At 44.9% G+C, this 69,867-nt stretch overlaps 1 protein-coding gene across 1 annotated transcript; it reads right to left on the reverse strand.

Moving 5' to 3' along the window:
• Positions 1–28,677: 28,677 nt before the first annotated feature.
• Positions 28,678–55,698, reverse strand: rem1 (RAS (RAD and GEM)-like GTP-binding 1). Its single transcript, XM_041204696.1, has 5 exons — positions 55,576–55,698; positions 51,479–51,855; positions 39,940–40,016; positions 37,563–37,767; positions 28,678–29,708 (listed from the first exon to the last, which is right to left on the reverse strand). Exons 2-5 carry the CDS (start codon positions 51,843–51,845, stop codon positions 29,431–29,433), a joined length of 927 nt encoding a protein of 308 aa, XP_041060630.1. The 5' UTR covers positions 51,846–51,855; positions 55,576–55,698; the 3' UTR covers positions 28,678–29,430.
• Between the last annotated feature and the right edge of the window lie 14,169 nt (positions 55,699–69,867).

Raw genomic sequence — 69,867 nt, forward strand, 5'->3', positions numbered from 1 at the left:
TGTAACTGAAGTGGGCGATGGGCTGAATTTAATGTTGGTGGCAATGGGCCTGACAGCGGGCTGGAAAGCTGGGGGAATCCCTGCCTCTGCCACTTCCGGGAACCCAACCTGATTCAGCAGCCATCAGGTAATTACCTGCCTTGATTTGGGGCTCCCGTCCCTCGAAGGGTTGAGATTCCACCTCCAAGAGCCGGCAGCCAATCAGAAGGCTGACGATTCTTCAGTCCCAGCAGCGCCACTGGGAGCGGTGGCCACTGCTGGTATTGCACCTGGTCTCGAGCAACAATGTGGACGCTGCCCTGGCAGGTTGGTGTAGTTGTGATCACCTGTCTGAGTGGAGTGGTGGGGGGTGGGGGTGGGGCGCAATGGTTGTGGGTGGGGTTTGGTGTCATTGGTGAGGACGGAAGTGGTATTTCTGTGGGGGCGACACTTACTCCAGGGGTGCCCTCCATGGGCCACAGGATGCCCGTTTAGGATGGCTTTCTCCTTGAAGCCAAAGGGAGGTTGCCACACATGGCTTAATCTATTCAATTCACCGCATAACCTTCCCAATCAAACCTCTTATAAGGTCTGCAGCTTGATGAAGTGTGTAGATGAGATCATCAACAAATGAACTCATTAGATATTTACAGAATCTGTCAGCCTAATGAAGCAGTTTTATTTGATCCAATCCTTTGTTTGTCTAGGCTAGGGTTTTATCTCCACCACAGCATCTGTCTCACTGTACCCAAGCTACTCCTGGTCTCCAATTTAATCTTCACTAACCCTCGCCAAACATTTAGCAACCCAATCCCTACTTTTGTTTTGAAGCTGTAAATTATAGAGCAGGTTATGAGATGGAAAAGGAAGAGACCAGAGACAGAGAGAAAGAGAGAGAGAGAAAGACAGGGTGAGACAAATGAACTGAAATCAAGTTTCTCTGACGCTGGTAGTGACCTAACTATTGCATTAGTACGAAACCCCTCTGTCCAATCTCTTAACGAAGGTATTGATCTCTTAGTTGTAAATCATGCTGAGTGATTTCAGAGGAAAACTGTAAGAGAAGTTGCTGGAAAGTAAGATGTAATTGTTAAAGCTCTCCCAGGCATTGCTCCATAAGTGACAAGGCGAGAGAATGACTGACCACCCTATTGTAGACCATCTGGAACAGAACAGGTTGCGTGTGCAATGGAATGGAAATGTACTTCAGCATCTTGGGGGGAGACTGTGGCGTACATATGAACATACAAAATAGGAGCAGAAGTAGGCCATTTGGCCCCTCGAGCCTGCTCTGCATTCAATAGGATCATGGCTGATCTGTTAGTGTTTCAATTTCCATATTCCCAGCAACCCCCAATACCCTTTGATCCCCTTGCCTAACAATTATCTATCTCCCTCTACCTTAAAAAATATTCAATTACTTCACTTCCACTACCTTCGGAGGCAGAGAGTTCCAAAGTTGCACAACCCTCTGAGAGGGAAAAATTCTCTTAATCTCTTTCCTAAAATGGCAACACCTAATTTTAAAGCAGTTCCCCCTAGTTCTGGACTCACCCACAAGAGGAAACATCCTATCCACATCCATATTGTTAATACCGTTCAGGATCTTATGTACTTCGATCAAGTCACCCCTCACTCTTCTAAACTCCAGTGGAAACAAGCCCAGTGTGTCTAGCCTTTCCTCATAAGACAACGCACTTATTCCAGGTATCGATCTGGTCAGCCTCCTCTGAACCACCTCCAATGTATTTACATCCTTCCTCAAATAAGGAGACTAAAACTGCACACAGTATTTGAGATGTGGTCTGATCAGTGCCCTATATAATTGAAGCATAATATCCTTACTTTTATGTTCAATTCCCCCTGTAATAAAGGATAGCATTCCATTAGCCGTCATAATGTAATGAAACACAACCTAGCAGAGTGTAATGTCACTGAGTTAGCAACCTGTGGTCCTGGTTAATGCTCTGGAGATATGGGATCAAGTCCAGTCATGGCAGCTGGTGGAATTTAAATTCAATTAATAATCTGGAATATAAATTAACCATGACAGTTATCATTGATTGTTGTTGAAAACCATCTGGTTTACTAATGTCCTGTAAAGAAAGAAATCTACTTTTCTTATCTGGTCTGGTCTGGCCTACATGTGACTCCAGGCCCCCATGGCAATGTGGTTGACTCTTGGCTGTCCTCTGAAATGACATTGCAAGCCATTCATTTCAAGGGCAGTTAGGGGGTGGGCAACAAATGCTGACCTTGCCAGTGATGCCCACATCCCAGAGAAGAATGAAGCGTGTACTATCTTATGATAATGTAATATAGAAGCAAAGCCACTGGTGTATGGTAACTAACGAAGGTGAACTTTCATTTACATTAGGAAGTACTGCAAGAACTTTGTGAACTTTCCATGAAAATCCTCAGTTGGTTGCCTTGATTTTTATTTTTTATTATGGCCTGATATTTTTAGTGAAGTGGGGAGGCAGTGGGGAATTGGGAAGATAAACCGGGAAAAATGAGGATGGTGAAGGTCTGCCAAATTTAACGGGAGGATGTCACCTGCATTCTTTCTTTCCCATTCCCCGCCCATAGTCAGACTGACTAAGAGGCTGCCCAGCTGCCTGGTTGGGGGTGGGGTGAAGGTGCGTGTATTAGGAAGCCACAGCAGGGGACCAAAGAGTATGGGGGGAGGGGAGTTCATGGGTGCTAGGGGCAGGGAAAGAGATCACAAGAGGGAGAATGCAGGGAGGGGTAGATCCTGGGGGTTGGGAGGTCATGCTGGTGAGGGTAGGGTGGGGGCAGGTTAAAGTGTCAATCACAGGAAGGGAGGTAGATTGCGGCATGTTAAGATTGGGAGGGAGTGCAGAGTGAGCACTCCTGTTCCACTTGGCCCACAAGCAGTGCTGGAAAGGCACTTAACTTGCTGGATCCAGACCTTCATGCCCCCCCTTCAGCTCCCAGATTTTCCAAGTTCTGGGAAACCCAGACCACAGCCATTAAAGCCATCTGGCTGCTAAAAATCTTAGACACAAAACCTCATTTAAATATTATAATACATGACCAGCCTCTCGAGAGCTAGCTACGTCCCGGACTCCCAACCCAGTAAACTTTTTTTCAAATTCATTCGTGGGATGCGGGCTTTGCTGGCTGGGCCAGCATTTATTGCCCATCCCTGCTTGCTCTTGAGAAGGTGGGGGTGAGCTGCCTTCTTGAACCATTGCAGTCCGTGTGGTGTTGGTACACCCACAGTGCTGTTAGGAAGGGAGTTCCAGGATTTTGGCCCAGTGACAGTGAAGGCAGGACTTTGTCTCCACAATGTGTGGTGGTCACTTCTACTGATACTGTCATGGACTGAAGCATCTTCGGCAGGCAGATTGGTGAAGATGAGGTCAAATATGTTTTCCCCTCTTGTTGGCTCCCTCACTACCTGCCACAAACCCAGTCTAGCAGCTATGTCCTTTAGGACTTGATTAGTAGTGGTGTTACCGAGTCACTCTTGGTGATGGACATTGAAGTCCCCCACCCAGAGTACATTCTGTATCCTTGCCACCCTCAGTGCTTCCTCCAAATAGTGTTCAATATGGAGGAGCACTGATTCATCAGCTGAGGGAGGGCGGTTCATGGTAATCAGCAGGAGGTTTCCTTGCCCATGTTTGACCTGATGCCATGAGACTTCATGGAGCCTGGAGTCGATGTTGAGGACTCCCAGGTCAACTCCATCTCGACTATATACCGTTGTGCCACCTCCTCTGCTGGGTCTATCCTGCTGATAGGTTGCTTGACTAGTCTGTGAGACGGCTCTCCCAATTTTGTCACTATCCCCCAGATGTTAGTTAGGAGGACTTTGCAGGATTGACAGGGCTGAGTTTGCTGTTGTCCTTTCCATGTGTTGGGATCAGGTTTCCCTCCCTCCAGCAGTTGTTCACTGCCTTTCCCAGGTTGGTGGGGGGTGGGGGGTGGGGGGGGGGGGTTAAATTTACCATCACCCCCATGTCCTCTTACCTGTATAGTCAGTTATCTTCTGTCTCTCCGTTATTTAAGGCCCAGGCCACACAGCCAACTGATAGGAATGATGTTCTGGGTTGGCGGGTACCAAGTGAACCTGTCCTTGAAGATAGTTCAAATAATGGATGCTGGGTGGGTTAGGTAATGGGCTTGTTGTATCTCAGTACAAATTATGGCCCCAATCTTTTTTTCTAATTCTTCCATTGCGTATGAATTTTGCTGGCTAGGCCAACATTTGTTGCCCACTCCTAATTGCCCTTGAGAAAGTGGTGATGAGCTACCTTCTTGAACTGCTGCAGTCCATGTGGTATAGGAACACCCACAGTGCTATTAGGAAGGGAGTTCCAGGATTTTGACCCAGCGGCAGTGAAAGAATGGTGATATGTTTTCAAGTCAGGATGACTTGGACTGGAACTTGCAGGTAGTGGTGTTCTCTTGACCTTCTCAGTGGTAGTGGTCAAGGGTTTGGAAGGGGCTATCAAAGGAGCCTTGGTGGGTTGCTGCAGTGCATCTTGTAGATGGGTCACACTGCTGCCAATGTGCGTAGGTGGTGGAGGGAGTGAATGTTTAAGGTGGTGGATGGGCTAGCAATCAAGCGGCTGCTTTGTCCTGGAAGGTGTCAAGCTTCTTGAGTGTTGTTGGAGCTGCACTCATCCAGGCAAGTGGAGAGTATTCCAACACACTCCTGACTTGTGCCTTATAGATGGTGTTTCAGGAGTCAAGGGATGAGCTAATCACACCAGAATTCCCAGCTTCTGGCCTGTTCTTGTAGCCACGGTATTTATATGGCTGGTCCAGTTCAGTTCCTGGTCAATGGTAACACCCAGGATGTTGCTAGTGAAGGATTCCGAATAGTGCTAGGATAGGATGTTGGAAAACAGAGGGGGAACAAGATAAAGAAGGAAAATATGTCAAAGATATGAAGCATTCAAAAAGAAGCACGCAAAGGGTTAAGCACAGAATATGGGAAAGGCTGCTTGATTGTTGAGATCTGATGTATAATGGACTATCTACGTCTTCAAAGCTACATCTGTTTCTCATCTGCAATTTACAAGCTGTGATAATTTTAAAAAGATCCTGGAGAAAGATCCCAAATATCCGAGGAAGAAATTAGCATATTAACCCCTGGGCAACTGAATGAAGATTACCTGTGGACTTTTCTACAGCTGTCCAGCTGTGCTTCTCCCAGTATCTCACTCTCGTCGCTGCACAAACTGGAGCTCCCTACAACTGGACATGAACCGTTCACATTTGGCTCGTATGTCAGCCGTGGCTCAATCGCTGGACTGTCTCGTCGGAGTTCACAGATTGCGGGTTCAAGGTCTGCTTCAGATACTCCAGGACAAAATCCAGGCTGACATTCCCAGTGCTGAGGGAATGCTGCACTGTCGGAGATGCAGACAGTCTTTCATCTGCCCACTCTTGATCATAAAAGATCCCGTGGCAGCATTTCAGGGAAGAGCAGGGGAGTTCGGCCTGGTGCCCAATATTTATCCCTCAGCCAATCTCATTAATAAATGAGACATGTGCAGGGAAAGGGGAAAGGGTGGGGGAAATGGACCAGCTAAAAAGCTGAAACAGAGAGCCAGCACACGCTTGATGAGCTGAATGGCCTCCTTCTAACCCATTCTATAATTATATGATCTATTGGGAATTGGGTATAAATACCTGGAGCAGGTGTAGTTTGTATAGGCTGGATTAACAGGGTGCTGTGGCCCCGTGAATCAGCCCCCGCCCCCCTCTCAGCCCCAAAATCAGCTAAAGAGTCAGGGGCTAGGGGGTATGCTCCGCAGCCATTACATGCTGCATGCTGTGAGAAGTGTCAGTTAACCTGAGGCGGGCCTTCTGCTCCCATCTGGGAAAGGTATCTCACCTCCTAGAGCTGCTGGCCAATCGAAAGGCTGGTAGCTCTACAGTCCCAGCAGTGCCTCTGGGAATGGTGGCCACCGCTGGGACTGCATCCAGTCCTGGCAATGGTAGACCCAGGAGCCAGGTGTGAGTTAAGCACTTTGTTGGGGGGAGGGGGCAGGGAGGGAATTGGGGGTGGTGTATCAACAGGACAAAGCTGCCACGGCCCAGTGAGGGGAATGGGGGTGGTGAGGTGGGTGGGGGGATGGGTTTGGCAGGCTAGGGAGGGGGGGGTGCTATAGGAAGATGGATGACCTTCTGGGGGAATGGTACTCTAATAGGCCCAGGTGGTGATCCCCTGCCACCTTTGCTTTGAAGCTGTCAAGTTTCATGCATAGCGTCGGCCTCCCACTGCAGCAGGTAAAATACCTGCTATGATCGGCTGAGTCCCTTAAGTGGCTATTACTTGGCCACTTAAGGGTCTCAATTGACTCAAGGGTGGTCAGGCTGCCTGAAGGCTCCCTGCTGCAACAATAGTTATGGATGGAGCAGGGGCAGGCGGGTAGACAGTGGGCACAGGCCCGCTGGAGTTTATGTGCCTCCCCAGTTTCAAACCCACTGGCAGAGGTGGCCTAAATTCCTGCCCTTTACATTACTTGTACCTGTGACAAATGTAAGTCCCAGGTTCAACAAAGGTTAGCATTGAGTTAATTGATCTCAGCCTGTGGCAGCAGGTGGGAGACAGTGCATTTTGTTTCTGGTGAGTTTGGACGCAGGAAGTGTTCCTGCTCCTGGCCGCAATCTGGTGGCCTCTGTTGGAAAGCGGCTTTGTGTGGATGGTACCACACAGGCTCACCTCCCTATCTAGGCCCAGGCCGTGAGCAAAGGTGGTGGGGAGAGTTAACCAACAGCCGCCAATGTCTGCAAAATCGAACCCTCGTGACCATCTCTGAGGAAACCAAAAGCTAGGTGTCCTCCCTGTCATTAATGTCAATGCTGCTGTGCTTCAAGGGGAGCTTCAGAGGGCCTTTGAAATGTTTTCTTTGTCCTCTCCGCCATGTGGCCTTTTATGAGCTGAGAAAACCAGGGCTTGGCAGGGGAAACACTTTTCAGCCATCCCGACACAGTGTCCAGTTCATCGAAGTTGATTTTGGAGGAGTTATGCCTGAATGCTTGTGGAGCTATCTTCAAAGAGAATACTGGTCTTTGTTCAACGGTCCTTCCAGTGAACCTGGTGGATGTGGTGCAGGCATTGCTGATGGAATTTCTCAACCGCTCTTATATATCACCGACACACAGCCCAGTTCTCGTTACAATGCAGGACTGTGGCGATGACAACTGCCCTGTACACTAGGACTTTCGTTGACTTACGGACGTCTTTGTTGTCAAACAGCTGCTGCTGTAGTTTGTAGAAGGTTGAGCCGACACAACTGATCCAGTGTTGGAACTCCCCATCAATGGTGGCCCATAAATGGGAGGTGGAATATTTGACTGTCCAGGTCTGGGTTGATTTATGGGTTTTGATGTAGCAAATTTCAAGGGCAGGCCAAGTTTCTTGCATGCTGAATTGAAGAGATCGAGAGTAGCTTGCAGAGATAGTGCAGAGTGGGCAATGACACTGCAGCCATCTGTAAGTATCATATAAGTATGGTGGTTAGTTTAGTTTTGGCACGGAGGTGACTGAGGTTAAAGAGTTTTCCATCTAGACAGTAATTAAGACTGACCAGAGGGCTGTTGATCTTTGATAAGGTGAACAGCCGCTGTCAGGTAGATTGTAAACAGTATGGGGTCTATCACACAGCCTTGCTTGATCTCAGTCCAGATTTTGAAAATGCCTGTTTAAGATTTCCTGCTCAAGACAGTTGCAGTTGCATCACCATGAAGCAGTTGCAGGGCTGCGATGAAGTTTCTTGGAGATCCAAATCTTTGGAGCACAATCCACAGAGCCTCGCAATTTATTTATTCATTCATGGGATGTGGGCGTAGCTGGCTAGGCCAGCGTTTATTGCCCATCCCTAATTGCCCTTGAGAAGTTGGTGGTGAGCTGCCTTCTTGAACCGCTGCAGTCCATGTGGTGTAGGTACACCCACAGTGCTTTTAGGGAGGGAGTTCCAGGATTTTGACCCAGCGACAGGGAAGGAACGGTGATATATTTCCAAGTCAGGATGCTGAGTGGCTTTGAAGGGAACTTCCAGGTGGTTCCCATGTATCTGCTGCCCTTGTCCTTCTAGATGGTAGTGGTCATGAGTTTGGAAGGTGCTGTCTAAAGAGGCTTAGTAAGTTCCTGCAGTGCATCTTGCAAATGGTACACACTGCCTTATCAGTGGTGGAGGGAGTGAATGTTTGTAGATGGGGTGCCAATCAAGCAGACTGCTTTGTCCTGGATGGTGTCAAGCTTCTTGAATGTTGTTGGAGCTGCACTCATCAGGCAAGTGGAGAGAATTCCATCACCTCCTGACTTGTGCTTTGTAGATGGCTTTGGGGAGTCAGGAGGTGAGTTACCTGCTGCAGGATTCCTAGCCTTTGACCTGCTCTTGTAGCCTCAGTGTTTATAAGGCTAGTCCTGTTCAGTTTCTGGTCAATGTTAACCTCCAGAATGTTGATAGTCGGGGATTCATTGGTGGTAATGCCATTGATTGTCAAGGGGCGATGGTTAGATTCTCTCTTGTTGAAGATGGTCATTGTCTGGCACTTGCATGGGGTGAATGTTACTCACCACTTGTCAGCCCAAGCCTGGATATTGTCCAGGTCTTGCTGCATTTGTTCATGGACTGCTTCAGTATCTGAGGAGTTGCGAATGGTGCTGAACATTGTGCAATCATCAGTGAACATCCCCACTTCTGATCTTATGATGGAAGGAAGGTCATTGATGAAGCAGTGGAAGATGGTTGTGCCGAGGACACTACCCTGAGGAACTGAGTTGATTGACCTCCAAAAACCATAATCATCTTCCTTTGTGCTAAGTATGACTCCTATCAGCTGAGAGCTTTCCCTCTGATTCTCACTGATTCCAATTTTTCTAGAGCTCCTTGATGCCACACTCAGTCAAATGCTGCCTTGATGTCAAGGGCAGTCACTCTCACCTCATCTCTGGAGTTCAGCTCTTTTGCCCATGTTTGAATTAAGGCTGTAATGAGGTCAGGTGCTGAGTAGCCCTGGTGGAACCCAAACTGAACAGGTTATTACTAAGCAAGTGCCACTTGATAGCACTGTTGATGACCCCTTCCATCACTTTACTGATGATCGAGAGCAGACTGAGGGGGCAGTAATTGGCCGGGTTGGATTTGTCCTGGTTTTTTATACAGGACATACTGGGCAAATTTCCACATTGCTGGGTAGATGTAGCTGTACTGGGACAGCTTGGCTAGGAGCAAGGCAAGTTCTGGAGTATAGGTTTTCAGTACTATTATTGGAATATTATCAGGCCCTGTAGCCTTTGCAGTATCCAGTGCCTTCAGTTGTTTCTTGATATCATGTCAAGTGAATTGAATAGGCTGAAGACTGGCATCTGTGATGCTAGGGACCTCTGGAGGAGGCCAAGATGGATCATCCACTCGGCACTTCTGGCTGAAAATTGTACCAAATGCTTCAGCCTTATCTTTTGCACTGATGTGCTGGGGTCCCCCATCATTGAGGATGGGGGTATTTGTGGAGCCTCCTCCTCCAGTGAGTTGTTTAATTGTCCAATACTGGATGTGGCAGCTCTGCAGAGCTTAGATCTGATCCGTTGGTTGTGAAATCAGTTAGCTCTGCCTATCACTTGCTGATTATGCTGTTTCGCATGCAAGTAGTCCCGTGTTGTAGCTTCATCCGGTTGACGCCTCATTTTTAGATATGCCTGGTGCCGCTCCTGGCGTGCCAACTGCACTCTTCATTGAACCAGGGTTGATCCCCTGGCTTTGTGGTAATGGTAGAGTGGGGGATGTGCTGGACCATGAGGTTATCGATTGTGGTTGAGTGCAATTCTGCTGCTGCTGATGGCCCACAGCGCCTCATGATTGCCCAGTCTTGAGTTGCTAGATCTGTTGGAAAACTTGCCCATTTAGCATGAAGGTAGTGCCACACAACACGATGGAGGGTATCTTCAATGTGAAAACGGGACTTTGTCTCCAAAAGGACTGTGCAGTGGTTACTCCTACCGATACTGCCATGGATGCACCTATGGCAGGCAGGTTGGTGAGGATAAGGTCAAGTATGTTTTTCCCTCTTGTTGTTTTCCTCATCATCTGCTGCAAACCCAGTCACACAGTTATGTCATTTAGGACTCGGCCAGCTCAGTCTGTAGCGGTGTTACTGAGCCACTCTTGGTGATGGGCATTGAAGTCCCCCATCCAGAGTACATGCTGCGCTCTTGCTACCCTCAGTGCTTTCTCCGGGTGGTGTTCAACATGGAGGAGCACTGATTCATCAGCTGAGAGTTGGGGGGGAGTGGGGGGGTGGTGGTGGTGGGGTGGCAGGTACAGTATGTGGTAATCAGTAGGCGGCTTCCTTGCCCATGTTTGACCTGATGTCATGAGACTTCATGGAGTCCAGAATCAATGTTAAGGACACCCTGACTATATACCACCAAGCTGCTATCTCTGTTCTGCCAGTGGCATAGGGCATAATCCCACTTACTGAGTTAAATGCTTTGGTCGGTTGACAAATGCAATAAAAAGCTCCTTGTGTTGCTCTCAACATTATTCTTGGATTTGTTCAGATTGTGCTGGAAGAATGTGCAGGATTTCAGGAAGAAGGCGGGAGAATGGTACTAAGTGAATTGCTCTTTTGGAGAACCAGTTCAGACAAGATGGACCGAATCCTTCTGTGCTGAAACAATTCTGTGAATCTGTGAAGTAGGGGTGGCCTGGCCCCGAAGAGTCACCAGATTGAACTTAAATTCTGGCCTCCATTGCAGCGCCCCTTCTTTGAGACAGGCTGCAGTTCCAGCTGCAGCCACCACTCCCTGTGGCGCTGCTGGGACTGGAGAACTATGACCATTTGATTGGCTGGCAGCTCTCAGGGGGCAGGACTTCCACCCCAAATGGGCCAATGGTTGTTAAATGGCTTTGAGGTGAACCAGCCAGGTGGAGGCATGTTCACACCCAACTTTTACAGCAGGGCATGGGGTCCCCAGCTCCCCCAGAGTTAATGTTTCAGATGTGGAAGGTTATTGGCCTGAAATTTTAATGCTATTTCCCTCTCCTCTAGATGCTGTTAGAACTGCTGAGTATTTCCAGAATTTTTTGTTTCTATTTCAGATTTACAGCAATATTTCTGCATTATTTTGTTTTTATACTGTCCCAGCCTATCCAATGTTTCCTGATAGCTAAAATTGTCCATTCCTGGGAACATCCTCATAAATCTCCTTGAGTACGCTCACATCCTTCCTGTAATGCAGGGGCCAGAATTGAACACAGTACTCTAGCTGTGGTGTCCATAGCTATATATATATATACAGTGCTAGCATAACATCCCAGCGCTCAGCTAATAAAGGAAAAAAATTAATTGCAGACTTGAGTCCTTGGTAGGTTCTTGTTAGCGGCCTTATAAATATATTCATTTAGTCCTTCAGGAGGCTGAACAGTGGTCCTGACGCTGTTGTGGGGGAGAAAAGTCTGGATTTGCGTTGAAACATAGAACGATCCGCTGTGTGATAATGACCAGATAATCTTACGTTGGTTGAGGAATAAATATCCTCCCCGACCCTAGGGAGAATGGTCAAACTCTTCTTCAAAGTTGTGCTGTGGGATCTTTTGCTTCCACAAAGGAGGGCAGACAGATGGAAATTGCTGTGGGTCTGGCGGGCTGATCATAACAGGATCTCAACGTTGTTCCGTCAACCCCAGTTAAGGTGCTCCAGCCCTTTAAGAGGAAAGTCTGATACTGTCTTTCAAGGGAAAAGAACTGATAGTGTGTGGTATCACGAGAACCTGGTCACATGCATTATGGCAAGATATTTTCAGTAACATGGCCTTTCATGATCTTTTCAGATTCTCTTCAGTGTCATCATAGCTAAAAATAAACACAGATAATGTGTATAACATTTTTAAGACAACCACACTGAATTAAAAAGCATTATGGTATTGATAATAATTGACTTTATTTAGCTAGTCTTACCTAAAAAGTTTATTTAACAAGTGTTCATATAAACAGAAGCATTTTCACAGGAACTGTAGGATATTGGTTATGTTACTGGTACTAGTAAGGCAGAAGGCCTAGACTAATGGTGTCTCTTTCTAATGGAGAAAGATAGCCATAGTTCTTCATGGACTATGGCTAATTACCAGGATTAATGGTGACCATGCAATGACTGGATTGTCATAAAAACCCATCTGGTTTGTTGATGTCCTTTAGGGAAGGAAGTCTGCTGTTCTTACCCGGTCTGGCCTACATATAACTCCGGACCCACAGCAATGTGGTTGACTCTAAACTGCCCTCTGAAACAGGCTGACAAGCTACTCAGTTATTGAGGAGGTTGCTCACCACCGCCTTCTCAAAGGAAATTAAAAATGAACAATAAATGCTGGCCTCGTTGAACTAACATTGGTTCTCAATCCAACATTGTCTTTACCTTAAAATTCTCATTGTTGTTTTCAAAACACTCCATGGCCTGGCCACTCCCTCTTTCTGTAACCGCCTCCAGCCCTGCAACCTTCAAGATAGCTGCACTCCAATTCTGGCCTCTTGCATAACTCCGATTTTAATTTCTCCACCATTTGTGGTTATGTCTTCAGCTGCCTGGGCCCTAAACTCTGGAATTCCCTCCCTAAACCCCTCTAACTCTCTACCTCTCTCTCCCCCTTGAAGACACCACCAAACACATTTTGACACAGACACATAAGGAGATATTTGGATGGTCACTCCTGTGGAAGCATCTTTGGACATTTTACTACGTGAAAGGCACTATGCAAATACAAATTGTTGTTGTAATGACGATGGACGCTTGGTCTTTACTATCACGTGTATTCATTGGGAGTCTCAACCACCACAATATACTTAGCTTGTGCTGTTGTCCTATGATAGTCTTACTAATTACCACATTGCCAATCAATATCTTTATTGAGAGCCTCTCTCTCAGGATCACTGTAACACACTTGACCATAGAGTCTTGGGTGGTCGGTCAGAGCTTTTAATTCACACACAGTTAGAAGAACAAGAATGCTCAGCTTCACTGTTAGTGAAGGAAGTTTAAGATGGACACCACAAAGTATTTCTTACACAGAGAGTAGGCACATAGATGAAAAGAAATGTTGAACGATATGGGTAAAGGATGATGTCAGACCAGCTAGTGTTTTGGAAAGGATGAGATGAAAAGGATCAAGAAGCCCTCTTCAACCAAACTAACATGTGAACTTGCAATGGTTGTCTCAGTCTCAATTCCTTTACATGCCCGCTACACAACAGATGACCTTCCACTGGATCTCATTACTCTCTGGCAAGGGGCACCAATGTTAGAAATTATTTCTTTATACCTGGTGCTGAATTCCTGCCAAGAACACTCAAATTACTAATTCAGTCAACTGAACAAACAAGCAATAGATGTTGAATATCCACGTTGTACTGATCCAAATCCTATGACATAATATGGAACAGCAAACTGATATTTTAAATGCGTTCAATTTTCACTCTGTGTGATACTAAAGTTGCTCAGTTGCAATACATGTTTCATTTCAAATTCTGTGAGGATTGTAAAAAACACATCTTTTTATTTTCTGTTGGACTGTGGTAAAATTACAATTGCTGTAGGCTGAAAGACATAAGACCATAAGACATAGGAGCAGAAATTAGGCCATTCGGCCCATTGAGTCTGCTCTGCCATTCAATCATGGCTGATAAGTTTCTCAACCCCATTCTCCCGCCTTCTCCCCGTAACCTTTGATCCCCTTGCCAGTCAAGAACCTTTCTATCTCGGTCTTAAATACACTCAGTGACCTGGCCTCCACAGCCTTCTGTGGCAATGAATTCCATAGATTCACCACTCTCTGGCTAAAGAGGTTTCTCCTCATCTCTGTTCTAAAAGGTCTTCCTTTTACTCTGAGGCTGTGCCCTTGGGTCCTAGTCTTTCCTACTAATGGGAACATCTTCCCCACATCCACTCTATCCAGGCCTTTCAGTATTCTGTAAGTTTCAATCAGGTCCCCCTTCATCCTTCTAAACTCCATCGAGTTTAGACCCAGAGTCCTCAAACGTTCCTCATATGTTAAGCCTTTCATTCCTGGGATCATTCTCGTGAACCTCCTCTGGACCCTCTCCAGGGCCAGCATATTCTTCCTGAGATATGGGGCCCAAAATTACTCACAATATTCTAAATGTGGTCTGACTAGAGCCTTATAAAGCCTCAGCAGCACATCCCTGCTTTTATATTCTAGTCCTCTCGAAATATATGCCAACATTGCATTTGCCTTCCTAACTACTGACTCAACCTACAAGTTAACCTTAAGAGAATCCTGGACCAGGACTCCCAAGATTTCTGAATTCTCTTCCCATTTAGAAAATAGTCCATGCCTCTATTCTTCCTACCAAAGTTTATGACCTCACACTTCCCCACGTTGTATTCCATCTGCCACTTGTTTGCCCATTCTCCTAACCTGTCCAAATCCTTCTGCAGCCTCTCCACCTCCTCAATACTACCTGTCCTTCCACCTATCTTTGTATCATCTGCAAACTTAGCCAGAACGCCCTCAGAACGCCCTCAGTTCCTTCAACTGGATCATGTCTACTGGGACAGGTTGAGAGATATATACAATGTTGCAGCCCTGGAACAGAGTATGTCATGAAAGGCAGGATGGTACCAGAAAAGAGTCCTGGACCAAGGGAGCTACCTGTCAACAAGGGGAAAATCACTGTTAGAGACATTGAAAAGCAAGTGCTCAACCAGTGAACTAAATACCGAAAGTGCTGGAAGACCATCTCGTGTCATCAACAAGAACTGAAAGGAATTTGGAAGACATTGATCAAAATCAGCCCATCAAATCATATACTCTGGAATTGGTGCTATTGAACTGTTTTATCCCATCCATAAAATCCATGTTTTGTGTGTCTTGTACGTGTGTGTATAGGGATTTAAGAAGGGGGTAGAGTTTAAGTTATTGTGTTAGGAATTAGCAGTTCATATTTCTTTCTTTAACCAGACCACTGGTTAACGACAGTTTGTTCAATAAACAGTTATTTACTTATTAAGTTTACAAACCTGGTGCTCATATCCTGTTAACCTAAATTAAACATTTAGGCAGAATTGGGGCAATCTGCTGGTTTGATCAAACTTTGTCACATTTGCCAGGGTTCAGGGAACAGTGGGGCTCGATATTACAGTGCATTATCCCCAGTGAATCGTGGCAGAATTCATTAGAATTTGCATTTCTATAGCACCTTTCATGATCTCAAGTTGTCCCAAAGTACTTTACAGCCAATTAATGTAGACACTGTTGTAATGTAGGATATGGAGCAGTTAATTTGTACACAGCAAGCTCCCATAACAGTAATATGATCATTAATGTCCAGATAATCTGTTTATGTGATATAGTTAAGGGATAAATATTGGCCTGGAGACTGGGGAGACCTTCCCTACTCTCCTTCAAAAGAGTGCCTTGGGATCTTTTATATCCACCTGAGGGAACAGACGGGCCTCATTTAATGTCCATTCCTAAAAGATGGCATCTCCGACAGTGCAGCACTCCCTCAGTACTGGCAACTAGGGAGTTTCAGCCTGGGAGCTGTGGTATTAGGGTGTTCAGGGTTGAAAGGGTTAATGTGTGGGACTGGAGAAACAGTACCACCCACATGATGACATATGACACACATGATTAAGAGTTGAGAAGAAGAAAGCTCTTGGTTTAGATTGAGTAACACCTAGAGTTGTACAGATCCTATATGTTCATAGTTATGTTCCATCCAATAAACAGTATTGTTCAGACATACCTATACCTCAGCAATCGTTTCTTAGCTAGTCCTAACCAACATGCAACACGGTGGCCACTGTGTTGGTAGTGGTAACTGTGAAGGACCCTGAAATCTCCAAAAATTAACTTTAAAAAAGTTTGTAAGTCTGACAAGAGAAACAGCGCCAAAACTGAAGACTTTGGTAAAACAGTTGAAAATCTCTAAAAGAGCTCCACAGAAGATGTGGAGGCAGAGAAAAAAATAATCATCTCTTCAGCTTACTAAAGGCTACACCATAGCACGTGGTGGTCCGAGAAAATACTCAATGTGGCAGCAGAGCCAGAGAACTTAGTGACGATTGAGGAAGGGCGAGCAAACCATGAAAAAGGCTCAAAATCTTCAATCTAATGGCGCAATAAGGGGGCAGCTCTGGGCAAATTCCATTTCTAGTGTGCACAAGCTTTGATATACCCCGCAGCCTGAGTCCGAGGTTGGCAACATTGATGTCCCAATCGCGAGGCAGCAATTGAAAAAAAAATTCCGCTGCTTAAACATGACCCTTCAGTGGGAGGAAAGCAGTGAACAGAGATTAATAGTAACTTCCAGTGATTAGTTTAAAAACTTTGAGAAACTAAGGAACGATTACCAAAAAGGGTCAGCAACTGGAGCGGGTATCAGTGAAAGGCTGGTCAGCATGGGAAAACTCCATTATTGTAACAGAAGTTTAAAAAAAAGTCAGGGCAAACCTCATAAAAGCAGCTATGGATTCCAAATTCACCATGCCAGACTGATTTGGGCATATGGAAGAGCCAGGTCAAACACAGAATTGGACACGTTGGGGGAAGAAACTTTTAAGATTCTGAACTGCTTCCGGATTGGACAATAAATCTGAGGCTCAACAAGTCAGTACATTATTGTACTTTATTGGAGCAGTTGCCAATGATGTTATAGCAAGACAAGAGATTAATGAAACATCAGTCAAATTTGAAGAAGTCTCAAAAATCTTTGATAATTATTTTAATTTACAGGGTAACAGGAAATGAGAAAGATCCAAGTTCAACAAAAGGGTCCAGAAACCAGATGAACCAGCAGACGTCTTCATCAATAACCTGCAATGACTGTTTGTGAATTTGGTTATCTTAAAAACTGAGCTGACATGGGACCGCATTGTAGTCAGTGTTACTGATGACACCCTATCTGACCTACTGCAATCCAAAGAAGACTTAACTTTGGAGAAGGTGATACAATTGGTGGGACAGAGGTCTGTAAATAAAATAGAGCCATGCTCAGAGGAGTATGGATCAGAAAGCCCCTAATGGCGGCACAACTCATTAAACAAAAGAATGTCAAAGACACTCCAGAAGTGAAGAAAGACAGACGAAACTGTCAAACAGAACTAGGTGCACTCAACATTCAAGGATACGGAACATATCCGTATGTAAAGAAAGGGATAAATCCACCAAATCCAATCATGAGAGAGAAACATTGGATTGAGAGAGGTATAACATAAAGGAGAGGGAAAAGAGGATCAGGTCTACATCCAGACAACAGAACCATCCATAATACATTTGGAAAAGCCAGCTGTTGAGTCACAAACTGACAATGTGCCAGATACTGCAACTGTCACCGAAGGCCAACCAAGTCAAAGCAAAGAAGTCCAAAGGGAGATTACCGATCTTCCAAGTCTGACAACTGTGATCAGGGAGAGTTATGAAACCTCCAGACTGGTTATATTTATGAAGTCAGAGACTTGAGGGGGCGGGGAGATAGGGTAGAATGTAAATATAAATGTAAATATATTTGGATGAAGACTTGGGGGGAGCTGTAGTATTAGGGTGTTCAGGGTTGAAAGGATTAATGTGTGGGACTGGAGAAATAGTACTCACCATAGAATATCCAGCCTCTAAGCTGCCTTTGTAGCCACAATAGTTATAGGGCTGGTCCAGTTCAGTTTCTGGTCAATGCTAATCCCCGGGATGTTGATTGGCTTGTATCCAGTGTGTGTACTCAGCTTTCTGCTTCTGTATATCATTTCACCGGTAGATAAATCTGACAATATATTTTTAGTCCGAATGCATTGGTGTAGTGACATTATGTCAAACTTATGGTGAAGGGAGAAAGGGGCAGAATGATGTGGTGGGCATGTCATATTCTCCAGAAAGTAACTTATCACATTTCAAGGTTTGGGTTAAACCTGGGCACATTGGCCCAAATATGACAGTAAATAAAGATGTACTTTTTTGTCCAGAAGGGATTCGGTTTGTTTATAGAAGCTGGAGTTTAATGTAAAGATGAAAACACTTTGGGATTGATATGAAGACCTTGGAGAGAATGCAGAAAAGATTTATGAGAATGGTTCCAGGTGTGAGGATAAATTGGAGGAGTTTGGGTTGTTCTCCATTGAGAAGGTTGAGGGGAGATTTGATCGAAGTGTTTAAAATCATGAGGGGTCTAGACGGAGTAAATAGAGAAAAACTGTTCTCATGGGCGGAAGGTTGAGAACCAGACCTCAGCTGAACGAACAGCAACCTGTGGAAAATCTCTTATGCAGCGAATGGTTAGGATTTGGAATGCACTGCCTGAGTGGGTGGTGGAGGCAGATTCAATCATGGCTTTCAAAAATGAATTGTATAATTATCTGAAGAGGAAAGAAGTGCAAGGTTATGGAGAAAAGGCAGGGGTCTGGGACTAGCTAGATTTTTCTTGCAGAGAGCAGGTATGACTCGATGGACCAAATGGTCTCTTTCTTTACTGCAACCATTCTATGACTCTAAGTGTTGCAATAAAGCCTGAACTGTAACAAAGTGATATGATTGAAATACAAACCAAGTTACAATATATTTAATTAAAAAAATGCTTTTATTGAAAAAAGTGAAATCTACAGTATATGAAGTGCTATATTACAGAAATAAGTTCAAAATTCAGGGATTTCATCCCGTAAAACTTATTGTATAAAGCGGATAGAAAATGCTGTACATTAGCATACCTGTATTGTTGCTTGACAACCAGGAGCTGTGAACATGTACATGGGCTTCTACACAAATTGAACAGAATTCGAATTTCACCAAAGAGTGATACTGTCATGGAATAAGATACCACAGGGGTTGCCATTGAGAGTATAAAGAAATTGTGAAGATAATTAAATGTGCTATTGGACAATAAAGAAATGGAAGAAGCCGGATTCAAGCAGGATTGATCCATTAAGGGATGGACTTGTTAAGTCGAGTAGCCACGCTTTCAGATTTATAATTATATCTTCTGATGAATTACTGTGTAACACACAATTACCAAGAATCTAGCAATCCCACAAGGTCCTAAGTCACAACCCGATATTCTGTCTGATCCCAAATCACTCAGTGCTACTTGGTGATATCAAAAGAATTGGTTGTCAAAAAAACACCTCAAATCATAAACAGCAGAAGTATTCTCTGGAAGAATTCCACTCAGTCACTCTGCAGTTTACATAGTCGCCTAAAACACCACAATTGGCCTACAGCCACATTGTCTTCTCCTTTAGGTACTTCTTAAAACCTACCACTTTGACCAAGCTTTTGGGTTCCTCTCTTAATATCTCTTAGTGGGATTCAGTGTCAAATCTTCTTTGATAGTCACTCCTGTGCAATGCCTTGGGATGTTTTACTATGTTATTATGTAAATGCAAATTGTTGTTGCAATTATGGACAAATTTCTTTTGCTCCAGTCCCAGGATGGAGCTGTGAGGTGGAATTATGCTGAAAAAACACTTCCCTAAAAAACCCTCAATGAAGCCATGGATTAGAGAGTTGAGATTAAGTCTGGCTAATGGAGCATTGAGGTCAGACCTATAGAGCAGCTTGGTAAATCACAAGTTGTCTGGAGAGAAAGAACTTCCCTTTAAATAGAACTTTACATGACCCCGGGATGTCCCAAAGTACCTTACAGCCAATAAAGTACTTTTTAAAGTGTAGTCACTGTTGTAATGTAGAACATGTTGCAGGCAATTTGTGTACGAACAACAATGTGATAGGGACCAGGTAAACAGCCTTCAGTCAGAGTTACAGGTGAGACCCACATCCGAGCTAAGGCTGACACCAAAATAGGAAGGCTTTTCTTGGACATAACCTCTACAATTGCTCAGGTATCACGGCAAACATTGTAAATTGTGAAAGGGGACCAGAGCCAAGCACAAAAAATAAAATGTTACGGCATTGCTTTCAAGTAAGTCCGGGGCAAGGATCACGGAGGGGCATGTAAACAAAGGTGAGAATTTTAAAACTGGGGCATTGGTGGGCTGGTAGTAAAAGTAGGTCAGCGGGCACAGTGGGTGATGGCTGAACAGGTCTTGGTACGAGTTACGATATGCACAGCAGAGTTTAATTTAAGTGCCTGGTGGACAAATTATATCGGCAACTTGCCCATTGGTTAGCTGAAAGAATAGTGCTGAAGATCCCAGGCTTTACAAATAGAGGCATAGAGTGCAAAAGCAAGGAAGTTACAAAACATTGTTTGGATCTCAACTGAAATATTATGTCCAATTCTGAGCCACGCACTTTAGGAAGGATGTGGAGGCATCAGAGAGGGTGCAGAAAAGATTTGTGAGAATTGTTCTGGGGATGAGGGACTTCAGTTACATGGATGGATTGTCAAAGCTGGGGCTGTTCTCCTTAGAAAAGAGGAGGTTAAGAAAAGGTTTGATAGAGGTGCTCAAACTCAAGAGGGGTCAGGATAGAGTACACAGGGAGAAACTGTTCCCACTGGTGGAAGGATTGAGAACCAGAGGGCACAGATTTAAGGTAATTGGCAAAAGAACCAGCGGCCACATGTGCAAAACATTTACATGCAGCAAGTGGTTAGGATCTGGAAAGCACTGCCTGAGAGTGTGTTGGAGACAGGTTCAATCGTGGCTTTCAAAGAGAATGGGGTCATTATCTGAAGAAAAAAAGTTTTGCAGGGCTGCGGGGAGAAGGGGGTGTAGTGTCACTAGGTGAGTTGCTCTTACTGAAAGCCTGCACTAAACGGCAGGCAGAATGGCCTCTTTCTGTGCTGTAGCCATTCTATGATTCTATAAGAACATAGGAAATTGGAGCAGGACTAGGCTGCAAGCCTGCCCTGGCATTCAATAAAATCATGACTGAACTTTTATATCAACTCCACTTTCCTTGCCCAATCCTAAATATCCCTTAACTCTCTTCATGACCAAGGATCTATCAATCTCAGTTTTGAATACACTCAATGATGGTGCATTTACAGCACTCTCCTCTTTCAGGTACCATGCCCTAGGAGGGCATTAGCAACTATGGACTTTCATTGGATTGGTCCATGATCATGTTTGACAAAATACTGCAGTGGTTTGCCATCGCCTTCTACAGTATGGCTGATCAGGAAACTCTCCCACTCTTTACTGTCTGCCTTCAGACATCCTGGAAGGATTTACAGGCTGATAATCAACCTGTTTGGCTACATTATGAACACACCTTCCATGGCCTTCAAGTCCTGAGGTGTGACTTGAACCCAGAGGTAGGGATGCTAATATTGTGCCACAGCACTCTAGGGTAGAGAATTCCTAAGGTTCACAAACCTTTGAAAGAGGGAAGTTCTCCTCATCTCAGTCCTGAACAGCTCATGCCTTATCCTGAGAGCATGGCCCCTAGTTCTAAACTTTCTAGTGGAGGGAAACAGCCTCCCAGCATCCACCCTGTCAAGCTCTCTCAGAATCTTGTGCTTCAATGAGATGACTTAATTCTCCTTCTTCTAAACTGTAGAGACTATAGGCCCAATCTACTCAATCTCTCCTCATGGAACAACTCTCTCATCCCAGGAATCAACCTAATAGGCCCTCGAAGGCAAATACATTCTTCCCTTGTTAGCAAGTCCGTTTTGCAAAATTAATGCCAGGCTTCATTTGCAAGCGCTTGTACAATGAAAGGTTGCTCTGATTACTGTTTTCCAATGACATGTTTAACCAGTTACAGATTCAGACCCTGCTGCTATAATGGCATTGTGAATGTTTCCAGTCTAAACTTTGAAGAAAGTTGAAAAACAGGTGAAAAATAGCTGCCGAAAATGTTTGCAGCTCAGTAGAAAATTTAGCAATTTGCAGAAAAATGCAATTAGAAACTCATGCTAAGGTCTCCTGCATAGCCACAATCAGGGAAATGGCTGGAATACCAGACTATGATCATGTTGGAGGAAATGTTTGAGGGCAGGAATAACAAATCATAGAATGATACAGCACAGGAGGTCTTTTGGCCCATCGTGTCTGTGCTGGCTCTTTGAAAGGGCTATCTAATTAATCCCAATCTTCTGATCTTTTGCCCTAGACTGCAAACTTTCTCCTTACAAGTATTTATCCAATTCCTTTTTGAAAGTTATTATTGAATCTACTTCTGCTGCCCTTTCAGGCTGTGCACTCCAGATTGTAACGACTTACTGTGTTTGAATAAACTCCCCTCACCGTCTGTCTGTTACTTTAGCATCAAATGTGGCTTCAATATATGGTCTACTGTACCAAGTAACGTTTTGTTAACCAGACCCCAGATGCACACATATAGACACACAACCCCTTTTGTGCATTGCAGGGCAGCCATGAGTGTGGTGAGGTATCATTTTCATTGGGTCCTTGGGAGGCATATCATGATTTGACCTCAGGTGAGACTTCCTGTTACAGTGTTTGGATGGGCTACGCTGGCAAAAACTTTTAATTTGGTAATGTTTGCCCCTCTTTAAATTATGTAGCGCCAAAAAGGCATCTAGAATATTTATCCTATTAAAGGGTAGTGCACCATAATCAGCATTGGCAGGCACTGTATCAGAGTAATATCGATCGAGCAATACATTATCATGTTCCAGTATATTATGGACTACAGCTCGATACTTTATAATCTTAAAAATTGAACAAAAGGCTGCAAAAGGTGGCTACCTGAGGGTCACCTGAATGCTTTTGTGGATTGAAACCACTCCCCTTCCTCAAGAGGGAACAAAAGGGACATTCTAGACTGAAGGTGAATCAATGCCTTTCCTGAAACCTGTTCAAAAGGATCATTTCAAATTGAATGGGTCATTTAAACACATAGACATTGGCTGTGTCAAATGGCAACTCAGGGTGATTGAAATCAACAAGACACATCACCCTTTGTTTGAAAAAATGGACGTTGAACATGTAGAAGTCACATGATGAGGAAACCATTTTGATTGTCTGCTTTTAAACAAGCAGCCAAGGTAATAAGCAGCAATACCTTGAAAGTGGGAGAAAGACTCTCCCCAACTTGTTCCAAGTTCACCTGAGAACCAGCCTCCTGGAAATTCAACTACAAGAAACCTCACAGTTTACTGACAATCCTTCACTTTACCAGAATTTCACTTCAACTTTAAAGTACTGCCTCCATCACAGAAACTACAGGCCTGCCACGAAAGAAACTGAGATAATTATAAGTTGCAACTGTATTGTTTCACCTTCATCTGTAACTAATCTTTGTGTGTATGATAGTGTGTGAGAGATGAGAGAGTGAGACATCGCATTTTAAACATCCGGGGCAAGTGTGTGTTAATAGATAACCTCCCTTATTTTTAAATTGACAAAAAGTTTGCTTCTGGAAATTATTTAATTGGGATTCTCACTCTGAGTGTAAGAAAATGCACACCTCTTATACAAACAGACTGATCACAGCAGTGAAAAGAAACACATAAATTCTGAATGTGACAGCGTAGCTGTGCATGACGGGTCAGTTAGCTCAGTTGGCTGATGCAGAATGATGCCAACCGCGCAGGTTTAATCCCCCGTCCTGGCTGAGGTGATTTGTGGGACCTACCTTTTTTGCCTTGCCCCATAGCGGATCTGCCAAGTTACCCAGATTGTCCTGGATCCTCCCTTCCCTCAGGGAAACGCAACTGAGAGAGTGGGGACAGCAGCATGTACCCTTCCTCCAATATCAATCAAATTCCTTAGTGTGGGTTTAGCTGTAAAAGTGTGAACTTAGAAATCACTTACAGCTCAGGCATACTAAAACGAAGAGTCTACCATTATATAGATGCACATAAGTAGTATTTAAATTTCAAATCATTGATCTGTGCAACTGAGACCCTTTCCCTGACCCTAATCCTAGTCTGTGCTCCACCCTCCAGCTCTGCTAACTGTCAATCTAATGCTCGAGAAACCCCTTGGCAAAGCCACGATGCAAACGTATTTCTCATTCTAAGAAACAAGGCTTGAACCTCTCATTCTCTCTTATTTCAACACAGCTTGCATTTATATAGCACCTTTACTGTAGTTAAACATAAAAAGACCAGAGTGTTATAAAGCCAAATTTGACACCGAGCCACATGATGGATTGTACACTGGTGGGTTTGAAAGCGGGGCGGTGGGGGGGTTGGGGGATGCTCAGTTAAGGGAGGGGCCCACGCCAAGCGGCCAGCCCAGCAGGTTTCCCTGTATAGGGAGCTGGCAGCTGGAGGGCCCCCACCTTAATGGGTCCCCTGGGGCCACTGGAGGTTTCCCTCTTCCCCTTTAGCCAGCGGCCTCTCAAACACCAACCCCCTCAGTCCCCTTTGACAGGGCCTGCCAGCCAAACACTAACCAAATCCCAATCCAACACCGCACGTCTCTGTCCCAAAGCACTGGAGAGCTGCCAGCCTCTGAATGGTCAGCAGCTTTCAGAGACAGAACTTCCTGCATCTGAGGAGTGGAAACCCCTCCTTCAGTCTATGAGCAGCCAACGGGTGTTGAGGGGCTGGCGGGAAATCTGGTGCTTTGTATAATTCAGCCCAAGGAGCTATTAGGGCAGTTGACCAAAAGCTTGCTCAAAGTGTTGTTATAAAGGGCGTCCAAAGGGGGAAAGAGAGAGTTGCTAAGGTTTAAGGAGGGAATTCCAGAGCTTAGGGGCCAGATAGCTGAAAGCACGGCCACCACTGATGGAGCGATGAAAATCAGGAATGGACAAGAAGCCAGAATTGGAGGATTGCAGAGTTCTTGGAGAACTGGAGGAGGAAACAGAGGTAAGAAGGGTTGAGGCAACGGAGGGATTTGAAAGCAACTATGAAAATTTTAAAAGTGAGGTGTAGTTAGACCTGCTGTCCCTGAAAGCAGATTGGATGCAGCCACAGGGGCTGCCAAGTGATGAAAAAGGCTGTTTAAAAGGCTCACCTGGGTTCTTTGGGACTTTTATCCCAGTTGTTTGCTCATATTTTAGGCCCTCATCCCTCACACTCCCATCCATTCCCCTTGCCTCACCTATGCTGACTCATGCCCCTTACCCAACTCCATAGGCTCTTTTACCCTCCATGCCAACCCATGTCCCTCACCCACTTCCATGGCCCCATACAGCACCCAATGCCAACCTAATGCCAACACATGCCAACCCACCCACCACCCTTTGCCATTACACCCTCCATGCCAACTCACCCAGTATCCACCATGGGCAGACCTCAGGAGCCACGTTGAGATGAAACAAAATAAAGCTCTAAATAATCTATTAAAGCCTTCATTATATATTTTTACAAACTCTCCATCCATGAAAGTCCATACAAAAATTTTAAATTCCCTCAAGTACGTAATTCCTTATAAAAAAACAAACAGACATATTCATAATGCCCTATCAAAGATGGATAGCCTTGTAATAACCTATTTGAACCTTCAATCAAACTGTGAACTTAGGATCCCCCTCCTGTGATAATTATAGGTTATGGAAAACAGCAAAGCATTACTAAAACAAAAAATAGTCCTTAGGCTATCAAACAGCTGTCGTAACTGCTAGACCAGATTTTTTGTAACCCCTCACTAACACTGACAGCCTTTTTTAATTTTTGAAAGGCTAGGATTTAAGTAACTTCACAGCTTACTTTTTTAAATCACTCACTGACATAGACAGGCCTTCTCTTTAATTTTTTAAAAGGCTGTGGATTTAAATAACTTCACAGCATGACAGTTCTTCAGACCTTCTCCGCTCTTCAAGAGCATTTATGTCTATTCTAAAAACCTGCGACTCCCATACTGCTGGTTAAGACCCTTGCAACAGCAAAAATGGGATCTGTTTGAACTCAGTGCCCTGCTGAGTTTGGGTTTCCCTCCTGTGTGAAGAAAGCCCCACTCCATTTCCCCTACTAGCAACAATTGGATCAGGGTCCCGCCCACCTATTTTGGAAGGTCCATGGAGTCCTCACAACTCTGTGAAAATCAGGGCCAAACCATGGAGGCAGCCCAACCCTCTCCTTGTTTGACATCCACACATGTGCCATCTGCAGTTGCAGTTACTATACCGTGATCGGGGTGCAGCGGCTTTGATTGATTTTTCTCCCCGTCTCCCCCTTTCTGATATTCAGAGACGTTGACTCCGACCTTATCAGGGAGGGAGTTAGAAAGGGAAACCATGCGTGGAAACTCCTGAAACAAATGATGCCCCCAGAAAAGCACTGGAAATGTTTAAGGCCCAAATGGCTTTCAACAGCCATGTCTCAATTCAAGAAATGTCCTCCCATTCCCTTCTGGCTGGATTCAGCTACCTGGCCTTTGGAAGTAAGGAATTCAGATGGCAGGAGCCTGCAGCTGAGGATTGATAGGGAGTGGTCCATGGTGGTCACAAGATCCCAAGAAATAGGAGCAGGAATAGGCCATTTAGCCCCTTGAGCCTTTTCTGACATTTGATAAGAATGTAGCTGATCTGATTCTGGCCTTAAGTCCACTTTCCTATCTTCCCCCCATAACCCCTGACTCCCTTGCCAATCAAAAGTCTATCTAACACCGTCTTAAATATATTCAATGACCCAGCCTCCATTGCTTTCATTGTTGTCAATGAAAGACATGTCTGTTGAACATTCCATGGTTAAACCTCAAAATGGTTTTAATTTGAGTTCAGCTCCCTAACAAAGGATAATTTCAGGGGAGAGATTGATAAATTGTGAAATTTGGCCAAGAACGTTACATAATTCTGGGAAGGGAGGTATTTTTGCGGGGTTGGGGGTCTCTGAGGTTGGAGCTGTGAGGGATCGATCTCTGGAGGAGATGAGGTTGATGAAATTATCTGGAAAAGAATGGCTTGGCATTCGGTGCTATGGGGTCATGGCCCAATGGGAGTTAGGAAGACATGTCTAATGGTTAGCATTCAAGCCCTGCAAGATGAAGGTCAGTTCACCAAACAACAACAGCTCTGCCTTGTCAGTAGTGACAATGGCAGGGCTGAACTTAAGACAATGGAGTGCTGCAAGTTTAGCGTGAGGAAGGTAGGAATGAGTGAAGACAACAGAGAAATTGAGACATCTGATGTCACGTCAGGAACTCAGTGGCTACTGGACTTGTAATTCAGAGGCTTGGACTATTGACCCGGTGACGTGAGTTCAAATCCCACAGCAACTAGGGTATTAAACTCTAATTAATTAAATAAATCTGGAACAAAAAAACAATGGTAACTGGATCTTTGTAAAAACACATCTGGTTCACTCCTGCCCTTTGGGAAAGGAAATCCTTAGCTGGTCTGGCCTATGTGTGACTCTAAACCCATAGAAATACGTTGACTCTTAACTGCCCTTTGAAATGGTCCAGCAAGCCACTCAGTCATACCCAAGATGGTGGCTCACTGCCATCTTCTCAAGGGCAGTTAGGCCAGGGCGATAAGTGCTGGCATTGACTGATGCCCACATCCTGTGAATTAATTAATTAATTTCCAATGAAAAGATTGAGAGGGCAGGGGACCAGATGTTCTGGGAAGGTGTTTATGAACAATTTCTTACAGGGCTCGACAGGGCAGATGCAGGAAGGATATTTTTCTTGGCTGGGAGGTCAACAACCAGGGGGCACAGTCTCAGAGTAAGGGGCAGGCCATTTAGGGCTGAGATGAGGAGGAATTTCTTCACTCAGAGGGTGGTGAACCTTTGGAATTCTCTACCCTCGAGGGCTGCGGAGGCTCAGTCATTGAGTATGCTGCAAACAAAGATGACCAGATTTTTAGATATTAACAGCATCAAGGGATATGGGGATAGTGCGGGGAAATGGCATTGAGCCAGAAGATCAGCCATGGTCTAGTGGAATAGCGGAGCAGGCTCAAGGGGCCGAATGACCTGCTCCTGCTCCTATTTCCTATGTTCTGCTCTCTTCCCATTACCTGCTCATCTATAGTGCTTCTTACTTTCAAGTTCCACAAATTTGAGTTGAGACCCACCAGTTGAAGTCTATTGGAGGAATTAAGCTTTTACTTTCAATGAGAATCAGAGCTACTCGTTGTGTCTTGTTTCTTTAGCTGGACTGGGTTCAGTAAATCAGAATTCTGTTCTCAACTCTATCTGATACAATACAAGCATTACCATCTTCCAGTCTTCTTCAAGCAGGGATCTATGTTAGTACTGGACATGGACTTCATTCCTCCAGAGACAGGCAAACTAATTTGACCATTAAATTATGTCTTCTCTTTCCATCGCTCTCCCTACTCCACTTCCACACCATTGACAGAAAACTTTAGTTCCAAGTTATGGTCCATTTGGCGGATTGGTTGAAAGTGGGATTACCAATAATGACCACCAAGGGTCATTCTGGTGGTCCCACAACTTCGTCCAGTGCCTAATGCTAGTTCTACATGGGGTGAGCCAACTCATTTGAGGCTAATTAGCTGCATGACAAGACCTTCTTTAGTACACTCCCTCAGAGAGCTGGGAACCATCCCTGTGATTACACCCATGAGATAACTAGAAATAATATTTCCACTATTTAAATGTGATCTATCATTTATCAAAACTTCACAAAAATTCCAAGAGGTGTAAGGCTATAATTCCCTAAAATGTTATCTAAATTATTGCTGAAAAAAGAGACATGTCGAAGCTTTTTGTCTTGCACTCATCAGGACATCCGCAAGAATACCAACATAAAGGTCAAGCTGCCTGATTTAAATTTCAAACAATACTTGGCAGTTAACTGTCAGTCACCATCACTGGTGCATTCTCCGTGGCAATGCCACTTGCCAACCAATCAGCACTCTCTTCACATAATAGTATGAATTGTTGTTTTCCCCTTATATTGGTATTCTTGCAAGCATCTTGATGAGTGCAAGATGGAAAGCTTCGACAAGTCTCTTTTTTCAGCATATCAAGTTCTATTCTACCAAACGACTGTTATCTAAATTAGATCTAAACTTATTACAGATCTTATAACATCCCTAATGCCCACTTTACCTCCAACCCCCCAACAAAAAAACCCCTCATATATCTGACCATATGTAAACACTGCAGATATAAAGATACATCAACTTGGGTTTTAGTCTTTGGTATCAAGTGCGAAGACATTGATCACACCAAAAGGTAGTAAGGTTTAGGTCTCATTTGTCTTCAAGGTTCAGACTTGTATTGAGCAGTCATGGGCTTAAGCAGAAGGCGAACAAAATATCCCACGAAAGGAAATAACAAGAAAATATCTTCTGCAGCCAAAAAATGAAGGAGGTCAAAGCCTCGTTTGTCCAAGCACGAATCAGCAGAATTCCTTCCAAAAGTGAAAATATGCCATTTTCTGTTTGGTTCAGATCGCATACATGACATTGGTGAATTTTTCTCTGTTTTAATATGGAGCAGGTTCATGAATATGTTGCAGAAACCCATCCTTGTGGTCACATGTCTCAAAGATTCAGCTGTCTTTATTTAGCAAGTCATATTTTCTTCATTGGTGTTAAGCCACTTGGTCACATGGGTCACTGATGAGAGATGCCAGATTAGGAACTTTATCCTGACGTCAATAGTCAATCGTAATTCCTGTCCCCCACCATTGGCTGGTTTGTGAGGACTTTTGTATATTTACAACACTGAAAGGTCATGACAGGACTTTGACTTGACTCTTAAGGCCATCTTCTTGTTGCTTTTTGCAACAAACTTGTCCAGAAACCGACGCGCTCTTTTTGTGATACTTTCCCTTCTCTTGTGGCTGGCCCTCCTCCTCTCATTATCTTCCTGGCTGTCCTTCCTCAGCCGGATCTGCCGCACGATGCCTTCAAAAAGTTCCTTCACGTTGTGATGTAGAGTAGCGGAGGTCTCGATGAACTTGCAGTCGAAGACTACAGCACACGCCCGGCCCTCTGAAACAGAACATAGAAATAAGAACAGAAGAACATGAGAAATTGGATCAAAAGTAGGCCCTTCGGCCCCTCGAGTCTCTCCGCCATTCAATAAGAGCATGGCTGGTGTTTCAAATTCCACTTTCCCATTTCCCCCCATAACCTTTGATTCCCTTGCCTAACAAGAATGTGGGATCAGAGGAGCTAATGTTGGTTTCTTTTTTCAAAGATGTGTTGTGTTGAGCGCAATATTCAAGGCCACCTGTTTGTATCCCAGTCAGTGAGTGTAGTGGGATTTGGATGCTGACCACACCCAATTCTATCTCACCACTGCCTCTTTCAACTCCTCCACCATTTCTAAACTGAGTGCTTCGAGTGCATACGACTCTTCTACAGAGCTGAAGAGAAGTAGAAATGAGATAGATTTTATATTGTTTAAGAGGGGGTGGAGCAGCTGGGGCAAGTTAAAAGATCAGGGATAGGTGACAACTAAGGAGAGATTGACAAAGATGTCATGGGCACAAGACAAGGGGAGTGTTAATGGTAGTGGTAAAGAGCAAAGAAGGTGCTGATAGTGGCAGAAGGGGTTAATAGTAGAACAAGGGTCAGTCCTCTGTGAAAGTACAACATAGAAACTAGAGACAGAAAGCCCTGTGGGCAGAAAGGGGGTTGGGGAAAAAGGATTAAAAAATGAAGAAACAAGTAAAAGAATAAAACAAAAAAAAATGCATTAAAAAGGGGGTAAAGATGGAGGCAAGAATTCATGGTTTGAAGTTGTCGAACTCAATATTCAGTCCGGAAGGCTGTAAAGTCCCTAATCGGAAGATGAGTTGCTGTTCCTCCAGTTTGCGTTGAGCTTCACTGGAACATTGCAGCAGACCAAGGACAGACATGTGGGCATGAGAGCAGGGTGGTGTGTTGAAATGGCAAGTAACAGGGAGGTCTGGGTAATGCTTGCAGACTGAATGAAGGTGTTCCACAAAGCAGTCACCCAGTCTGTATTTAGTCTCCTCTATATAGCGGAGACTGAATTGGGAGCAGCGAATACAGTAGACCAAATTAAAGTAGGTGCAAGTGAAACACTGCTTCACCTGAAAGGATTGTTTGGGACCTTGGACGGTGAGGAGGGTGGAGGTAAACGGGCAGGTGTTACGCCTTCTGTGATTGCATGGGGAGGTGCCATGGGAAAGGGGATGAAGAGTTGGGAGTAATGGAGGAGTGGACCAGGGTGTCCCAGAGGGAACTAGCCCTATGGAATGCTGACAGGGGTGGGTGAGGGGAAGACGTGTTTGGTGGAGCATCATGCTGGAGTTGGCGGAGGATTATCCTTTGAATGTAGAGGCGGTGGGGTGGAAAGTGAGGACAAGGGGGACCCTATCATGGTTCTGGGAGGGAGGGGAAGGGGTGAGGGCGGAGTTGTGGGAGATGGGTTGGACATGGTTGAGGGAGGAAACCTCGGTTAAGGAAAAAGGAGGACATGTCAGAAGTGCCATTTTGGGAAGTAGCATCATTAGAACAGATGTGACAGAGGCAAAGGAACTGAGGGAATGGGATGGAGTCCTTTCAGGAATCAGGGTGTGAGGAGCTGTAGCTGAGGTAGCTGTGGGATCCGATGAAGGCAATGAATATTGTTGGACAGTCTACCATCAGAAATGGAGGCAGAGAGGTCAAGGAAGGGAAGGGAAGTGTCAGAGATGGACCATGTGAAGATGACAGAGGGGTGGAAATTGGAAGCAAAATTGATCAATTTTTCCAGGTCCAGGCGAGAACATGAAGTGGCACCGAAATGGTTATCGATGTATCGGAAAAAGAGTTGTGGGAGGCGGCCGGAGTAGGACTGGAACAAGGAATGTTCCACATACCCCACAAAAAGACAGGCATAACTGGGGCTCATACAGGTGCTCATAGCCACACCTTTTATTTGGAAGAAGTGAGACAAGTTGAAGGAGAAATTGTTCAGTGAGAGGGACAAGTTCAGCCAGGCAGAGAAGACCGGTGGTGGATGGGGATTGTTCGGGCCTCTGTTCAAGGAAGAAGCGGAGAACTCTCAGGCACTCCTGGTGGGGATGGAGGTGTAGAAGGATTGGACGTCCATGGTGAAGAGGAGGTAGTTAGGACCAGGAAACTGGTTGATATGACGTAGGGCATTAGAGGAATCATGAATGTTGGTGGTAAGAGACTGGACGAGGGGAGAGAGAATGGAGTCAAGATAGGAAGAAATGAGTTCCGTGAGGCAGGAACAAGCTGACATGATCGGTCTACCGGGACAGTCCTGTTTGTGGATTTTGGGAAGGAGGTTGAAGCGGGCTGTCCGAGGTTGGAAACTGTGAAGGGAAGATCTCCTGAGGAGATGAGGTCAGATTTACCGACACCACATCCATCCTATATATCTGTACTCCTCTAATTCTAGCCTCTTGTACAATCTGGATTTTAATCGCTCCACCATTGGTGCCTGTGTCTTCATCTGCCTGGGCCCTAAGCCCTAGGATAGCCTCCCTACAGCTCTCTAACTTGCTTTCTTCCATTGAGACACCCCTTAAAATCTACCTTTTTGACCAAGCTTTTGGTCATCAGATCTAATATCTCCCTATACGGCTAGGCATATTTTGTTTTATAATGTGCCTATGAAGCACCTGGACCCATTTCATGATGTTAAAGCACTACGTATTTTAAAGTTTATGTCGTGATATGTAAGACACATCACCTGGAAATAAAGGTAGAAGAAGTGTGAAAATGAGTGTTTCTGAATGAGGGCTTCAGTGTTCCTTCTTTATATAGCCTAGTGATCATTGAGAGTGTCTGATAATCTGGAAAATGTAATGCGATAAAATCTAGAGAGTCTGATTGTATCAGGAGTCCCTAACAGCAAGGAAGCTGCCATATACCATTCAATGAGGGTCATTTTGACTGTGCAAAAGTATAAGACATGTGATGGACAATCAGCCGCCCATTTTAGCTCTCAGACGATTTTTACTTCTGTTGAAATGAATAGTTTCAAATTATTGCACAAAGTCAAAATTTACCACAGTGAGGCCAATTAAATGTAAAAAAAATCATAATTAATAATTAGGCCAAGCCTTTTGTTACAGCAAGTGATCAGTTATCAGTCAAATACACTCATACTTTTCACCACCTCTAGGATTTATTGCCCATCCCCAATTGCCTCGAAAAGGTGGTGGTAAGCTATCTTCTTGAACCACTGCAGCAATCCATGTGGTGTAGGTACGCCCATAGTGCTGTTAGGGAGGGAGGGAAATCCAGGATTCTGAACCTATGACAGTGAAGGAATATAGTTTCAAATCAGGATGATGAGGGTCTTGTAGGAAAACTTGCAGGTGGTGGTGTTCCCATGAACCTGCTGCCCTTTTCCTTCCAGGTGATAGGGGCCGTGGGTTTGGAATATGCTTTTGAAGGAGGCTTGTTGAGTTGTGTAGTGCATATAGTAAATGTACACTGCTGTAAGGTGCATCAGTGGTGGAGGTAGTGACTGTTTAAGGTGGTGGATGGGGGTGTTGATCAAGTGGGCTGCTTTGCCCTAGATGGTGTTGTGCTTCTTAAATGTAATTGGAACCGCACTCATCCAGCCAATGGAGAGTCTTCCATCGCACTCCAGATTTGTGCCTTTTTAAGGAAACATTTGTTTTTATAAGGGATTAACTACTCAAAGGGATTCAGATGTATTGAATGGGCTTTTCATCAATGAGATTTAAAAATATATATAGTGAAGTGCATAATAGATACTTAGAACTTTATTTTATTCCATCTCACCATGGCTCCTAATGTTTGTTCATGGTGGATACCTCAGTGAGTTAGCAAGGTGGGTGTAAGGGCAAAGGGTGGTAGGTTGGGGACATGGGTTGGCATTTTGGCATAGGGGCTACAAAGGGTCATGGGGATGGGGAGTGATAGTTTTGTATGATTTGGAACTAAGTTGGCATGGAGGCTATGAGAGGCCATGGGAGGGATGGGTGGGGGCACATGAGGTGGCATGAATGGGACTTGGTGGGGGGGTTAGTGGGGTGTGCAGGGTGAGAGCTCGAGGGTGGTTTCTGGTTTTACTTTTTTTTTAATAACTGGGACAAAGTCCCACAGCACTGAAGCGGGCCTTTTAACCAGCCCACCTCCACATCCGTCAGCCCTTGTGGCTGCCTCCGAACTCTTTCCAGCGGTAGCAGGCCTGAATCCAGTTAGCACCTGTCCCCTGGAATGAAAATCCGACCGTTCGGGGCACTGTCTCCCAAGTCAGGTTTGCAGAGCTGGGAATTTTCCTGATGCTGCGCTCCTGAGTGGGCAGCGGAAATTCGGGTCAGAGTGTCAGCTGCCTGCATTAAAACAAACAAGTTGGCTTGATACAGACTAACAATAAGATTCAAGTTACTTCGTTTAGAGCCTGAATTAATTGAATTCAACCGCTTGCCTCCAAAGGCATGGCTGTAAAGCTTATCGTGCATTATCTTTATAACTAGACCCCGCTTCCACAAGTTACAAAGCGCAGTTCTGAACCTGCGCATGCGCCTGTGGGCCTAGTGCACATGTGCAATTGTTCTTGACACCTTTTGGGTTGGCAACAGGAGCTACAGTGAAAGAAAACTTTTGAAGTCCTGAATTCTCTCTGACCTTTCTTTGTCATTTCAAATGCACCATTTTTTAACTGGACCACCCATGACTGGGCAACAACTTTGCCAGCAGTGCCCATATCCCATGAACAAATAAATAAAAAGATTCAGAACAAGAAGGAGGAGAACTAAATGTGAGAATGCTTGTTGTCCTATCCTCCCCTCCTACAGATTTGAAAATGTTAATCACTTGCTTTATTGCGTCAATGCATCCTGAGTTTCCTGGCACTTTGAGCTCGGGCAGGGTGGGGTCGATGGATTCTGAGTTGCAGAAGACATTGGAGATGATGGTGGCTTGGTGGTAATGTCCAGGCTTATGCTCTGAGAGCCGGGAGTACAAATCCCCACCCCCCCACCCAATGCCATTGCAACTGGCGGAATATAAATTCAATTAAGAAAATGTGGAATTGAAAGCTAGTCTCAGTAACGGTGACCGTGAAACTATTATTGATTGTTGTAAAAATCCATCTGGTTCACGAAGGGAATCAGCTGGCCTTACATGTGACTCCAGTTTCATGGCCATGTGGTTGATTCTTAATTGTCCTCTGAAATGGGCTAGCAAACCACTCAGTTTGAGGGCAATTAGGGATGGGCAACAAATTCTGGCCTCGCCAGTGATGCCCACATCCCATGAAAAATTAAAGAAAAAAAGCATATCGAGTTGGCTGATTCTCGATTCAAATCCCAAAGTTCTGACAGGGCAATAAATCTTCTTTGTTCAATCATCCTTTTTTATCTTTGCAAGATTTTGAGCTGTTTGAGGGAAAAGCTGAGCTCAGAATTCTTTGTTTAAATTCCTGGTTTATGATGTCAATAGATGAGCAATCACTCTGTTTGCAGCCAAGGGCTTGAAGCCTCCCAGTTGGGATCTATTTTTAATCTATTCGGGGTTCAGGGAGCATCCCAGTTACTTACAAATGAAAAAGTTCAGTGCCCTGCATCAGAGGGGCTTCAACAGCAGCATCAAACTTTTACTGGCTCATATCCAAGTAGATATATAGTCTCTCGTGTAGCGTGAGAAATGTCCAAAATTAAATATTAGTAAACCGATAACTAAAGTCTAAATCTGTTTGGCTTGGAACAACAGTTCTGTAAACTGAAGAGAGGTGGGAGGCAGTAGCATTGTCACTAACTAGCATTGTAGAGACCCAGGATAGTGGTCTGGGGACCCAGGTTTCAATCCCACCATGGCAGATGGTGAAACGTGAATTTAATAAAAGTTTGGAATTAAAGGTCTGGTGATGACCATGAAACTATTGCTGATTGTCGTAAAAACCCATCTGGTTCACTAATGTCCTTCAGGGAAGGAAATCTGCTGTCCTTACCTGGTCGGGCTGACATGTGACTCCAGACCCACAGCAATGCGGTTGACTCTTAAATGCCCTCTGAACAAGGGCAGTTAGGGATGGACAATAAATGCTGGCCTAGCCAGTGATGCCCACATCCCATAAATGAAGTAAAAAAAACAATGGATTTCAAATCTTAGAGCTGTGACCATTTAATTATTGATCCAGCAACTCTATCATAATTGTACTTAACAGATATCAAAGAACATCTGATGGTGAAAATATGTTGAGTGCAACACTCCCTCTTCTACTGGAGTTATTAAGATGCGTAGCTCCTTTAAATTTTTTTGTCTGGCTGTGCAGGCCTGGTACTTAAATGGGCTGACTTGTGTGTGGCCTTTGCGGGGACTTTCAGGTTGCTGCATGGCTGAGAGGGAACATTAAAATAAAAGCAAAACACTGTGGATGCTGGAAATCTGGAACGAAAACAGAAAATGCTGGAAAAATTCAGCGGGTCTGGCAGCATCTGTGGAAGAATTTCACAGATGCTGCCAGACCTGCTGAGTTTTTCCAGCATTTTCTGTCCTTATTACGGGCGACACTGGTTGAATGTGGTTAGTGGGTAACTTTGTGTTTGGTTCGTGCCGTGGTTGCGAATGGAAAAGTGGTTGACCAACTGAGGTTAAACACAACAAGATGGAGATCGAAGCTAAAAGCAAAGAACTGAGGATGCTGGAAATCCAAAACAAAAACAGAAACAGAAATACCTGGAAAAACTCAGCAGGTCCGGCAGCATCGACGGAGAAGAGCACAGTTGATGTTTTGAGTCCTCAACAGAACTGTTGGAGGGTCATGAGGACTCGAAAGGTCAACTGTGCTCTTCTCCACTGATGCTGCCAGACCTGCTGAGTTTTTCCAGGTATTTCTGTTTTTGCTTTTGTTTAAGATGGAGATCGGGGTCGCTGAAATCGAATAAAAATTGTTCCTTGGCATGTCAATGTTGCTGGCAAGGCCAGCATTTAATACCCACCCATCGACATCCTGAGGAGGCGAAGAAGGGCTTTTTTTCAACCCAAGTGGCTTGTCTGGCCACTTCGGAGGCTAGTTAAATGTCAACCATGTTGGTGAGAGACTGAATCGCGTATAGGTGGGACCAATTGAGGATGGCAGGTTTTCTTCCTCTGGGCAGCATTAGTGAACTGGTTTGGGTCTTTACAATAATTTGACAGCTTCATGGTCAATTCTACTGACAGCAACTTCAAAATTAAATTCATATTTTCAAACTGCCAAGCTAAGATTTGAATGTGTGTTCTCTGGATTGTTAGTCCAGATCTGTCAGCGTACTAGTCTGGGAATGTAACCAACCTACTCGAAATTTTAAACAATAGAAGGGTTTGGTGACGAGGGTGGGTCCACTGGGAATCAATACAATAGGAGTGAGTAGGGAAGAAATGTAGTCAATTAAAACTTTGTGATGGAACTGTGATGCCTGGGCCCTAACTTCTGGAATTCCCTCCCTAAGCCTCTTTCCCTTGCTAACGCTCTCTTTCTCTCTTTTTAGAAAATCATTAAAACCTACCTCTTTGACAACGCTTTTGGTCACCAGTCCTAATATGAACAAGTGTGTGGGGCTCGATGGCAAATTCTGTTTGATAGCGATCCTAATGCTTGAGACATTTTAACTACATTAAGGGTGCTATATAAATGCAAATTGTTGCTGTAAATGGAAATAGAATTCCATAAAATGGGAGTAAGTAGGAATGGAATGGATCCATTAGAACTCCATCCGACTGGAACAGCAGCTGTACAATCACAATGTATAGTTTAATCAAATTATGCTTGGACCATGAATGTATCTAGAATTGCTTGGATTTTCCTAATGGGTTGAGTTGAGGTGGGACAGGGCAGCGAGCACCTCTTCAGTGCTGGTTACTGCTCTGCCTCTGTGCGCACAAACTGGATGTACAAATTACCTTCAACCGAGACCTCTCGACATCGAACCAAGTCACTTTTGTTCCCCACTAAGATGATCGGGATGTTTTCAGCTTGTCTCATCCTCCGAAGCTGAATGCGAAGTTCTGACGCACTTTCGAAGCTGGTACGGTCAGTGATGGAGTAGACGATAATGTAGGCATTTCCGACCTGCATACAGTAATCCTGAACCCATGGCTCATCCCCCTGAAGAGGGAAAGGACCAGGCGGTAAATCTTTGCTCAAAAATTTGTGGTGGCAATTTATCCAATTCCCTTTTTGAAAGTTACTGTTGTATTTGCATCGACTACCCTTTCAGGCATTGCACTCCTGATCACAACGCACTGTGTGTGTAACAAATGTCTCCTTCTAGTTCTTTCACCAATTATCTTAAATCTGTGCCCTCTGGTTACCGACTCTCTGCCAGTGGATAAAGTTTCACCCCACCTGCTGGATTAAAACCCCTATGCTGCAAGCTAGGGGTGGGGGGTGGGGGAGGGACTCTGTTGGCATTGAGAACATGTGTGGACAACCACCCATCCCCAGGATTTGGGACTCACTCCTGGCAGTGTAACAGTGATATGGAATTTGTAACCAAATAACTTTCTTCTACGCCTTCTTTCTAAGAAATTTGGCAGTGGTTAGCTCAAGCTAACTGTGTTGACGCCGTGATTAGCACACTTAAGGGTCTGTTTCAGGACCTGTTACCACTGGTCCAATATGGCAGCTGGTCTACTTCCGGTGAAGATTGGCTACAAGATATAGCGTTGGAAATTAGTGGCCAACCCCCAAGTCTCCTAATGCTGTTTTTTCACTCCAAAAAAGGGGCATGATTGGCCAATTTCTTCTCTTAAGTAGCTGCATTAAAAAACAGTACAGACAGGAGCCTAAGTGAGCATAGTAGCGAACGAACATCGAAGGAATTAGCTCATCTGAGTTCCTGACCCGAGTTGAGACATCAGTGGGGGGTGCAAGCAGCGAGCGAATATACTTATCAGGTACGTAGAGGGAAAAAATAAGAAGGTGACTTAATTTACCCCGTCCCGGTGAGCACCAACTGTTCAGCTGCTTCAAAATGGCATTGACCGAGGGCTGGAAAGCAGTTAACTAACAAGCCAGCTTAGTCAGAGAGTGACGTATGGGCAAACATGATGTGGTGAGAACAGAGCTCAACAATAGGAGGTGGAAATCTCTTTGGGTGGAGTTTTACGGCCCTGTTGCTGCGGTGAGCCATTCAAAAGTCCACTGACTTTGGTCGGACCTTAAAATCCCGTCGGTGTGATATTCCACCCTCGGGAGGATTTTTCCCTCGTCAGGTGGGCTCGGGTTGAGGTGGTTGGGAAGCCGATCGGGGCCATTTCATGCTGGCAGGCCGATTAAGGCCCACCCAGCATGAAACGCAAGCTGCAGCGCTCAGCTCTGCCCGTGTCGGTGGGGGAGGCCGAGGGCGAACTTCGCACACGTCTGCTGGTGCGCCCTTTGAAAATCTCCCTGAGGCACAGAGCTGCCTCAAGGAGATGGACATTTTTCAAAATAAAAAAAAAAGCTTTCTAAAATGTTATGAAACATGTCCCCGCGTGTGATTCTTAATTTAAAAAATTTTTACTTTATTTTTATTTGCTATTGGAAACCTCATCCCGCCTGTGGATGAGGTTTCCTAAAAAATGCAAAGGCCGCTTGGCCTTTTCACCCGCCCGTCCAACAAAAGGTTGGACGGGCAGTGAAAAATTTCTTTTAATTACCTTTTTAATGGCCTTAATAGACCTTTTAATTGTTGGCGGGCGCGCTGCTGACTCTGGTCAGGCACATGCCGCTCCACGAGCTAAAAATTCTCCCCTTAGTGTTTTTAAGTACATCCAGAGTGTGATGTGAAACTCTCCACTAGCTTGGATAAGTGCAGCTCCAACTACACTCAGGACGCTCAACACCATCCGGGACAAAGCAGGCTGTTTGATCGACAGCCCACACACCAGCTTAAACGTTCACTCCCTCTACCAACAACGCACAGTGGCAGCATCCGCAAGATGCACTGCAGCAACCCATCAAGAATTCTTGGACAGCACCTTCCAAACCTGCGACCTCTATCTCTAGATTTGTCCTGGAAGGACAATCGTCAGCAGGTGCGTTGGAACACCACCACCTGCAGGCTCCCCTCCAAGTCACTCACCATCCCGACTTGGATATATAATCGCCGTTCCTTCACTGTCGCTGGGTCAAAATCCTGGAACTCCCACCCCAACAGCAGTGTGGGTGTACCTACACCACGGGGACTGCAGCGGTTCGAGATGTTCCACCGTCACCTTCTCAAGGGCAATTAGGGATGGGCTAGGCAGCGATGCCCACATCCCATAAGTGCATAAAAAAAGCAAATGATGTTACCTCAGTTCCCCACGTATCCATTACTAATAAGGTTGTATCTTCTCCATCAACGGTTAAAGTTCGTTCATACGTATCCTCTGAAACAAAGGAGCAACACACATAATGAAGGCTATGGGGGCAACATTGTGGAAAAGAAGTGTAATTTTCCCTGTAGATGAAAGAAACAGTGAGTCTTGCAATCCTGCGGTCACCTCCTTACTCAGTTCCTGTCTCTCACTGCTTCAAAAATATCCCCTAACGTTTGCACATGTACAGAGTCTACAGGCTCGACACCGTGTCACCATGACCACTTGGTTTTGGAGACCACCAAGGTATTGGGGTGTGGACAAACGGCAGGGGGTGCTGTTTACTTCCCAGAACAGGGGGAAGAAATTAGTGTTGCGCTGTCAATGGTGAGAGCGTGGGGCTGGGCCGGTTGGTGGCAGTTACGTACTGAAACCCCGAGAAATCAGTGTTCAGCAAGAGTTGGCAACTCTAACTTAGATCCAGCCGTGGTATCGGCGGTTGAGAAAATGTTCCAGTGCCTCAAGATTAGAGGCACTGTGGCTCAACCATGGCTCAGCTGGTAGCACTACCACATCTGAGCTAGAAATTGTGTCTTCAAGTCCCACTCCAGAGACTTTAGTACAAAATCTACGCTGATTCTTCAATGCAATAGTGTAGGGGTGCTGCTTCACTGGAGGTGCTGGCTTCCTAACGAAATATTAAATCAAGGCCCTGGCTGCCCTCTCACAGAAGTTTAAAAAATCCCATAGCGTTATTTTGAAGAAAAGCAGGGGAGTCCTCCCTTGTGCCCTATGCAACATTTATCCCTCAACCAACATCACTAAAAAGAAACTGATGGTCTGATCATTATCACATTGTCATCTTGCTGTTCCTAACATTGGCTGCTGCATTTTCTACAAACAACAGTACTTCAAAAAGCACTTAATTGGACATGAAGGAGTTTGGGACATTCCGACGTCATGAAATGCACTATATAAATGCAAATATTTCTTTCTATTACTGCATTTTACATGTCTTACTATTGTAATCCACTTGCTGTCTGCACAAGGTTTTAGTGTTTAGTTTTCCTTGGGAGGTTTTAACTTTATGGATGAAAGATGAAATCGAGTGAAACTGAAATGTGAAATTAACAATTGAAAAGCATGGATGAGTTTACATCTTATTTCCACTGTTAAACCTTTTTATTTTAAATGAATTCAACTGGTGGACAGATGAGTTCTGGATACCTATATCTCACAAATGTTAACATTTTCCAAATTGGGACGCTTAATGGCTAAAGGTGCTATATAAATGCAAGTTGTCGCTGGTGGTATCAGGAGGCATAAATGCAAAACCATCCCTTATTTGCAAGTTCTTTAAGGGAAACCAAATGGAAGGCAGGAGTGGATAACTCCCCCCCACCCCCGACTGACTTGTTGGAGCGGAACGTAAGGAGTTCTAAGTTGCATCTTAGAATGTTGTATTTGACCTGAAATAGTGTCAGCTGGATTCCAGAGACAGAAAAGAACCTTCCATTTGTAGCGCAAACACAAGTCCCACTGATGAGCTCAGAAATATTTTTAACAGTGCTAAAGATACATCCAGGTTATCCCAAACAGCAACCATGTGAATTATCCGCTCCCAGCCCAGGCATGCAAAGCCAAGTCATTCAATCAAATCAAATCCCAGTTCATGGCCAATTTAACAGTCTCCTCTCTGACCGCGCTGGATTTTCACAACTGAGGCAGGTAACTCGAGTCAGGAAATTTTCTGACTCTCTTGACCTGCCTCGGTAATAAGTAGTCTGAAACATGTGATTTTCGCTCTGGGGAAGCAGCAACAGGATTGAGTTGTGCTCACCAACCCCCGAAGAAAGCGTAGGCGGCCATGGGGATGGGCAAGTGCTGAGGAGGGCTGGTTGGAAGGCCCGACTCGGTTCTGGAACTGCGCCCCAAGTTGTTTCCAAAGCTGTTGAGCCCTCTCACCTTCACACCACCCCTTTATCCGCCGTCCACCTGCCCTGCCTCCCCATGGCTCCTGAAAGCCTTCATGTCAATCCAAAGTCAAATTGGGTTTATTGGACATCTGCAGCTGGATCCCAGTCGCTATTTTTAAAAGTTCACGGAGTGTTCCTGGCCCTGCAAAAATCCAGCCCACAGTGTCTGAACTTGGCTGTGCCTCCAACAATTACAACACCTTCGAGAAGTGGCACAACACGAAACTTGCAAATAAGGGATGGTTTTGCCTTGTGCATTTATGCCCACTGATATCAACAACAACAAGTTGCATTTATCTAACACCTTTAAACTACTAAAGTGACCCAAGGCGCTTCACAGAGCAATTATCAAGCAACACTTGACACCCAACCAAACTAGGTGACCAAAAGCTTGGTCAAAGAGATGGGTTTAAACAGCATCTTAAAGGGAGAGAGTTGGAGAAGCCAAAAGGTTTAGGGAGCGAATTGCAGATCTTGGGTTACCACCAGCCAAATTTATTTCACACTGAACGCTCAAACCTAGCTGGGTTCAAACCAGTGTCTTACTGACTAGTGCCTGCCCTATTGCAACTTCAAAATCCCTTCTGAGCTTTATTATCTCCCATCCACAAACATTCACTCTCTCCACCACCGACGCACAGTAGCAGCAGCGTGTACCGTCTACAAGATGCACTGCAGGAACTCACCAAGGCTCCTCAGACGGCACCTTCCAAATCCATGAACTACTGCCAAGGGCAGCAGATACATGGGAACACCTCCACCTGCAAGGTTCCCTCTAAGCCACTCACCATCCTGACTTGGAAATATATCGCCGTTCCTTCACTGTCGCTGGGTCAAAATCCTGGAACTCCCTCCCTAACAGCACTGTGGGTGTACCTACACCACATAGACTGCAGTGGTTCAAGAAGGCAGCTCACCACTACCTTCTCAAGGGCATTTAGGGATGGGCAATAAATGCTGGCCCAGCCAGCGAAGCCCACATCCCATAAAGGAATTTTAAAAAAATCTTTAAGGTGATTGGCAAAGGAACCAGAGTGCCATAAGAAAACACTTTCCTTCTTAAACTGCAAGTTGTTGTGATCTGGAACGCACTGGCTGAAAGGGTGATGGAAACAGATTAAATAATAACTTTGAAAAGGGGATTGATAAATACTTGAAGCAAGAAGAAATACAGGGCTGTGGGGAAGGAGCAGGAGAATGTGACTAATTAGGTCGCTCTTTCAAAGAGTCAGCATAAGCACGATGGACCAAATGGCCTCCTTCTGTGCTGTACCATTCTATCATTCAATGGCTCTATGATCTAAGCTATAAGGCAGGGTTTTCATTGGAAGCTTGACTTGTCTTGTTGGATTAGAGCAAACTGCCCTTTTCCAATTCTATCTTTCTGGCTTTTAGAATGCCCTCAAAAAGGAATAATCAGCCATACATTTTATTGAGAAAAATCAACATTTCTGATATCTCCAGAGTTTTACTTTTAATTGATTCATTAGGAACCAAATCTCTAAACCAGTTACTTTCCAAACAGCAGAATTATTTGTGTTGAACACAAAGAAGCACATTGTTCGAATTCTAAATTTCCCTGTGGACTGTCTAATGGTAGGTCATGTTAATACAGAATGCATCCTCTGTCAAATGTTAAGCTAATGCATTCAAACATTTTCCATAACTCCAGCCTGAAATTAGGCTGGAAATGGGCCTCAGTAGTTATTAATTGCCTGGTTGGTCCCAGTTTCAGTTTTCCTGCAGCCTCGAGTTCAAAGCAAGCCCTGACCTTTTGTACCAAGAAAAGCAACAGCAGATTTCGTGAAGTATGTAGTCAAGTAAAGCTCTCCCACTGTGTTATTTCTCCCAGCTTCTATCTCAATTTTTAAAAAAAATCTCGCTCTCCCCTTCCTCTGCCCCAACCATTGCTGGCTGTGCCTTCAGCTGCTAATGCTCCCACATTCTGGGCTTCCCTCCCTCAAACCTCTTGGCTTCTCCACCTCCCTCTCCTCCTTCACGATCCTTCTTAAAACCCACTGGACGCTTGCTCAACATCCGCCCTGGTCATCTCCTTCATTACCTCGGTGACCATTATTTAATTATGCCACCATGAAATGCTTTGGGATTTTATTTTTCAACGTTAAAGATGGTATAATTGTAACGTGTTGCCGTTGTTGCATTGCTAGCTGTCTCTCGATCTGTTTCGGATTTTTTTTTTTAGAGTCTGCGCACTTAGGTAGGAATCCCTTCTCTCCCCGAAACATGTCGGAGATGCAGTTACTTGGGCGTTGGCTGCTCAGCGGTACCTCACCACGTAAGGTTATATGAAGGTACTTTACATCTGTGATTCTAGCCATTGAGTGGGCTTTCCGGCCAAGGGGGGAATCACACTGAGCCCGACCCTGTCCTTACCCATTTCCAGGTGTGCATATTTAATAATCTACCTATGTACGTACACACTTTTGGCAGCATCTGGCTCATCTGTGACTCCTCAATGGCTCGACTCACATGAAGAATGGTGGCCTGGCTGAGGTAGTCCTTGCCTATATTCAGGAATTTTCAGGAATGCTGAAGGTTGAATTTTTCAGCATATTTCAAATTTACCACCTAGACAGTCATGAGCTGTATGTCCATCTTGTTCATCGGCTCGTGTCTAGCTGCTTCCTCTACTCTGGCTTTCTCTGTGCAATACTTGGTACTGGTGATGGTTCTTATATTGCATAGAATTACAGAAACAGCCTTATCAGCTGGTGTTAATGCTCCATACGAGTCTCTTCCCACCAACGTCACCTCACCTTCTATTCCAATCACCCTCATGCGTTCACCTAGTTTCCCCTTAAATGCATCTATGGTATCTATACCACTCCCTGTAGTAGTGAGTTCCCACATCCTAAAAACTCTCTGGGTAAAGAGGTTTCTCCTAAATTCCATGTTGGATTTATTGGTGACGACTTTACATTTATGGCCTCCTAGTTCTGGTCTCCCTCACAAGTGGAAACACCTTCTCAGCGTTTACAAAAGTGAAATACTGCACATGCTGGAAAGTTTCAATAAAAACAGAAAATGCTGGAATGGCTCAGAAGTTCAGGCAGCGGGTGTGGAGAGAGAAACAGCGTTAACATTTCAGGTCAATAACCTGGTGAAAGGGGTTGTGGTGAAAGGTTACTGACCTGAAATGTTAACTCTGTTTCTCTGGGGAGAATTTTCTCCCCGCTGGTCGGGCGTGGAGCTGATCGCCGATTGCGATCGGCTGCGCACCGCTATTTTACGTGGGCGGGCCAATTAAGGCCTGCCCAGCGTGACACACACCCGGAAGCGCTCAGCGCTACCTGTGCAGGCAGGGGGAGGACAGAGAGTCGGGGCCTTAATCTGAGGCACAGAGCTGCCTCAGGGAGATTAATTTGATTATGAAAATTTTTTTAAAAAGAATGAAAAAAGTTATTCAGACATGTCCCCTCATGTGACAGTGCCTATGAATTTTAATAAAATTTTTAATTTCATTTATAAACCCTTCACGAACACTCATCCCGCCCGTGGATGAGGTTTCATGAGAAATGCGAAGGCTGCCTGGGGCTCTTCGCCTGCCGGCCCCCCCACCCCCCAACCCCCACCCCGCCACCGCCCCCCCACCACCCCCCCACCCCCCACCCCACCCCCGACCACCGCCAACCTTATGGTTGGACGGGCAGCCCTGAAAATCGTTTTAATTACGTAGTCAATGGCCTTAACAGGCCTTTGACAGTTCGGCCGGCGAGCGGCCGATTCCGGTACCCGCTGAACCGAAGATCAGAATGATGCGTGGTGACATCGGGACGCACGCCCGGCATCATTTTACTCATCGGCTAGCGGGGCGGATTCTGGCCTCTGAGTATTTCCAGCATTTTCTTTTTTTTTAAATTTCTCTGTGCCTGGCATAACAAATCCCTTCATAATTTTAAAGGCTTCTCTCAGGTCATCCCTCAGTCTGTTCTTTTTCTAAGAGAAAAGAGCCCCAGCCTGTTTCGGTCTTTCCCGATGGCTAGTGGATTGTCGATTGGCGTTATGTTTGGTTGGGTCAGGTTTACCAGTGACAGTTTCACTGGCTTGGGACTGGCTGTTTGAGTTTCATTGATCCGAGGCTGCTGTAGGTGGCTGAATAAACATCAACCTGTGTGCGGTAATAATTAAATGCTTTTACTTCCGCCCTTGAGAATCTTCCTGTCAAAGAATAATAAAAAACAGCTAGAATATAAGAGGCTAGAAGCCAAGTTACAGCTATACAAGACCCTGGTTAGGCTGTGAGCAGTTCTGGGCCCACACCTTAGGAGGGATATATTGGCCTTGGAGGGAGTTTGGAACGACATCTAGGCTCTGAGGGTTAAATTATGAGGAGAGATTTCACAATCTAGGGCTGTATACTCTGGAAATTAGAAGATTAATGTGCAATTTAATTGAAATTTTCAAGATATGGAGGGGAACTGATAAGTATCACAGAACTATCATATTTTTCATAATATTATTGTAGGCTTATGGGTGTGAGTGTGGGTGGTTCTGTCTGAGTGACTGATTTAATTAGACTAGAGATGCTTAGACTACAAGATTGAAATTATCAAAAGAGTTAGGTATGAACTGGAATTTGAAATGGAGATGGATAAGCTAGGATGAAGGTCCCAAAGATAGGGTGTGAATGATATTTGCATTTTTAGATAAGTGAAAGGGTTGTTTGATTTTCAAAGGGGAGGTGTAATGTTTACAACTAACAAGATAAGTGAGGCAAAGCTATATGTTTATTTTTCCCAAAAGCACTGACCATAATGATGACATGAAAGGTTTTTATATTATGGGAAAAGTAAATTTCCAAAGACATGTAGAACAATGAGATTTTACACATTAAAGAGAGAGAAACATTTATGAAGAAGGATGGATGGCTATGTAGGGGTGGCCATGTAAAATCTTGAAAGGTAACTGGGTGAAACAGCCTTGAAAAAAGCCTCTAGCCACTCTGAAGAAGAAGTGCTGCTCCAGCAACGAAAGTTGTGCTAAAAAGGCCTTTGGAATTCCACTGTTGAGTGGGTGCTGTGGTACCCTTGCTGGATTGCCTATTTAAATTTAAAATCTATTCTGGACAGTTGCCTTAAAGCGGGTGTGTAGTTGGGAGTCAGGTTAATTAGGAATTTTGAGATTTGTTACAATATCAAGTAACTGTAATCTTATGTATGTGTTTGAATTATTTTCTTTTGTTAATAAATGATTTAATTTAATTTTTAAAATCTCTAAAGTTGTTAGTGGACTCATTTACTTCTGAATTCACTACACAAATCTTCTCATAATAAATACAATTGCAAAACCGCCGTGATAGCATGGCCAAGTTTCCCTTGTGGATTTGGTCAGCCAAATACCACCTGCCACATCATAACATTGGGTTGGGAGAGAGGAAAACTATTTCCACTGGTTGGATAGTCTTGAACTATGGGACATAGCTAAAAATACAGGAGCGAAATTAGGAGATACTTCCAGATGCAAGGGTTGGTAAAAGTTTGGGGCTCTTTTCCGCAAATGGTAGTTTATGTTAGGTCAACAATCTGAGATTGTTACCCAACGGTATTAAGTATTAAGGGATATGGAGCAAAGGTGGGTATTATGGAGTTAGGCTGCAGTTCAGCTATGATCTCATTGAATCAAGGAACAGGAGATCTTGTGGTGCAATGGGTAGCGTTCCTACCTCTAAGCCAGAAGCTCAGGGTTTGAGTCCCACCCCAGGACGTGATGACTGTGGAAGGTGTACTTGTGGCATTGCCAAGAAGATTTATTGTCAACCTGGCAGGTGGTATAAGAGGGAAAGTTTCCTGGTCAGCCAGACCTGTGTGGTAGTTGCAACACAACAGCCTCCCCGCAGTAAAAGACTCCGAGCACAAGCTCTTGCCACGGGCTCTAAGTGTCCTCCTCACTTTGAGGGACTGCTAGAGAGATAATTGAGGAACAGGCTTGATGGGCTATATGGTCCACTTCTGTCCCTATGTTCCTAACGCAAGTAAGGACCTTGGAGGGTGATTACTACAATGTGTTTATCCCCATCAGGGGTCATCTAGTGGTAACACTATGCAAGGTCATTTACACAATAAGGACAAGTTAGGAAAGCCACCAGGAACCAGTTTGGAGTGGGTTCTCACTGGGAGTCAGGTCAATTGGAACTATCAGCTGGAGTAGCATTTTGTTCATGTTCTCAAATGTACGTGGACTTGTAGTGCATCTGTTAGCCACAAGCTAATCTGAATTATCTGAGCTATGAGGCAGAGAATGGGTTGGCACTCGGAATTGGTTAAATAATGAGGGCAGGTTGCACAGATGAGGCTTTGTAGTCCCTTGAAGTGCCTCAAATGAAAAAAGGATTTGATAGGCTAGATAGAGGGAAACCATTTTCTCCAGTAGGGAGAGTCAAGAACAAAGGAGGCATAACCTTAAAATTAGAGTTAGACTGATGTCAGGAAGCATTTCTTCACACAATGGATGGTGAAAGTCTGGAACTCTCTCTCCCAAAGGGCTGTTGAAGCGGGGGGATCAACTGAAAATTTCAAACTGAGATTGATAGATTTTTGTTAGGTGAGGGTATTGAGGGATGCATTAGCCTGACAGGTAAATGGAGTTAAGATACAGGTCAGTGATCGAATTGAATGGAAGGACTAGTTTGAGGGGCTGAATGGCTTTTTCCTGTTCCTATGTTCCTGTGAGGAAACTATTGAAAAATGGTTCTGGTCGATAAAATGGTGTTTACAAAATTTTCATTGGGTATTTCTTTTGCTTAAGTTCTCTGTCATTGTACCACTTAATCAGTCACATGTTGCAGCTGCTCAGAGAGTGAGGTGAATATCATTAAAGAAATTCTATGACTGTAGATTTCTTCATGTGTTGGATGAGGCTAATGTAAAATTGGGAGTATTTTCCAATTTGATAGGTGAAACGTAAACACAAGCAGAAGTAATGAACTTTCACTAGTGTGTATTTTATTTTGAATCATAGAAAATTACAGCACAGAAAGAGGCCATTCGATCCATTGGGACTGTGCTGGCTCTTTGGAAGAGCTATTGTGCTTAGTCCCAGGTCCTCACCTTTTGTTCTCAACCCTGTAATATCCTCATCCTCAACTCCTTCCCAGCTCCCCTTTATTATTACTTATGGAATCTGCTTCTACCAGCCTTTCAGGTAGCATGTTCAAAATCCTGACAACGTTCAGTGAAAATGTTTCTCCTTATCTCTCCTCTAGTTCCCTCCCACCTGGTGGGATATCACGGTCCCATCGAACTGAAATGGAGATTCAAATGGGTCGCTGCATCCACCGGAGGGAAACATGTTGCGGTAGGGCCGTAAAATCCTGGCCCTTGATCTTTAATTACTGACCCACTAGCCAGAGAGAATAGCTTTCCCCTACTTCCTCAATCAAAAATCTCTCATCTTGAAAACCTTTATGAGGTCACCCCAAGGAGAACAATCTGAACTTTTCCAACCTCTCCTCTTAACTGAAGTCCCTCATCCCTGCTAACATCCTTTTAAATCTCCTCTGTACCCTTTCTAAGGTCTTTACATCTTTCCAAGAGTGTGGTGCCCAGAATTGTCCACAATACTCCAGCTGAGGCCTGACCAATGATTTATAAAATTCCACCTCTTATGTGGTTCATTATTTCTCGCTCCCTGTCTCCGTATCTCATTATGGTTAGCCATCTTTTTGCTACAGTTGTGCAAGGCCTTGGTGAGACCACATCTGGAATAGTGTGAGCAGTTTTGGCAAGGATATACTTGCACTGGAAGCGATACAGCTAAGGTCTGCTAAATTAGCCCCTGGGTTGAGGGGGTTGTCCTAAGATGGGAGGCCGAGTAAATTGGGCCTATGTTATACAGAGCTTAGAAAAATGAGAGGTGATCACATTGAAACATATAAGATTCTGAAGGGGTTTGACAGGGTGGATGCTGAGAGATTGTTTCCGTTGGTCGGGGAATCTAAAACACGGGGGGCACAGTCTCAGGATGAGGGGCCGATCATTTAGGACTGAGATGAGGAGAAATTACTTCAATCAAAAGCTTGTGAAACTTTGGAATTCTACACCCCAGAGGATTGTGGATGTTTAATTTTTGAATACGTTTAAGGCTGGGATAGAGAGATTTTTCGTGTCTCAGGGAATCAAGGGATTACAGAAAGCGGGTGGGAAAATGGAGTTAAAGCCCAAGAACAGCCATGATCATAATGAATGACGGAGGAGGTTCAATGGGCCATGTGGTCTATCCCTGCTCCTATTTCTTGTTTCTTACTTTCCCATTTCATGTGCTTCTTGTACTTTTTTTTCCATTTGTTCACAGGACATGGGCAAGATTGACAAGGCCAGCATTTATTGCCCATCCCTAACTGTCGTTGCTTGAGTTGGCTGGCTAGGCCAGACCAGGTAAGGATGGGGGATTTCCTTCCCTAAAGGGCATGAGTGAACCAGATGGATTTCTATGACAATTGACCATTCAGCCATTCCTGAGATTAGCTTTCAGCTCCAGACTTTATTAATTGAATTTAAATTACACCAGCTGCCATGGTGGGATTTGAACCCATGTCCCCAGCACATTAGCCTGGTGCCTCTGGATTACTAATGTTACCACTACACCACCATCCTCCTAAATGAATGAAACTGGATTTAAACTCTGGTTTCCTGATCATTAGTCCAGGACTCTAGATTACTAGCACAGTAACACAACCAGTAGCCTACCATATCCTACTGGCTAGCTTCATTTTCAATATTCCAAGTTTCCTTGTTAAATGTTTACCCCTCTTTCTGTTCACTGTTATAGCCTCTCTTTTTTTTGTTCTCCTAACTATGATCCTTCAACCTATCATTTAATATCTCCAGTTCAGGGCACTGCACCTCAGGAAGGATATATTGGTTATGGAGTACGTACACCCACAGATTCACCAGAAGGATACCAAAGGCTTAAAGGATTAAATTAAGAGAGTCGTTTGCATAGACCAGACTTGTATTCCCTCGGGTACAAAAGAGCAAGGAATGTTCTCCTAAAAGGTAAAGAGATTCGAATGAGTCGATGGTGAGAGACTATTTCCACTGGGGGCAGGAGAGCCCAGGTCAAGGGGACCTTGCCTTAAAATCAGGACCAGGTTGTTCAGGGATGACATCAGGAAGCACTTCATTCACACAACGTGTCGAGAAAATCTGGAATTCCCTCCTCTAACAGGCCATTGAGGCCGGAATCAATTCAAATTTTCAAACAGATTTTTTTCAGCAGATCTGTGGAGAGAGAAATAGTTAAAATAGCTCACCTGTTTCTCTCTCCACAGATGCTGCCAAGGCCAGCTGAATATTTCCAGCATGTTCTGTCATAATTTCAAACTTCCAGCACCTGCAGTATTTCATTTTGTATCGCTAGAATGTTGTTGGTGAAAGATATAGAGGTATGGAACACAGATAAGGAAATGGAGTTGATGCAGATAAGCTCTGATCTAATAGAATGGTACAAAAGGTTTGAGGGGCTGAGCAGCCCTCTTCTGTTCCCATGTGCATTTGAGGGGCCGAATGGCCTGCCCTTTCCCCTATGCTCCTTTCTTACCTCCTGAGTGCTCGCCATGTGCATCTTGGTTCCCTGCAAAGATATTGGTCAGGCTGGACTTTCCCACTCCGGAGTCGCCAAGCAGCAGAACCCGGAAGAGTCCGCAACCGGAGTCACTGGAGGCGTCGGATTCTGCCGAGTCCGATGACCAGCTGCCACGCTCCCTCTCCGTGGGCTGGTACGAAACCAGTTGGCCAAAGTCGGGTCTTTGCCTCTGGGCAGGGTAGGCCAGCAGCTCCCTCTCCGTGGTGAGGCTGCGGACAGGGTGGGCGCGAGGATGTGGGTGATGGTGAGTCGAGGGCACTGGAGAGCTAGCACGTCTCTGCAGGGTTGCATGGCCATCACTCCTCTGGGTGTTCAGAGTCATGTCAGCGGAGCTGGAGCAATAAAGACAGGAGGAGAAAATAGGAGATCTGATCAGTAGCATCAGTGCTTAACTGTCTCCTCACAAGAAGAATTTCTACTATTAAACGCTGTCATTTCCAAACCAACTTTCAATGTTTAATCTGGTCATCAGCCCTCTCTTCAATTTCCACTTCTTGTCTCTGAGGAGGAGTTTCTAGACGAAAAAGATCAAGGCCCATTTAATTCACCTTCTACCATCCTGGTTGTGCAATGATAATGGAGTTGTTGACTAATCACAGCCATCAATCTCCTATCAACAAACCCAGACGTGGGGTGAGGAATGCCCTCAGTGGTGGAGAACTTCCAGGGCAGTATGCCCCAAATCACCTTTAACATTTCAAATTACTCATATGCTGTTTATTTTTTTCCTTGTTCTTTTGTGGGATGTGGGTGTCACTGGCAAGGTCAGCATTTGTTGCCCATCCCCTAACTGCCCTTGAAATAGTTTGCTAGGCCATTTCAGAGGGCACTTAAGAGTCAACCACCTTGGAGTCACATGTAGGCCAGGCCAGATAAGGACAGCAGGTTTCTTTCCCTCAACAACAGTAGTTAGTGAACCAGTTGAGTTTTATGACAATCGATGATACTTTCATGGTCACCATTACTGAAAATAGCTTTCAATTCCAGATTTTATTAACTGAATTTCAATCTAACCAGCTGCTGTGGTGAGATTTGAACCCATGTTTCCTGGGCATTAGCCCAGTGACATTACTACTATACCACTGTCTTCTCCCAAGATGCTGAAGTACACTTCCATTCCATTGCAATCCGATCTGTTTCAGACAGTCTAGGATGGGGTGGTCAGTTCCTATTGTCCCACACTCAAGTCTCAGAACAGAGAAAAGAAGGCTTGCATTTATATAGTGCCCTCCATGACCACAGGACATGCCAAAGTGTTTTACAGCCAATTAAGTACTCTTTGAAGTATAGTCACTGCTGTAAAGTAGGAAACATGGCAACCAATTTGTGTAAAGCAAGCTTCCACACACAGCAATGTGATAATCTGTGTTTAGTGATGTTAATTGATGGATAAATATTGGCCAGGACAGTGGGGTTAACTTTGCTGCTCTTCCTTGAAATCGCACCATGGCATCTTTTAAGAGGTTTAACGTCTTATCCAATAGATGGCACCTTCCACAGTGCTGCACTCCCTCAGTACTGCACTGGAGTGTCAGACTGGACTATGTGTTCAAGTCTCTGGAGTGGGACTTGAACCCAAAACCAACTCAGAACAGAGGGTGCTACTGCCAAGTGCAAGAAAACCATTCAGTCAGAAAGTCTAATTGTCTCACTTTTCCATATTAAACCAGTGCAGCTGGCTAAAAGGTTCCTATTGTTGTCTGCACTCCTAAGCGTAAGTGGCTTGACTGATAGAGAAGGCACAGCGTTTTGGACCTAGGGAATTGTGCCTTGAATGATCTCCCTTTGGGTTAAGCGTCCCTTGCCACCCAAACTGAACATAAAAGGCTGCCCTAGTGTGGCTGCAGTTTTCTACTATCCTGATTAATCCAGCCATTTTCAAACGATATGATCAGCATTGCAGTTACTGAATGGCAGTTCAGCAAGAACAGCCACAACATGCATTTTACTTCTGATTAAAATATTCCAAGAAACTTCGCAGGAATATTATTAAACAAAATGTGACACGGCACCAAAAGCTTGGTTAAAGGGGTAGGTTTTAAGGAGATTCTTAAAGGTGCAGAGAGAAATGGAGACGTGGAGAGGTTTAGGGAGGGAATTCCCAAGCTTGGGGCCCAGGCAGCTAATGGTGGAGTAATGAAACTTGAAGATATGCAAGAGGCCAAAATTGGAGGAGCGCAGTGAATTTGGAGAGTTTGGAGCAAGATACAGAGATAGGGTGGGGCTGAGGCCATGGGGGGGATTTGAACACCGAGGATGAGAATTTTAAAACTGAGGCATTGCTGGACCAGGAGCCGGTGTAGTTCAGCGAGCAAAGGGGTGATGGGTGAGCAAATGATTACACACTTCATCTGGAAGAAAAACCTTGCTCATTTGTGTCCGAGCTTCAGGTTAATATTCTGTACAGTGTCATTAGTTCTATCCTCACAGTCCAAATTAAATAGGCTGATTGAACCCAAATCAATTGCCAATCTTATTTTCAATGATGAATGTTGCTCTGAGAGACTCTCTTCACAGCCCTGAAACCATTCTGGCTTTTCCCACCTAATTTTCTTGCAACAGCGACTACACTTCAAAAAGTATTGAATTGGCTGTTCTCTGTTCACTGACTGAACAGGCAATGATCACACACACAGAGCCTTCCTTTTCACCTTCACCAATGGGCAGTTGTTTATTATGTAACTGCATTTCAAAATTGCTGTTCAATATTTATTACATTACATTCAATATAACATATTTGCCATTCTCTACCTGCTTATTTTGTTTCATTTCCCGTTAATGCCAATGAACTTCTATGAATTGGGGGTCACTAGCAAATTTTCTGTTATGAGAAGCACTTAAAGTTGCCTGTAGGTTAAATGACGGGGGGCTCAAAGGTCATTGAGACCACAGTTACTAAACTCACCCCACCCCCTTAAAACACAGGTTTCCCCATTAATGACCAGCCCCCGTTTCCAACTGCCAATCCAATTCGCAATCTTCGTTTCAATTTCCACCCCAAAATGCCCATGGTCTCAGACGTTAGAAGTCTCACGTGTGGAACTTCACTGAACGCCTTCGGAAAAATCGGAGTTAATTGCATTCACTGGAAACCCCTCATCCGCCCGTTGAGTTACCTGGTCTCAGATATACCCCGCTTCAAAAACGCCAGTCCCGCCCGCATCTCATAACCTCTCGGCTGTTTAAAGAACATGTCCCGCTTAAACAAAAAAAAAGGCAGGCTGCTGCTTTTGTTGTCGCTTTTGGCATCGCTGGACTCTTGAAATAAAAGCGCCACATCAGACACTGAGCGACAGAATTTTAATAATTCATTTCTCTGCTAACAAGCTGGACGTGTTAACATGTTACGCCCCGAGCCGGCGATTCTCGGGTGTCACCATCTCCCATGGTGACTCCATCCCCAGTTTCACATCGAGTTAAAAACAAACACAACGAGCAGCAACGCTCTTGACCACGACTGACATTTACCTGCAGCAGAATTGCAAGCATCTGTCCAGCGCCCGTAACCAGAACGAACAAAAAAAAAAGCTGCACGCCACCCCTTAACCTTCTGTGGAAAAAAGTTGCACCCAAATATTTTTCTTTTAAAAGAAGTTTCACTCTTGAAACCCGACTAGTTTCTGTCAAGCCTGCGCCAATATCGTTAAAGGAATGTGAAAAGGGATATGTTTGAAGCCTTGCTCTCACATCCAGTGTGAGAATCTAACCACCCCCCCCCCAGCACCACCCCCCACCCCACTCCCACTTCCCACCCCCCCCTCATACCTCTTGACTGCCCTGATATTAAAAACTGAGCAAAGGCAGCAAAGGTGGGAAAAGTTAGCCAATCCCTCAATGCTACCGAGAGGGAGCGAGAGAGAAGAGAAGAGAAGAGAAAAAGCCCTGTCTGTACATCACACTCACATTTCGACCTCGCCCCCACATTACTGCTGATAATCGTTAAATGTTTCATGCATTCATGGATAACGTTTAGTGCCGAAACGGTTTGGGCTGTGCAGAGAATGGAAAATTCTGCACGCGGTGCTTGCCAAGTTTGGAGAGTCGGTACTTACAGCCCAGGGCTTCTATTCCGTTTGCTTTTAGTCGGAGTCTCTCGGTGTAGCGTTTTCAGCCCACGCTCGGTATTATCCCCGCTGTCTCAGCACCATCTCTGCTCCCTCACCCTTGGGTCTGAGAGATATCCGAGGCAGGCTGGTCCCCTTTATAAACCCAGGGCTAACTAACACTCATGACATCAGGAGTCAGTGGGCGTCAGTTCCTCGGCATTGGGAGCACATGTGTGTGTGTGTGTGTGTAAACTGACCCTCCCGAGACCACTGTCTCCCTCCTTTGAAAAGGCCCCCAATTCACTATGTGTTGACCAGATCAAAGGGTGAAGGAAATGTGTCACTTTGCAGAGCAACAGTGTAAAATCTCCCAGAGGGGGTGGAACCAACAATGTCAGTAATGAGGAGTGAATATATATATATATAGGTGGGTGAAGGCTGGGTTTAAGAGGCAGGAACCCGCAATTCAGAACCAGCGAAACTGCTGCTGGTGTTTTTCCTTGTTTGCCACAACACTTTTTTTCCTTTTTAAAATTTCTTTCTTGGTGACGAGGACAACTTATGTCATACCTAACAACAAAACTTTTTCATGGGATGTGGGTTTCGCTGGCTGGGCCAGCATTTTATTGCCCATCCCTAGTTGCCCTTGAGAAGGTGGGGGGTGAGCTGCCTTCTTGAACCGCTGCAGTCCATGTGGTGTAGGTACGCCCGCAGCGCTGTTAGGGAGGGAGTTCCAGGATTTTGACCCAACGACAGTGAAGGAACAGCCGATATATTTCCAAGTCAGGATGGTGAGTGACTTGGAGGTTCAAGGCTGAGATAGACAGATTTTTAATCAGTAAGGGAATCAAAGGTAATGGGGAAAAGGCAGGAAAGATCAGCCACGATCTCATTGAATGGTGGAGCAGACTCGATGGGCCGAATGGCCTACTTCTGCTCCTAATGTCTTATGGTCTTTTGGAACTTAAGGTGGTGGTGTTCCCATGCAATAGCTACCCTTGTCCTTCTAGGGCCCCTCTAGTATAATAAAACATCCCAAGGCATTTCACAAGGGTGCTATAAAGCAATATTAGGCACCAAATCACATAACGTGATAATACGACTGATGTCCAAAGCTTGGCTAAGGAGGTAGGTTTTAAGAAGTTATCTCAAAGAAAGAGGGAGAGGTGGAGAGGTGGAGAGGTTTAGGGAGGGAATTCCAGAGTTTGGGGTCCAGGCAGCTAAAGACATGGCCACCAATGGTGGGTTGCACAAGAGGCCAGAATTCCAGGTGTGCAGGGATCTCTGAGGATTGTGGGGCTGGAGGGGATTACAGAGATAGGGAAGGGATGAGGCCTGGGAGGGGCTTGAAAACAAGGATGAGAATTTTAAAATCGAGGTGCTGCTTGACCGGGAGCCAATGGAGGTCAGTGAGCTCAGGGGGTGATAGGGGAATGGGGCCAGAGAGGTCACCAGGGAAGGGAAGTTATCCCATAAGCCATGGGTCACCATCACCTGTTGGAGAAGCAGTTGACATTTTCACTGTGAATGACTATGCTGCAATGGGTAGCAGTTAAAACTCTGCATCAACATGCCTGATTGAACCACACAACCTGGGCTGATGCACCCAGTGCAATACCGAGGAAATGCTGCACTGTTGGAAATGCTGTCTTTTAGATGAGATGTTAAATTGAGGCCCTGTCTGATCCCTCAGGTAGAAGTTACCATGAAGAAGATTAAGGGGTTCTCCCCAGTGTCCTCGCCAATATTTATCTCTCAAACACATCATTAAAACGGATTATCTGGTCAGTATCGCATTGCTGCCAGTGGGAGTTTGCTGTGCCCAAATTAGCTCACCCAGATTCCCACATTGCAACAGTGACTACGCTCCAAAAGTACTCCTTTGGCTGCAAAATTGCTTTGGGATGTGGAGGGTGCTATATACATGTATTGGGTGGCTGCCTCAAATGCAGAGACAAACTTCGCCACTTTTTCAGGAAGATCTTTTTGTTGCTCCAATAAAACTAAACAAATCACATTGGAAGATGTTCTAAAAGTTTTTAATCATTCTATTTTATACAGCGATCATCTTTCATACCAACTATGAATTATGGACTTATCCATGAGTCAGTTGAGTAAGTTTGGAAGTTACAGCATGTGATATTGGTGTACATACTCCACCACCCCCCCCCCCCCACCTCCCCAACCCTTGCCCCCGGTATCTATTTTAACAGCAGCACTGACGTTCACCTGAGAGGGTAGACAGGGCCCCGGTTTAATGTCTCATCCAAAAGATGGGACCTCCAACAGTGCTGCACTCGCTCAGTCGCGCACTGGAGTGTCAGCTGGGTTTGGTGCTCAAGCCTCTCCTTTCCTTTGATCCCCTTACGAGTGGAAAAAAAAACCTGCATCGCAACAGCGGCTACACTTCAAAAAATTATTTCATTGGCTGTGAAACGCTTTGGGAAGTCCTGAGGTTAAGAACAACAACAACAACTTGTGTCTATATAAAGCTTTCCATATAGTAAAAGGGTGTCCCACAGAAACATTATCAAAATTTGACGGTGAGACAGAAAAGAAGCAGAGACCAGGAGAGGTGGCTAAAAGCTTACTTAAAGAAATGAAAAAGCCGTTGTGTGAATCTTTCTTCCCACATCTTTTGCCTTGTGAATTGTTAAAAAAAATATGTTAAAAGTGTAACAGGCAGTGAAAGCCAGAGTTGTTGCATCTGCGAAAAAGGTACAGAGACGTAAGTTAAAATAAAGGCAATTTTCAACTAAGCCACGCATCAGGGAACAGGTGGGATTGGACCCACTGAGTTCACAGGACAGCAAGACTGGGCAGGGTGTAAAATCTACATTCCACCCACCTGGCTGGATAGGTTAAAATTGCCTCTCACTGGCAGCATAAGACATGCCGGGAATTAGCCGACTTGAATGAGGTCCTATCCTATCGGGAGATGTGCCAAGGCTCTTGAGGTGGAATTGGAACTGAGGACTAGGTTGCAGGATTGCAGTTAGACTGCGCTACAACAACAACAACAACAACTTGCATTTATATACTGCCTTTAGTATCGTAAAATGTTCCAAAGCGCATCCACGATTTGACACACGCGCAAGCTGCACAAAGAGATATAAGGGCACTTGAGCAAAATCTCGGTCGAAGAGTTAGCTTTTATCAAGCATCGTAAAAGGTGGATGGGGGCGGAGAGGCTGAGGGAGGTAAATCGCAGAGCTGAGGGAGGCAAAATACTGCGGACGCTGGAAATCTGAAATAGGAGCCCCCCCCCCCCAAAAAAAAAAAATTGCTGGAAAAACGCAGCAAGTGTGGCAGCGTCTGTGGAGGGAGAAAGAGAGTCAGTGGTTCGAGTCCGTACGACTCTTCTTCAGAGCCCTTCTTCGAGTACAGACTCGAAACGTTAACGCTGCTGCTTCTCCCTCCGCAGACGCTGCCGGACCTGCTGAGTTTTTTTTTCCAGCATTTTTTTTTTTGTTTTTATTTTATATTGGTGGAGTGATTTAAAAAAAAACTGGGGCTGCCCAGCAGGACAGAGTCGGAGCAGTGCAGGGATCTTGGAATTTTGAAAGGGGGGGAGGTAAAGCTCAAGGAGGTGACAGGGATAGGAATGGGCGAAGCGGTGGTGGGATTTGAAAACATGGATGAGAATTTTGGCAGCATTATGTAAGGTGCGGAACTGTAGACCGTGAATCACAGCCAGTGAAACCCCCAGTTAAACCCTGAAGCTTCACGTTGCCTCCTGTGGTAAAGCTAGGCTCGAACACGCAACTTCCCAGCTCTCTGCTCGCTTGGCCGGTTTAGGAGAATCTTACTGTATCTGTATCTTTTTCGCAGTAGAACTGTATCATTAACCAAGTGGAATTTTTTTTTTTAACCATGTCACAAAGGCTTGGTTACCAAGCCCGAGTGGCGTCAGGGAAGACACCTCTTGGAATAACATTGCAGGCTCACCAGGCAACACGAAGGATGCAGCGTAACTGCAGTCCAAGATATTCAGACAGAAGAAGTTTCCTGATGAGTTTCACCCTCGTGAATTACAAGAATCCAACTGAAATTACTTGTTCGGTGCTGCCCTCTGGTGGGTATTTAGGAAAACCAGGCACATGACCAGCCAGTGTGTTCCCAAAACAAAAACAGAATTACCTGGAAAAACTCAGCAGGTCTGGCAGCATCGGCGGAGAAGAAAAGAGTTGACGTTTCGAGTCCTCATGACCCTTCAACAGAACTAGGAAGTGTGAACTATGAGTGTGTTCCCAACACACTCTCAGTGCAAGCAGAATGGAGCCTTCTGCTTCTGACCATACTTCAGATTACTCTGCTTATACTTTCAGGTTTACTGTTCAACCTTGCCTACTTCTAAGACAAAAAAGAAAGTTAAACCTTGGCAAGAGTCAAAATCACTCTTAATTTAGTAATTCCAGGCAATTATTAAATTTTCCCCCATACAACAACTTGCATTTACATAGAACCCTTAACAAGTAAAACATCCCATGGTGCTTCACAGGAGAGTTATCATAGATAACTTGACAAGAAGCAGCACAAAAAGATATTGGGAAAGGTGGCCAAAAATCTTGGTCATGGAGGTAGGTTTTAAGGAGCATTTTAAAGGAAGAGTGAAAGGTAGAGAGATAAGAGATTTAGGGAGGGAATTCAAGAGCTTAGAGCCGAAATATCCGAAGGCACAGCTATCAAATCATTAAGACGCAAGCATGTCCCTTTGAGACATTGGCCTGTCCCTTTAAGACCAAAGCTTGTCCCTTTAAAATACAAGCTTGTCCCTTTAAAATACAAGCCTGTCCCTTTAAGGCATTAGCTTGTCACTATAAGATACTGGCCTGTCCCTTTAAGACAATGGCCTTTCCCTTTAAGACGTTGGCATATCTCTTTATGACACTGGCCAGTCACTTTGGGATACAGGCCTGTCCCTTTATGATTCATTTTGAGACACTGGTCTGCCCCTTTAAGATTCTACCCTGTGCCTTTAAGACACTGGCCTGTCCCGTTAAGACACCAACCTGCCCCTTTAACATTCTGGCCTTTCCCATTACGACACTGTCATGTCACTTTAAGATACCACCCTGTCCCTTTGAGACAGTGTCTTTCCCCTTAAGACACTGGCCTATCAATGGTGGAGTGATTGAAATCCAATGCACAAGAGGCCAGAACTTGAGAAGTGCAAAGATCTTGAAGGGTTGGGTTGGAGGAGGTTAAAGAGATAGGAGGGGTAGTCAGGTCATGGAGCAATTTGAATGCAAGGGTGAGAAATTTAAATTCGAGCTGTTGCGAGACCAGGAGCCAGTGTAGATCGGAGAGCACAGGGATGATGGATGGACAGGATTTGGTACAAATTAAATTATGAGCATCAGAGTTTTGGATAAGCTCCAATAAGCTAAACTACAAAACTGAAGGCTCTGTATCTAACTGCACGTAGCATTCGAAACAAAAGGGATGAACTGATAGCGCAAATAGAAATAAATAAATACGATCTGATAGCCATTACAGAGACGTGGCTACAGGGTGACATAGATTGGGATCTGAATATTGAAGGGTACATGACATTAGGAAGGACAAGGAGTTAGGAAAAGGTGGAGGGTGGCTCTGTTAATTAATGAGGGTATTAGCACATTAGAGGAGGATGACCTAATTTCAGGAAACCAGGATGTAGAAGCGGTTTGGGTTGAGATGAGAAATGATAAAGGCAAGAAGTTACTTGTGGCAGTGGTATACAAGACCCCTAATTGTAACTACACAGTAGGGCAGAGCATAAAAAAAAAGATAATGGGAGCTTGTCAGAAAGATACAGTAATAATCTTGGGGGATTTTAATCTATACGTAGACTGGAAAAATCAGAAGGGCAAAGGTAGCATAGATGAAGATTTCACAGAATGTTTTCAGGATGGTTTCTTAGAATAGCAGGTTGTGGAACCAACCAGAAAGCAGGCTATACTAGACCTATTATTAAGCAACGAGATAGGATTAATTGATTCATAGTGAAGGCACCCCCAGCAAAATTTAACATTCATTTTGAGGAAGGAATGAGTGCGTCCAAGACTAGGATTTTTAAATAAGGGCAATTATGAGGGCATGAAAGCAGAACTAGCTAAAGTGAACTGGCAAATGAGGTTAAGGGATATGTCAATAGAAGTTCAGTGGCAGACACTTAAAGGGATATTTCAGAATACACAGAATATACACATTCCAATGAGAGAAAAATTCCAAGGGGAGGGTCCACCATCTGTGGTTAACTAAAAAAGTTAGCGACAGTATCAAACTTAAAGAAAAAGCATATAATTGCGCAAAGATGGGTGGCAGGTCAGAAGATCAGAAAGAATATAAAGAACAGCAAAGACTGCCAAAAAGATTAAATCAGGAGGGAAAAATTAGAGTACGAGAAAAAGCTAGCTTGTAATATAAAGACGTATAGTAAGAGTTTCTATAGGTATTTGAAAAAGTAGAGTTAACAAAGTGAGCATTGGTCCTATAGAAATTGCATCTAGGGAATTGATAGTGGAAAGTAGGGAGATGGCAGATGAATTAAACAGGTATTTTGCTTTGGCCTTTACTATAGAGAACACAAGCAACATCCCAGGAATAGCTTTAAATCAGGAAATGGAAGGGAGGAAAGGAGGAGCTCAGGAAAATTATAATCACCAGGGAAGTGGTATTGAGCAAACTGTTGGGGCTGAGGGCTGACAAATCGCCAGGTCCAGATGGACTTCACCCTAAGGTCTTGAAAGAAGTGACTAGTGAGATAGTTGTTGCACTGGTTTTAATTTTCCAAAATTCCCTAGATTCGGGGAAGGTTCCAATAGATTGGGGAGGCGATGGCGTAGTGGTATTGTCGCTGGGCTGGTGATCCAGGGTAATGGGTGCAAATCCCAGCTCAGTAGATGGTGGAATTTGAATTCAACAAAAATCTGGAATTAAAAGTATAATGATGACTATGAAACCATTGTTGTAAAATACCCATCTGGTTCACTAAAGTGCTTCAGGGGAAGAAAATCTGCCTTCCTTACCTGGTCTGGCCTACATGCGACTCCAGACCCACAGCAATGTGGTTGGCTGTTAAATGCCCTCTGAAATGGCCTAGCAAGCCACTCAGTTGTAACAAACGACTACAAAGTTACTATAAAGGAATGAAACCGGACGGACCACCCGGCATCGACCTAGGCACCAGAACCAACAATGGCAATCGCAGCACTGCCAACCCTGCAAAGTCCTCCTGACTAACATCTGGGGGCTAGTGCCAAAATTGGGAGAGCTGTCCCACAGGCTAGTCAAGCAACAGCCTGACATAGTCATCCTCACAGAATCATATGTTGTAGATAATGTCCCAGACACCGTCCCTGGGTATGTCCTGTCCCATCGGCAGGACAGACTCAGCAGGCGTGGTGGCACAATAGTATACAGTCAGGAGGGAGTTGCCCTGGGTGTCCTCAACATCGACCTTGGACCCCATGAAGTCTCATGGCATCAGATCAAACATGGGCAAAGAAACCTCCTGCTGATTACCACATGCTGCCCTCCCTCAGCTGATGAATCAGTACTCCTCTTGGAGAAAGCACTGAGGGTGGCAAGGGCGCAGATTGTTCTCTGGGTGGGGGACTTCCATGTCCATCACCAAGAGTGGCTCAGTAGCATCACTACTGACTGAGCTGGCTGAGTCCTAAATGACATAGCTGCTAGACTGGGTCTGCGGCAGATGGTGAGGGAACCAACAAGAGGGAGAAATATACTTGACCTCATCCTCACCAACCTGCCTGCCACAGATACATCTGTCCATGACAGTATCGGTAGGAGTGATCACCGCACAGTCATTGTGGAGACGAAGTCTCGCCTTCACATTGGGGATACCCTCCATTGCGTTATGCGGCACTACCACTGTGCTAAATGGGATAGATTTTGAACAGAACTAGCAACTCAAGACTGGGCATCCATCAGGTGCTGTGGGCCATCAGCAGCAGCAGAATTGTACTCGACCACAATCTGTAACCTCATGGCCTGGCATATCCCCTACTCTACCATAAGATAGGGGATCAACCCTGGTTCAATGAAGAGTGCAAGAGGGCATACCAGGAGCAGCACCAGGCATACCTAAAAAAAATGAGGTGTCAGTCTGGTGAAGCTATAACACAGGACTACTTGCGTGCCAAACAGCATAAGCAGCAAGTGATAGACAGAGCTAAGCGATCCCACAACCAACGGATCAGATCTAAGCTCTGCAGTCCTGCTACATCCATTCGTGAATGATGGTGGACGATTAAACAATTCACTGGGGGAGGACGCTCCACAAACATCTCCATCCTCAATGATGGAGGAGCCCAGCACATCAGTGCAAAAGATAAGGCTGAAGCATTCACAGCAATCTTCAGCCAGAAGTGCTGAGTGGATGATCTATCTCGGCTTCCTCTGGAGGTCCCTAGTATTACAGATGCCAGTCTTCAGCCAATTTGATTCACTCCACGTGATATCAAGAAATGGCTGAAGCCACGGGATACTGCAAAGGCTATGGGCCCTGACAATATTCTGGCAATAGTACTGAAAGCTTGTGCTCCAGAACTTGTCGTGCCCCTAGCCAAGCTACAACACTGCTATCTACCCAGCTATGTGGAAAATTGCCTAGGTATGTCCTGTACACACAAAGCAGGACAAATCCAACCCAGCCAATTACCACCTCATCAGTCTACTCTCCATCATCAGTAAAGTAATGGAAGGGGTAATCAATAGTGCTAGCAAATGGCACTTGCTTAGCAATAACCTGCTCACTGATGCCCAGTTTGGGTTCCACCAGGGCCACTCAGCTCCTGACCTCATTACAGCCTTGGTTCAAACATGGACAAAAGAGCTGAACTCTCGACGTGAGGTGAGAGTTTCTGCCCTTGACATCAAGGCAGCATTTGACCGAGTGTGGCATCAAGGAGCCCTAGCAAAACTGGAGTCAATGGGAATCAGGGGGAAAACTGTCTGCTGGTTGGAGTCATACCTAGCACAAAGGAAGATGGTTGTGGTTGTTGGAGGTCAGTCATCTCAGCTCCAGGACATCACTGCAGGAGTTCCTCAGGGTAGTGTCCTCGGCCCAACCATCTTCAGCTGCTTCATCAATGACCTTTCTTCCATCATAAGGTCAGAAGTGGGGATGTTCGCTGATGATTGCACAATGTTCAGCATCATTGGTGACTCCTCAGATACTGAAGCAGTCCATGTCCGAATGCAATAAGACCTGGACAATATCCAGGCTTGGGCTGACAAGTGGCAAGTAACATTTGAGCCACACAAGTGTCAGATAATGACCATCTCCAACAAGAGAGAATCCAACCATCGCCCCTTGATGTTCAATGGCATTACCATCACTGAATCCCCACTATCAACATTGTGGGCGTTACCATTGACCAGAAGCTAAACTGGACTAGCCATATAAATACTGTGGCTACAAGAGCAGGTCAGAGGCTAGGAATCCTGTGATGAGTAACTCACATCCTGACTCCCCAAAGCATATCCACCATCTGCATGGCACAAGTCAGGAGTGTGATGGAATACTCCCCACTTGCCTGGATGAGTGCAGCTCCCACAACACTCAAGAAGCTGGACACCATCCAGGGCAAAGCAGTCTGCTTGATTGGCACCACATCCACAAACATTCACTCCCTACACCACCGACGCACAGTAGCAGCAGTGTGTGTACCAACTACAAGATGTACGGCAGGAATTCACCTAGGCTCCTTAGGCAGCACCTTCCAAACCCACGACCACTATTACCTAAAAGGACAAGGGCAGCAGATAGATGGGAACACCACCGTCTGCAAGTTCCCCTCCAAGTCACCCACCATCCTGACTTGGAAACATATCACCATTCTCTCACTGACGCTGGGTCAAAATCCTGGAACTCCCTCCCTAACAGCACTGTGGGTGTACCTACACCACATGGACTGCAGTGGTTCAAGAAGGCAGCTCACCATGGGCAACTCGGGACGGGCAATAAATGCTGGCCCAGCCAGCGAAGCCCAAATCCCGTGAATGAATAAAAATAGATTGGAAAATAGCAAATGTAACTCCTTTATTCAAAAAGGAAGGGAGGAAGAAAGCAAGAAACTATAGGCTAGTTGGCCTAACCTCTGTCATAGGGAATATGTTAGAAGCTTTTATTATAGGCATAGCAATGCACTTATAGAATTGCAAGACAATCAGGTAGAGCCTAACATGGTTTTGTAAAAGGGAAATCATGTTTAACCATTTTATTGGAATTCTTTGAAGGAGTCAAATATGTCGTGGATAAAGGGGAACTGGTGGATGTACTGTACTTAGATTCCCAGAAGGCATTTGACAAAGTGCCATATCAAAGATTATTGTGGGAAATGAAAGCTCATGGGGTAGGGGGTAACATATTGGCATGGATAGAAGTTTGGCTACCCAGCAGGAAGCAGAGAGTTGGCATAAATGGGTCTTTTCCTGGTTGGCAGGATGCGGTGAGTGGTGTGCCACAGGAATCTGCGCTGGAGCCTCAGCTTTTTTACAATTTATATAAATGACTTGGATGAAAGGACTGAAGGAATGGTGGTTAAATTTGCTGACGACACCAAGATAGGTAGGAAGGTAAATTGTGAAGAGGACATAAGGAGGCTACAAAGTGACATGGATGGGTTAAGTGAATGGGCAAAGAACTGACAAATGGAGTATAATGTGGGCAAATGTGAAATTGTTCATTTTGTCAGGAAGAACGAAAAAGAAGCTTATTATCTAAATGGTGAGAGATTGCAGAGCACTGAGATTCCGAGGGATCTGGGTGTCCTCGTACATGAATCACAAAAGGTTAGTGTGCAGGTACAGCAGGTAATTAGGAAAGCTAACAGAATGTTACCATTTATTGTGAGGGGAATTGAATACAAAAGTAGGGAGGTTATGATTCAGTTGTGCAGAGCACTGGTGAGACTGCACCTGGAGCATTGTGCACAAGGTGCCGCACAGGAGGCTGCTCAGTAAGATAAGAGCCCATGGTGTTAGAGGCAAGGTACTAGCATGGATAGAAGATTGGCTGTCAGGCAGGAGGCAGAGAGTGGGGATAAGGGGGTCCTTCTCAGGATGGCGGCTGGTGACTAGTGGAGTTCCGCAGGGGTCAATGTTGGGACCACAACTTTTCACTTTATACATTAATGATCTAGATGAAGGAACTGAGGGCATCCTGGCTAAGTTTGCAGATGATACAAAGATAGGTGGAGGGACAGGTAGTATTGAGGAGGCGGGGAGGCTGCAGAAGGATTTGGACAGGTTAGGAGAATGGGCAAAGAAGTGGCAGAATAGGGCAAGTGTGAGGTCATGCACTTTGGTAGAAAGAATAGAGGGATAGACTATTTTCTAAATGAGGAGAGAATTTAGAAATCTGGAGTGCAAAGGGACTTGGGAGTCCTAGTCCAGGATTCTCTTAAAGTTAACTTGCAGGTTGAGTCGGTAGTTAGGAAGGCAAACGCAATGTTGGCATTTATTTCGAGAGGACTAGAATATAAAAGCAGGGATGTGCTGCTGAGGCTTTATAAGGCTCTGGTCAGATCACATTTAGAATATTGTGAGCAATTTTGGGCCCCGTATCTCAGGAAGGATGTGCTGGCCCTGGAGAGGGTCCAGAGGGGGTTCACGAGAACGATCCCAGGAATGAAAGGCTTAACATATGAGGAACGTTTGAGGACTCTGGGTCTATACTCGATGGAATATAGAAGGATGAAGGAGGAATCTGATTGAAACTGATTGCGGGGTTGAGGTTACAATCAGCCATCAGCCATGCTTTTATTGAATGGTGGAGCAGGATCGAGGAGCCGAGTGGCCTACTCCTGTCCCTAATTTTGTACGTACGTATGTTTGAAATTATGGAGGATGGAAGATGGGAGGTGGACCAGGAGAGCACTCAGATAGTTAAGCCTGGAGGTAATAAAAGAATGGGTGAGGGTTTGAGAAGCAATTGGGCTGAGGTATTTATACTATCTTTACCATATATTCTTCAGCCCATTAAGTGATGCTTCCACTTTACAAATAAAGTGCTTGCTGAATGAAACACACAATTGTAACACACACAGGAGCAGATTTGCCTGGGATTAATTGGATATCAGATGTTCAAGCAGGTTTCTGGGGCCTTGGACAATCTGGATTTTAATGCCAATACATGGGCAGCTTTTGTAAAATAAAACATTCAGTGCTCCAGTTAGAGTCAAACAGCTCCTTTTGTGGTAACCTTTTTGTTTATAACTTTTTTGAACAGATATTTTCTGTAGTATTGCCAACAGATGTGAATCCTGCTAAGATTTCTTGTGCCCATACGTATGTGGGAACTTGCACACGGCTTCCTCTACATTCCAATTTGCCACAGTAACCATTAAAGACATTTTTTTGCAAATTATGAGACTTGTAGATAAATGGTAAACAGCAACTTGCCTTTACATAGCACCTTTAATGGGATAAGACATCCCAAGGCACATCACTGAAATGTTATCAACAAAAATTTTACGCTGAGTTACATAAGGAGATAATGCTCAGTTTGTGTACCACCAGGGCCACTCGGCTCCTGATTTCATTGTGATGTGAATGTTACTTGTCATTTGTCAGCCCAAACCTGGATATTGTCCAGATCTCGCTGCATCCGGACATGGACTGCTTCAGTATCTGAGGAGTCATGAATGGTGCTGAACATTGTCCAATCATCAGCGAACATCCCCACTTCTGACCTTAAGATGGAAGGAAGGTCATTGATGAAGCAGCTGAAGGCGGTTGGGCCCAGGACACTACCCATTGCCTTGGCCCAAACCCGGCCAAAAGAGCTGAACTCAAGTGGTGAGGTGAGAGTGACTCAACATAGCATTTGACCGAATGTGGCATCTAGGAGCCCTAGTAAAACCTAAGTCAGTGGGAATCAGGGGAAACTCCCAACTGGTTGGAGTCATACCTAGCATAAAGGGAGAAGCTTGTGGTCGTTGGAGGTCAATTATCTCAGCCACAGAATCGTTACAGTGCAGAAGGAGGCCATTTGGCCCATCGAGTCAGTACTAGCTCTTTGAAAGAGCATTCTACCTACAACCACTCTCGTGCCTAATCTCCATAACCCTGCACATTCCCTCTTTTCAGGTAGCAATCCAATTCTCTTTTGAATACCTCAATTGAACCTGCCTCCACCAACCTCACAGGAAGTTCGTTTCAGACTCCAACCGTCCTCTGGGTGGAGAATGTTTTCCTCACATCACATTTACTCCTTTTGCCAATTTTTTTTGAATCTGTGCCCTCTAGTTCTTGATGTTCTCCTGAGTGGGAACAGTTTTTCATTATTTATCCTGTCCATACTCCTCAGGATCTTGAATACCTTTACCAAGTTTCCTCTCAGCCTTCTTTTCTCCAAGGAAAACAGTCCCAACCTCTCCAATCTATTCTCACAGTGCAGGATATCACTGCAGGAGTTCCTCAGGGTAGTGTCCTAGGCCCAACCATCTTCAGCTGCTTCATCAATGACTTTCCTTCCATCATAAGATCAGAAGTGGGGATGTTCGCTGATGAATGCACAATGTTCAGCAACATTCGTGACTCCTCAGATACTGAAGCAGTCCATGTCCAAATTCAGCAAGACCTGGAAACATTCAGGCTTGGGCTGATGAGTGGCAAGTAACATTCGTGCCACACAAGTCCAAGGCAATGACCATCTCCAACAAGAGAGAATCTAACCATTGACTCTTGACAGCAAATGGCATTATCATCACTGAATTCCCCACCAAGATCCTGGTGGTTACCATTGACCAGAAACTGAACTGGATCAGCCATATAAATACTGTAGCTACAAGAACAGATCAGAGGCTTGGAATTCTGCAGTGAGTAACTCAACTTCTGATTACCCAAAGTCTGTGCATGATCTACAAGGCACAAGTCAGGAGTGTGATCAAATACCCTTCACTTGTCTAGTGCAGCTCCAACAACATTTAAGAATCTTGATACGATCCAAGAAAAAACAGTCCACTTGATTGGCACCCCATCCACCACCTTCAATCTTCACTCTCTCCATCACGGATGTACAGTAACAGCAGTGTGTACCATCTACAAGATGCACTGCAGAAACTTACCAAGGCTATTTCGACTGCACCTTCCAAACTTGTGATCTCTACCACCTGGAAGGGCAAGACAAGCAGATGCATGGGAGCACCACCACCTACAAGTTCCTCTCCAATCTACACTGCCGCAGAATCAAAATCCTGGAACTCCCTCCCTAACAGCACTGTGCTTGTACCTACACCGTATGGACTACAGCGGTTCAAGAAGGCAGCTCACCACCACCTTCTC

The sequence above is a fragment of the Carcharodon carcharias genome, chromosome 14 (genome assembly GCF_017639515.1).
Source record: "Carcharodon carcharias isolate sCarCar2 chromosome 14, sCarCar2.pri, whole genome shotgun sequence".
NCBI classification, from domain to species: domain Eukaryota; kingdom Metazoa; phylum Chordata; class Chondrichthyes; order Lamniformes; family Lamnidae; genus Carcharodon; species Carcharodon carcharias.

Excerpts from the sequence above, each read along its gene's own strand:
- rem1 (XM_041204696.1), bottom strand. The coding sequence starts at position 51,845 with ATGACTCTGAACACCCAGAGGAGTGATGGCCATGCAACCCTGCAGAGA. Across the intron at positions 37,768-39,939 it reads TGGATACGTGGGGAACTGAG|GGGGATGAGCCATGGGTTCA; the intron begins GTAACATCATTT and ends TTCCCTCTTCAG. Across the intron at positions 29,709-37,562 it reads TCGAGAGGTCTCGGTTGAAG|AGGGCCGGGCGTGTGCTGTA; the intron begins GTAATTTGTACA and ends GTTCTGTTTCAG.